General features: G+C 43.2%; 3 protein-coding genes across 3 annotated transcripts; all 3 read right to left on the reverse strand.

Annotated features, from left to right (window-relative positions):
* Positions 1 to 11,375: 11,375 nt before the first annotated feature.
* Positions 11,376 to 13,096, reverse strand: LOC112885516. Its single transcript, XM_025951118.1, has 4 exons — positions 12,387 to 13,096; positions 12,097 to 12,315; positions 11,880 to 12,014; positions 11,376 to 11,444 (listed from the first exon to the last, which is right to left on the reverse strand). Exons 1-4 carry the CDS (start codon positions 12,453 to 12,455, stop codon positions 11,376 to 11,378), a joined length of 492 nt encoding a protein of 163 aa, XP_025806903.1. The 5' UTR covers positions 12,456 to 13,096.
* A 1,345-nt stretch (positions 13,097 to 14,441) lies between these two features.
* Positions 14,442 to 16,848, reverse strand: LOC112886230 (bidirectional sugar transporter SWEET13-like). The gene is made up of 5 exons (XM_025952052.1): positions 16,574 to 16,848; positions 15,909 to 15,945; positions 15,417 to 15,789; positions 15,191 to 15,310; positions 14,442 to 15,047 (listed from the first exon to the last, which is right to left on the reverse strand). Exons 1-5 carry the CDS (start codon positions 16,623 to 16,625, stop codon positions 14,730 to 14,732), a joined length of 900 nt encoding a protein of 299 aa, XP_025807837.1. The 5' UTR covers positions 16,626 to 16,848; the 3' UTR covers positions 14,442 to 14,729.
* Positions 16,849 to 36,374: 19,526 nt separating this feature from the next.
* LOC112887482 (bidirectional sugar transporter SWEET13-like) lies at positions 36,375 to 38,604 on the reverse strand. The gene is made up of 5 exons (XM_025953658.1): positions 38,385 to 38,604; positions 37,642 to 37,678; positions 37,150 to 37,522; positions 36,927 to 37,046; positions 36,375 to 36,819 (listed from the first exon to the last, which is right to left on the reverse strand). The coding sequence occupies exons 1-5, from the start codon at positions 38,434 to 38,436 to the stop codon at positions 36,595 to 36,597; spliced, it is 807 nt and encodes a 268-aa protein (XP_025809443.1). The 5' UTR covers positions 38,437 to 38,604; the 3' UTR covers positions 36,375 to 36,594.
* Between the last annotated feature and the right edge of the window lie 26,084 nt (positions 38,605 to 64,688).

Raw genomic sequence — 64,688 nt, forward strand, 5'->3', positions numbered from 1 at the left:
CCTAAGCAATGGCATGAGAAGTTCGAGAGAACCTTGACTTCTGCGGGCTTTGTCATTAACGAGGATGATAGATGTGTGTACTATCACCATGGTGGGGGTCAAGGAGTTATGTTATGCTTGAATGTAGATGACATACTGATTTTTGGCACAAACATTGAGGTGATCAATGATGTCTTGTCTTTCTTGTCAAAGAGTTTTGATATGAAAGGTCTGGGAGAACCTGATGTGATCCTCAACATTAAGCTTATTAAGGACGAGAATAGGATTACTTTGTCACAATCCCATTATGTGGAGAAAGTCTTGAGCCGGTTCGGTTACATGGGTAGCCATCTCCAACACTATATGATCCCAGTGTGATACTCGCAAGAACAAGAAAATTGCTAAGGATCAATTGAGGTACTCTTAGATTCTTGGTTCACTCATGTACTTAGCTAGCACAACGAGGCCTGACATATCTTTTGCTGTGAGCAAATTGAGCAGGTTCACATCAAACCCGGGTTCTGATCATTGGCATGCACCTCAGGTTATATGTTACTTGATAGGCACTATGAGCTATGGGATGTGATTCGAACTGGATCTCTAATGCAGAAGAACTTTATGCCACAAGTGGGTAGGTGTTTACCCTTGGAGGTAGTGCGATATCATGGAGGTCTTGCAAACAGACCATTTTGAAGAGGTCAACCATGGAAGCAAAACTTACTGCTTAAGACTCAGCCACTGTTGAAGTAGAGTGGTTGCGTGAGCTCTTGATGGACTTGCCTGTGGTTGTGAAAGGATCTCAAGATGCGTAGAGGGGGGGGGGAGTTGAATAGGCTAATATGAAACTTTAAAACACTTTTCAAATAGTCAGTAACCCAAATATCCGAATACTCGGGATATATATCCGGATACTCCGGACTGGAGGTTCGGAGTTTCTGGATATTATATCCGGAATGTCTGGGTATGAAATTTCAGTGACAAACTACAGTACAGGTGCAGGAAATTTAGATCGAGTAAATTTGCAAGTACCAGGGGTTCCTTTTAAGTGTTTCTCACCAACTGGTTCAAGTTAGAAGCTTGTAAATAAGTAGATCAAGCTTTAACCCTAGAAAGTTAGTCTCTCAAGCAAATAGATGACAACTTAAGTAAAGAGCACCCGAAGAGATAGAGATTTATTTCCCGAAGTTCACTCCCAAAGGAGCTACGTCTCCGTTGAGGAAGCATTCAAGAGACGGTGCTCAAGAACTCCTATGCTCCTCACCCAAGGGCGAGACCAACGCTCAAGCCCAAGGTCACTTACTATGAGTTCCTCCAAGAGGAAAGATGATTACAAACTTCCCGTGATGCTCACAACTTCAGCTGAGCATTCACGAGCACGCGTAGCCCTCTACGAGCTCAAAGCTCCAAGTGTAACAAACTTGAATCCACTGGCTTGACGAGGACTAAGTGCTCAAGAGGATGGAATGGCAGCTCATTAGCACGGATTTCTTATCTTGCAACACTCTCACTTGAATCCCTCAAGGAAATCTCTCAAGAAATGAAGATAGGAAGTGGGAGAGCTCTTGAAAAGCTTATGAGGCTATTCAGCTTGAAAAATGGGCAAGAGAGTGCTGGCTGAAGGGGTATCAGGCGGGAAGGGGGGGAGGTATTTATACCCTCACTCACAAAAACTAGCCATTGGCGAAAGGGTACCCGGATACTCCAGGTATATGTCCAGATACTCCAGATATTGTCCCCAGATATTCCGGACAGAGATTCGGAGATCTGCCGTTGGTGAAAGGGTACCCGGATACTCTGGGTATATGTTTGGATACTCCGGACATTGTTCCCGGACATTCCGGGCATAGACTCGGAGACTCCGGTTTTGGCAGAGACACTCTCAAAATACCATTTTGAAGTGGTTTTTGTGGCTCATAAATATTTGTATGGGTTCTCTTGAGCACTAGTTCTAAGTCAAAACCTGCAGATTGAAGTCTCTCTTGATAGTACGGGGTTCCTATACTCAAAAATTAAACAAAAGTCTACTCTTCGAGTAAATTTGAACCACCGTCTTTTCATTTCCTTTTGAGGGGTCGTACTTCATCATATGTTTTGCTTGTTCAACTTTAGCACCTGCACACATCCTAGATAACAAGATTAAACGTATATGTGTTTTGTCATCTAAACACCAAAACCCACTTAGGGGTCTAGATATCTTTCAGGCTGAAAAACTGGTGACGGCTATCCTTATGAACTGTGACAATCAAACAGTGATAATCAAGGTGAATAGTGCTAAGGATAATGTGAAGTCATCAAGACACGTCAAGAGACGACTGAAGTCAGACAGGAAGTTGACAAACTCCGGAGTGATAAGTGTGACTTATATATCAACAGAGGAAAATCTGGCAGATCCCTTCACAAAAGGGCTTTCATAGAATGTGATTGAAAATGCATCGAGGGTGATGGGTATGAGACCCATATAGGTTGCCATAGTAGTGTTGGCATTTCTTATACCCAATAGAATATGTATTCCGCAAGAGCACAGAATCCACCGCTGTAGCACTTTATCTTGGAACACTTCAAACTAACGAGCTAGCCTCTCTAGACTAAGCCTTGCTTCTGGCTAGTTATCGTGAACCAAGAACTTACTTCGGCGGTTGGAAGAGGAAGGACTGCAGAAAGGGGTGAGAGGGGATTCTAACGGCAACCTGCAACTACTGCTTTGAAAACACCCGAACGTGGTGGACTACAAGGGACGGACAGGGCTGTCACCACCTACCGCCTACCACACTGTTTCGTGGGGTGGAACACACTTCCTAGCTAACACTAAGCCAGACACTACATCTACACTCGGTGTTAGGATTTCCCTTGAGGCCTTCAGGAGAAATCCCCCTCAACCTATGGACCTAACTTGAGCTCCCTAGTCTGGGTCAGAAACCCGAAGGTAAGATCGCGATCAAACAAGAAAGAGAACAAAGCCAAAGCTAGAGGACAGAACTTCCACACACAAGCTAAATAACTTGGAAAGATAAATAAATGCGGAAAGTAAAGCTGACTCAAAAAGATAAAGAAGATAAATTGTATTGATAAATATCAAATGGAAAGATACAAGAGCTTATACCAGACTTCCGACGACGACTCCAGAATCCCGAGACAAGCTCGACTCGACACTAACTCCCAGACTACTAAACCTAACTCTAGAAAGTGAAATGAGTAGAGAACTCCTTGGTGTGTCTTGGATGGAGGTGGACACTCCCATTTATAGCTTCTTCAGGTCGGTGCTTGGGGTAAGTGCTCAGCATGGACGCCATGACATCGGTTGGAGTAACTGCCAGCCAAAGATGGTTGCATGGCGTGACAGTTAGGGGCCGGCCGGCCTCATCCAGGCCGGCCGGCCTAGGATGGTGGTCGCGTGGCACCGTCCTTCTCCTGTATGGCTCTGATGTTCTCCTGGTGATGGTTGTGGTAGCGTTTATCCGAGGCTTGGCAGTAGGAGGCCGGTCGGCCTAGTCAAGGCCAGTCGGCCTGACTCTGGCGTGTCTCATCCCTCCATTGCACAGACATAATGATCAACGCTTGCATGTCGTCCTGGAGGTTGTTCTTAGGAGTTTGCACAAGTCTTGCATGCAAGTGGGCCCTTCAATCCATGTGTGAAGCTTTTCGGGTCATCTGATCAAACCGACTTTAAGTGCACGGCTCAGGATCAAGATAAGTGTGTTTCTTTGCCCCCTGGATTGATGACGTGGCGATTGGGTCCAGTGCCAGGCTCAATTTTGGTACACGTGTCCCTGCATTCACAACTCATTCAAAACTTATGGAACTTGTTAGAAATAAGTAAAATATGTATGGAACATAGTGCAAAGCTCTATTTATTCCCGAGAAGTTGACGGACAATTGATGAGATGTTTGAACGGTTGGCAAAGCATTCATTCTTCTCCTACCTTGATGGATACTCTGGCTATCATCAAATTCCTATCCATCCAGATGATCAGAGTAAGACTACCTTCACCTGTCCCTGCAGCATGTTCGCCTATAGGTAAATGTTGTTTGGTCTTTGCAATGCACCTGCTTCATTTCAAAGGTGTATGATGGCGATCTTCTCTGACCTGATCGAGAATATCATGGAAGTATTCATGTATGACTTGTCAGTCTATGGCAAAAGCTTTGAGGAGTGTCTTGAGAATTTGGACAAAGTTCTCAAGAGATGCCAAGAAACACACTTAGTCCTTAATTGGGAGAAGTGTTGCTTCATGGTCAGAGAAGGGATTGTCCTTGGACATAATGTGTCAGAAAAAGGGATAGAAGTGGATCGGACAAAAATCAAGGTGATCGAGCAGTTGCCACCCCCGACGAATGTCAAGGGAGTTCGGAGTTTTCTAGGGCACGCAGGCTTTTATCAGAGGATCATCACAGACTTCTCCCATATAGCTAGGCCTTTGACAAGTCTTCTTGCCAAAGAGACCCCATTCAACGTCCATGAGGATTGCCTCATAGCCTTCTACACCCTTAAGAAGGCACTGGTGTCTGCACCCATCATACAACCACAGGATTGGAATCTTCTATTCGAGATCATGTACGATGCAAGTGACTATGCCGTCGGGGTAGTGCTGGGTCAATGCAAAGACAAGCAGCATTATGCCATATCATATGCCAGTAAGACATTGACCGGACCCCAGTTGAACTATGCAACAACGGAGAAGGAACTTTTAGCAGTGGTATTCGTTATTGACAAGTTCAGATCCTACCTGGTTGGTGCCAAAGTGATAGTATACATGGATCAAGCTGCACTAAAGTACCTCCTAACCAAGAAGGATGCCAAGCCATGATTCATCCGTTGGATTCTGCTCTTACAAGAATTTGATTTGGAAATCAAAGATAAGAAAGGAGCAGATAACTGTGTGCCTGATCATCTCTCAAGGATGCAAGTCAAAGGATCGGATTTACCAATTGATGACTACTTGAGAGATGATACTCTTCTGAAGGTCACTACATCCGGTCCATGGTATGCCAACTTAGTGGGTGATTGGGTATATACCTCCAGGAGAAGACAAAAAGAAGTTGATTCATCTCAGTAGATACCACCTTTGGGATGACCCCTATCTATTCAAGGTCTGTGCTGATGGTTTACTCCGCCGCTGCATCCCGCTATGTGAGACCCTCAAAATTCTAGAGCGTTGTCACTCCTTGCCATATGGAGGGCACTACGGAGCATTCCTGACCTATGCTAAAGTTTGGTAGAGTGGATTCTTCTGGTCGAACATGTATGGAGATGCCAAAGAGTTTGTGTGGCAATGCCCAAGATGTCAGAAACACGGGAACATCAATTCCCGAGATGCTATGCCATTGAAGAGCAACCTTCAAGTAGAGATCTTCAATGTATGGGGAATTGACTTCATGGGTCCTTTCCCTATGTCAGAGTAGTGTCAATACATCTTTGTGGCAATGGACTACATGTCCAAATGGGTTGAAGCACTTCCCTGCGTTGCGGCCGACTCAAGGAACTTGAAGAAAATGTTTCAGAAAATCATATTTCCTCGCTTCGGAGTTCCTAGAGTCGTGATCAATGATGGAGGCTCACACTTCATTGGTAGAACATTCAGGAAGCATCTCAGTAAGTTGGGAGTAGATCACCGGGTTGCAACTCCGTGCCATCCCCAGATGAGTGGTCAAGCAAAAACGTCCAACAAACAAATCAAAAACATTCTGCAGAAGACAGTTAATGCCATGGGGAAGGGATAAGAGCAAGTTACCCGAGGCACTCTGGGCATATCGAACAGCATTCAAGACCCCGATAGGAATGACACCTTACCAACTGGTTTATGGCAAAACTTGCTATTTGCCAGTTGAACTTGAGTTCAAATCCCACTTGGCGATCAAGAGGTGGAATATGGATCTCCAATCAGCTGGAGTAAAGAGACAAATCAAGCTAGCTGAATTAGATGAATGGAGGGAGAAGGCCTACCACAGCTCCAAGCTCTGTATGGAGTGAAATAAGCAATGGCACGATAAACGAAAGATCAAGCACTTCAAAGTTGGAGATATGGTACTGCTCTTTAACTCTCGCATTCATTTGTTTGGTCATGGTAAGGTTAGATGTAAATGGGAAGGACCATACATAGTAATTAATGTCATCAATCACGGCGCTATAACCCTCCAGGATGATGATGGGAACGTTTTTAAGGCCAATGGCCAAAGATTGAAAATATTCCTCGAACCCGAAATACCAGAACTCAAAGAAATAGATGTCTACGAGTTATCCGAGCAAGAACCCTCCTCTATGGTCATCGTCGAACCTTAAATGTGCCATATCTTAGGCTAGATTTCTTCCTTTTTCTTCCTTTTCTTTCTTTTCCCTTTTTCTAGCCTGTTGTGCACCCAAAAATCAGAGATAGGAGTGAGGGTGAGATGCTTCAAGAAGACCGAAGGCCGCATCTGACAAGGTGGGGCCAGCTGGCCTACCCCAGGCCATCCGGCCTGGCCTCGAGTCCAAATTCAAATGTTTGAATTTGAATCGGTGTTATCCGGGATCCCCTTCTTATCTTCGAGAGAATGGGAAGAGGGAGCATCGTTTTAAATTGAAAGGCTCCCCCTTATTCTTCCTCCCAAACCCGTCAGCCTTTCTCACTTCAAAACTCTCTGAGATCACCACCATGGCCTCGCAATCCTCCCCCACGACACCGAAATTGGCACCCTTGTCCACTCCTTCCCCTTCGGCACCTTCCAAATCAAACCATAGCTGAGCGTCCTCCAATAGCGTCCGCATTGTCAAACCCTGGGTGATGGCTGAGGCCTTCACCTTACAGCCTGCACGCCAGAGACACCAGCCTTAGTCCAGCGGGCCTAGAGGACACCGGCCAGCCTTGCCTTCACGCCGTTCATTGCTATCTCGCGTGGGGTCCCCCTCTAGGAGTCCAGGAGTGGGGGCCAATGCGTGCCCCAGAGCGCGCATGCCGACATGCCCAACCACGGGGGTTTTGTCCCCCAGGAAGGCAATCAGCAAGCAACTCGTGCCTTCCTCTTCAGGAGGGCGCATGGAGCGAGTTGCCACCCTGTAGATGGTGGAGCCCAAGTCGCCGGAGTACACATCGGCCCGCCCAAGTCCGCCATGCCATGGCGTGCGTGGACAGGTGGCCATTGGGAAGGTGCTCTCACCTCCCCTACATCGTGGGGAGAGGGAGTTCATTGACTACACTCCGGGTTCGGTATGGCGCACCCACTCTCTGCCATCAATTCATGGTCCTCCAGATATTTGGGCATACACGGACAACAGTGAGGAGGAGGAGGAGGAGGGCGATGAGATGAAGGAGATGAGAGAACAGCTCGCCACACTCAAGTTGAGGCTGAACAATATGGATGAGCATGTGGCTGAGTCCGAGATCGAGCGTATGGATCTCGATGACAAGGTGGATACCTCTCGCAAGGCTGTTTGCTCCAAGATCAAGCGCCGAGCGAAGGCGACCGGGAATGAGGACCTCTATAGGATAGGCTAGAATAGTTCTAGGTTTAGGTGCTCCATTTAATTTTTCCCTTTCCAAATTTTGTTTCCAACTTTGTAATTCCATCGGCACCTCATTTTGAATTCAATAAAATAAAAAGAGTCTGCTTGTTTAATGCCATGTCTCTAGTGGTTGGTGCACATTTGTGTGCAAACCACACCCCTACTCTGATTTTTCATCAGGTGCGCAACAAACAGAGATGAGTAGCACATCACTGAACCCCTGGACAAAAATGGGCAAATTCCGACGCAAACCAGGGCTGGCAGGCCTGCCCTAGGCCGGCCGGCCTACACCTGCACCGAAATGCTCAAGTGTTGAGGGATACAAGACCCTGGAGCCGTGCCTGCACGAGTGGAACCTGAACTTGATGTTTAGGCCACAACTGCAAGCCGACCGGCACCACCTGTCGGCCCCTCGTGGCCATCCAACTGGACACAGAGGTTTGCGACCCCCGATCCTTTCCCTTTCTGGGTTTGATCCAATTTTGCACCAGAATTAGTGAAACTAAAATTTGAATAAACCACCTAGGAAGAGATGAAATCTTTGCATGTTTATCAAACAGTGTTTGAGTTTTATTTCATATGCAAAAGTACTCTATGCCTTTGGAACTTTATGATAGGGTCACCTAATCTTTTGTTTATTGACCTTCATGATATCATGACTTGTGAGGCATGATCTTTCCTAATTCAAAGTCTTGGAGAATTTTTTTTTTGTGAAAGTAGAAAGTGAGGCAACTATCATTCGTGCTCAATTTTACCAAATCCTATCCAGAGCCATACATACACACCCTTGATATGATTTGAACCCACAAGAGCTATAATTTACACCTTGAGCTTGATCAAACACCATTGCCTCTAAAGATTGGTCATGCATCCTGATACTTTGGTCATACACGAACATGTCCATCAAACAAAGTCCATGAATTGTGGTTCTCAAGCAGCTCTCGAACCCCCTAAGAGAAAAAGAAAGCAAGCAACTATCTTGCTCGAAAAAGAGAGAGAAAAGAAGGGGAAGATGGAAGAAGCTAGAATCAAATACCAATCAAGGACATTCATTCTCCACACTCACTGGCACTTGACCAAAGTCCTCGAGTGGCATAACCTCTCAGAGACAAGCTTTTTTATCTCACAACATAGGTGGTAAAAGATATGGATATCTCAATCCCTACCTTAAGCCCTACATACAACCTTTTAGAAGTAGGAGAGGCTTCATGAAAAGCCCCGGTGAGGTTCAAACTTTGTGAGCAACTGAGTGGTTTTGAGAGAATGAGAGTATGCCTCTAAATTTTGAAAATCCTACAAAATCTCCAAGTACTGAGAACAGGAAGAATCACGTTCCACGATGATTTGTTTTGAGGATCAATAGGCAAAGGAAAAGGTGTTAGCCACCAGGAATCCAAGGTATGAGGAAAAGCTTTGAAATATATTCTCAAGCACACTTTGTTTTTCATGACCCTAGACTTGCTTGATCCTCTAGATCGAATTCAACTCTTTTGCTCGGGGGTGTGTTGGCGGTCGATTTCCATAATTTTTACTGCCAATATTTCCCTGGATTTCATACTTTTACACCAAAATCATGCTTAAATTATTTATCATGATGAGTTCCACTAGTTTTGGTGATTATTTGATTTCAGGAGCTCAGTACATAAATTTCAGCCAAATTGGGAGAAGAACTAGGCCGACCGACCTCCCTTAGGCCGGCCGGCCCGGCACTAAGGTGAACACGTGCCAAACTTCACCTGCAGGGCCTCAAACACAAATCCAATCAACCTTGACCGGCACATCATCAAGTAAAATATCCTACGGTCGAAAGGCTTGAACCATGGATTGATGGGCCCACTTGCAGTGACTATTGGGGTCTTCAGGCTCAAAACCGCCTTCCTGAGGCATTTGCACACGTTGATCAACATATCGGTGCATCAGAGGGCTGAGAGGAGCCAGAGATAGGCCGACTGGCCTCATCCAGGCCAGCCCGCCTCTAGCTTCCACGCCTCAAAGCGATGCAACTGTTACTGACCTCCTCGAGTGATCAGAGGCATTCACAAGAAAGGCGGTGACACGTGGCAGCATCCCTAGGCCGGCCGGCCTAGGGGAGGCCGGCTGGCCTGGCCCTGCAACGCCATGTGTCCATCTTTGCGTACAAGCTACGCTAACCGTCATACCTGCTTACAAGACAAGCTAAGCAGCGAGTACTGACCTTGAGAAGCTATAAATAGCTGCCCAAATCTCCATTCACAACACACCATCCTTGGAGAGAAGTTGAGTTCTTAGCTTAGTCACTCTACCTTAGTGTAGAAAAGGGAGAGAGTGAAGTGAGAGCTTGGGAGAGAGCCAAGCTAGGAGAGGAGCCGGGTTCCCTCGGTCCTACTCCGACTCTGTAGCCACCTTGGAGGAATAAAGCTTATTCATGTAAGTTCCTCATTTATCTTCAGTGTCTCGCTAGTTCTTCTCTTATTTTCAGTAATTTGTTTATTTACTTTCGTTGATCTGTGGGGATCCCTTGTCTGTGTGGTTAGCAAGTTCTATCCATTTGTGTATCTTCTAGCCTTAACGTGAGGCGGAAGTCAGTGACTCGATAGTTTAGGCGTCGTGCTTAGACTTGGTTAGTTAGCTCGGGTTGTGTTCCACCGACGGAAAAGTGAGGTAGGCGGCAGGTGGTGATAGCTCTGTCCGTCCCTCGTAGTCCACCACATTCAGGTGTTTTCATAGCAGTAGTTGCAGGTTGCCTTTAGACTCCCCTCTCACCCCTTTCTGAAGTCCTTCCTCTTCCGGCCGCTGAAGCAGATCAAGCTAGTAGATAACAAGTTATATGGGTAACGAGTTGGCTAACTGAAGTTAAGCCCTCTACCCTCTTACCTCTTCTCCTCTGGTGGGTCCGGTTGAATAGTTCTAGGTATGGTCGTGCTTATCCATTCTTCACCAAAGGTTTGAAGTTCCAAGAAAAACTCACCTTCTACAGGCCAAATTAGCTTAACACTCCATTGTTCGATATTTATAGTACTGAGTGTGACTATCATTGGGAAGCGGAGGAGAGTGCATTCGTCCATGCTCTAGCTTATTTTGAAGAAGTTCTAGGCTGAACGATTGGAGACGTTAACTATGTTCCATATCTACAAAAGCGGGTCGGAGGAGTAGCATGAAATGTGTAATATGCATGGATGTACCCCTACTCTTTTCTTATGGATTTGAACTTGTACGAAAAGTATTGATCAATGTACAAACTTAAGACCTAAAGTATTGATGTACGAACTTGCACTATTGTAAGAATAGTGGTATGGATGTACCCATACTCTTTCCTTATTGAGGGGTTTAAGGGGTATGGGTTTTAAGGGGCGGGTTTGGTACCCGCCCAAACCTGTCCCTGCAAATAGTTATTTTCAGCTGCGAGAAGTAGGGATGGGTACCGTAGCCGCCCCTACAAATGGGTTTCTACCCACCATTTAAAAAGTATTTTCGCAGTAGTGAGTTAGTATCTGCATGTGTATGAGATGAGTCAAGTTATATAGCTACTGTCGTAGTCTATAGTTTGACGTGTTTATCGTTTTGAAATATCATGTTGATAGATTTCGATCGATTTTGATGTTCTTTCGACTGGATAGTTCTGTTTTTGATATTATTGAAATACCGACGCTGTTCTTATTTCCGACAATATTGTATCATTTTCACTTTCTAGTAAAAAGTATAAAATTGAAAGTGGTGGAACCTTCTACACCTATCGTTTCCAATTGTTTTCATCCCTACTAGAGATCATTGCTACGATACAAGTTCAATGAAAAACTCGTCGTGCAAAGTAGCTCAAATAATTTTTGACTCGACTCAGCCCTATATACTAATTTTTAGATAAGGAGCCCTATATACTAATAACTTTATAATAAGATAAACTAAAGAGCTGCTTTACCTTAGCTCGCGAGCCAAGGGATGCTCAAATCGCCTTGTCTGTCCTGAGATCGTGGGCCTGAAGGATCACTGTTGGAGGCCCAAAATCTGAAGTCTGGCGAATTTTTTTTGAAAAAGGGTTAAAAAAATTAAATTCGAAAAAGGGGTGCGATTTGGAAAATTTCGAAAAATGGGTACCTCCCGCCTTGTCTGTCCCAACGGGCGGGAGGTGCCCACTTTCTTATTTTTTGTTTGAATTTATGTTTTACAAACTATTTAAAATTCATACTTTTTCAAATACAAGATTTATTTGCCATACTCTTTTGTATACATAAAAAATTTTAGTTCAATTTTACAAAGAAGATTACGGTATCTAAAACTCGTATGAAGATGGTTAAGCGATAACGTTTTGCAACGTAAAATCCAAATATTACGATAGTACGATACATCAAGCCATTAAAAATAAAATAGTATGATACAAAAAATAGTTTAAATAAACAGAGTCCACCAAATTAGGAGTATCTACTCCGCCTGTCCCGGTCCTCAGTACACGTAACGCTCGCGTCAAGTTGTCATGAATCCGACGAAAACTCTCTTTGTACTGTGCCTCCGGTACACGTACTCCACGGTCAAACAACATGATCTGAGATGCAGCTTCGACCTCCGCGCAGTTGATCAGATCGATCTGCATGAGTAATGGTAACCAGAGTAATATTATTATCGATTTTTTTAAAAAGATTTAATAATTGAAGTTGCGAAAGACATACCGCGCCACGCTGCGTCTGATCACGGTACAAGGGAGGACAACCCTTTGTGAGCCAGTACGCCTCGTCACACGTGCACAGGGAGGACAACCCGTACGGTGCACGTGTCTGGACAGCTGCAGCGGTGTATGGGGTCCAGATGACATCCTGTGGCCGCAACCGATTAAATTTGGACACGAACTGCGGGTATGCTTTCCGGACCTGCCGATGTGCCCAGCTCATCTGCAAAATTACACAACTGCGTTGGTACTTTGCATATACAGAAATGTACATCAGTAATGGTAAGAGCTTACACGTCGATCAGTCCAAAGCAAACCCATCATGGGGCTGTCCTCGTACCACAGCCCATACATCTCGGGCATAAGGCTCCTCGCTGATTAGGGGGCGTGCTATGGCGAATCGCTCAGCATTCATTGCTTCATCGAACTCATGATCTTCGTCTCGCAGCTGTTCAACAATACGGGGTATGTTCTCCCCCTCATCAGCCACGTATTGAGGTGCTGCGGTGCCACCTACCTCAATATTTGGCTCCTCAACTTCTTCATCAACATCTTCATCCCCCGCAGCAGCCTCGATGTTTATCAAAGGCTTCTAGTACACACTGACAAGAAGTACTAGTGGCCATTGCCAATGACTTGCATTTTGCAGATAACTTAACCAGTCATCATTGCTTGCAAGTGTGGCATCAGTTCCTAGATCAAAGCATGAGTGGTACGATTTATGACGCACTGAATACTCACAGTGTGTGTCTCCTGATTAATCCTTAATCCGCTCATTAACCAGTTGCATAGGGATTCAAATGCCCTCTCGTGTGGTCTGAAAATTCCTCTGACCGCACAGTTGAATTCACTTAAATCTACCCCATTCGGCCCATAAATCACATTTTCTTCTCCGTAATATATACTAAAAGTACCCTTCTTGGAAGACATATCTATCAATTATTAATAAACTAGTTATACTACATATCAATACACAACGACCCTAAGTTTCAGCGATTCTCATATTATATTTTCCAGATTCTAAACTATTCAGAATATAAATTATACTAAAAATAATTGAAAATACTAAAAACTATTCAAAATATAACTACCCTAAGAAATATTTCTAAAAACAATTAAAAATACTAAAAACTATTCAAAATATAACTACCCTAAGAAATATTTCTAAAAACAATTGAAAATACTAAAAACTATTCAAAATATAACTACCCTAAGAAATATTTCTAAAAATAATTGAAAATACTAAAAACTATTCAAAATATAACTACCCTAAGAAATATTTCCTAGATTATAGTTATTTTCAAATAATTATACGACTAGAATGAGAATATATCTCCAAACCGACGTGTGAACAGGGCTTCACCGCTTCTTCTCCTCTCTTTCTCTCCTCCCTTTTTTTTTTCCTGATTTTTCTCAATAAAATGGGAATTTGGGGGCGGGATGCCCCTCCGCACTGTACGGCCCCGAACCTCCCGCACGTTGGGCGGGCGGGATGCCCCCGCGGCCGCGTCAGGGGCCTCTTCACGAATAAGAAAAGTTTCGTATTTGCGAAGAGACCTTCGGGAGGGGCCTAAAAAAAATTTGGCACCTCCCGCCCGTTGGATGGGCGGGAGGTGTCCGGGCCCACGCCTCTCGCCCGTTGGTCAGACGGGAGGTACCCAATTTTCAAAATTTTCCAAAACGGCACCATTTTTAAAATTTAATTTTTTTAACCTTTTTTTAAAAAAAATTCGAAGTTTGGCACGGTGTACATTTAGCCCTACAGAAGCGCCGTGGAGTCAGTAGCCCTCACCTCTGCAAGCCACACTCCCGTATATATACCTTGGGAGATATTTAAAGCGGCGCACTAAGGGTTTTGTAACATCACGAATTCATGTGAAAATTTTCATGATTAGATGAACTTTGTTGCTGAAGTGTTTTTTTTTAATAAAGGACTCTTCTTTTGTGTGTCACAGAGATTTGTACAACCCTATTAACCACTCCATTTAATAATATCAAGTAATATTATAACCAAACATCCCATTTTAAATAAAGAAAAAGCAAGTGAACCTACACACACGACACGGGCACCACATCACTTTGCATAAAGGGCCGCAATATATGCAACAATGACAACAATTTACATCTGAACACGCGTGGACATGATTTGACCACACATGAAACACCTGTCCATGGACGATGACGCATACATGCACGAGCCATGCAATTTTCTTTTCTCGTCGTGGTATGTATATGCACACGTCATCACGCAGATTCAGACACCGTTGACACCATCACAGATTAACAGCCTAATAACACATACAAGAGCCATTCTTATGGAACGAGATATATACTAGTAGCTAACAGCAGTGAGATATCGATTATACAGTTTATTAGGTCCGCGTCACAGTACAAAGGAATAATAGATCTGAAAATAAACACAACAATAATAGCAGGACGACAGACGAACACACAGACACGCCATATACATGTATATATATATAAATCTTCCCATCTCCATGGCTCTCATCTCTCTCTAGCTTCCATGAGCAGTTAATTACTGGTAATTAGTATACTTAAACCACTCGCCGTCGCTGCTTATGACCAGCCAGCTCCAAGTCGTGCGAATATTAAGTAATTAAAGCGTTGTACGATCGTCTAGGCCACCCCGACGGCGGGGCTGTGGCGGCTGACGAAGACGTCGACCACGTCGCGGTTCGGCGCCGCCGCCCTCGCCGCCTCGGTGGCGCAGCGCCTGGGAGCCCCCATCTCGAACACCGGGTGCACCTCGGAGCTCTTCTCCGGGAGGGCGGGGCTGAGCTTGGCGATGTTGACGAGGACGTGCTCGTCCGCGGCCGCCGTCACCAGCTTGCCGCCGGCGTCCTTGCCCTCGGCGACCACCGGCGTCTTGTTCATGTAGACCACGTAGAGGACCATCTGGACCACGCCGAAGGTGAACCCGATAACGTTCGGAAGCTGCAGAGGGATTATAAATAATTTCTTCGATCAGTATCATCAGCAAGCTGATGCATCTCGTAATCAATTCACAAAACAGAAATTCAACGACTAAAGAAAGACCAAACAGATTGTATGCAAGGATCGAGCAACTAGCTAGTTACCGCGACGTATTTGTCCTTGATGAGGAGGCCGTATAGGAACCAGACGACGGCGCTGAGGGTGAGCGAGAGCGAGAGGGAGAAGGGCATGTACTCCACGCTCCGCGTCTGAATCACGCGCTTCTGCACGAGCACAAAAGCATGCGCAATGGCCATTAGCACGAGCTCATCATCACCATGGCTAATTCCGAGGGTGTCAAAAGTATAGCTAGGGTACACGCGTACTCACGATGATGCTGAGCGGCGCGACGAAGACGCTGACGGAGAAGCCGACGCAGATCCAGCCCAGCGTGACAATGCGCTTGTCGCCCTTGAAGAGGAGCAGGGTAACGAGGAGGATGGCCCCGAAGAAGCCGACGTTGAGGCCAAGCATGATCTTTGCAGTGAACCACTTAGCTTTCTTGTCTGCGTAGACGAAGTACATGACTATGTAGATACTCTCAATAACGATGCCGGCTGCGTTGATGGTGATGAGGAGGAGCTCGTTGGACTTGATCAGCGCGTAGAAGATCCACAGCATCGCGCTGAACAGCGCCACCACGTAGGGAACCGACTGGAAACCCTCGGTCGACTTGCTCTTGTAGATGCGGTAGAATGTCGGGCTGATATATTATACAAATTGAAAGAATGCAAATACATTTAATTTAATTTAAAATATTCGTTTCAAATGAATAAGAATGTTCAGTGAACATAAGAAATGAGAATTTAGTGAGTCACTTACATTGGGGCCAGGAAGGTCATGAAGGAGATGATGTTGCCTGCAAAGAAAACAAAAAAAGGCGCCAAGATCAGCCGTTTGCAAAAGTTGGCAGAGAGCCCAAAGCTGGGATAAGTTGTGATAAGCTGAAACGTTACATCTCTGGTCTAATTTTGCCTTCTTTTGGGAGCAAAGATAGGCTGAGGCTTTATTGTTTTTTTGTTAGACGAGGTCTTTGTGTTATGGTGCACTATGACGTCACCAATCCTACAGTAGCATGTACTACTGCTGGACAAGTAGTACACGATGAGAAATGTGTAGGCTAGCAAATAAAAGCATCGATCAAGCAGCATGCCATAGGTGATTAAACATAGTGATAAATACATGCTTAATCTGGTGCAACTAATTATGTGATTATGACCAAAAGAAACGTCTCATTTTTGGAAAATGTTTGGAGGCTAGCACAAGCTCCATTACAACTGATCCAATGATCACCGAAGTGCAGATCCCACTAACAAGTGACTTCAATGTACAATCATGCACTAGCAACTACGAACGATAAGATGTTGCTGAAAACACAATTATAGCAATTTGTAAAGTGCAAATGAGTCGAACAGAATTGAGAAGATGAATATATGCGCTACTCGTGGGCTTGCGGATCTTGTTTTGCGAAAGGGTAATATATATACCTAGGAGGCCGAAGGCGAATGCCCAGGGGTGTTGCAGAGATAGGCCTGCCATTGTGATACAAGGGAGGAACTACAAATAATCTAGCTACAAGAGCTTCCCAACACAAGCTATACAACTGAATGAACAGTTGCTGGAATTGAGGCGATGAGCTTCTTGTTTGTTTGGCCTTTGAAACTACTTCTCTTCCTAACCCTGGCCCCTGCAAGAGGGAAGGGAGAGTTCTGAGGAGTAGTTCTCTGTGTTGGCTGAAACTCTTGCAATGATAGGCAGGCTGTGGAGGGCTTTATATAGGCACAAAGTGGCAGGCATGCCTTGGTGTTCAGTTGTGTCATCGTGTATGCGTGCAGGCTCCCCAAAACCATATGTAGCAAAACAATCTTGGAATTATGCAAAAGGTCTTTTTCGATCGCTTTATAGGACATGTTTCTGGCCATGCATAACTAGGATATATAAATCGTCACAAATTAATAGAGATAATTCTTCCGTTCCAAAATGCAGGAGCCTTTTTCATGCTTTATTCAATAATACATGGGTCAGTGCCAGAGTTGTACACTCCAAATTGTTTTGTACTGCCTGGGGGATCTCTCCAACCTGCTTTTGGACTCTCTTTGGAGTGGTGAGACCGTAAGAGCCGCCGCACACGAGCAAATCATATGAGATCTTCCCAACTACTGGACTCTGGAGACAGCTTTGCTTAATTTGATTATGACTTTACTCCTGAGTAATATCCTATTTTTAATAATTATGAATATTATTTGATCTGAGAAATATTATATAAAGATGAAAAAAGTGGTTCTAACTACCAGGTTAAAAGTTTCCACGAATTAAGAGTTTATGTATGATTTTACTCTGTGCATAACATGTTTTTTTTTTGTTTTGTTTCATTTGAATAAAAGCATTTTTGCACTAGACTTATAAGTGTGATTCAACTACAATAAATCTGCATGTGTCGGCATGTACAGATTTAGGAATGTCGTCTTCTCTTCTTTTAATTCTCCTTTCCTCACGTCTATACGGTTAGTGGAGATATGTAGCTTTCCACCAGCTTTTCTTTTTGTATATTGCTTGGTTTCCAATCAACTCAATGATTAGAACACTAAGAATGGCTTTTGTAGGCATTCTTAACATATTATGAATTCCGTGTGCTCCTAATTAATATCTGTTCGAAGCACTCTATGCTAATTACTTACAATGACATGTAAATGAAATTAGTGTGGATTGCAGCCACACATATTGAGATAGTGTGGCCAAAGTGGTAACTTAGTCCTAGCAGTGTTCAAAATAGTATGTTTTGCCAAGTTTTTTCACAGTAGCCTCTGATGAACATGAGACAATGTGTTTTATCCTAATCACGATTATTGGAGGCAAACCAAAGTGGTTGATTTAAAATGGGCCTTGAGGTTGCAAAGAACGGCTTCAATCAAATGGCTCTCTTAAAGCTGATCGCCATGGGATCTGGACCACTGAAATTTGATCTCCTTTGGCAGACACATACATCATGATAATGAATGTATTTTGCATACGTGTCCTTCACATATGACATAAATGGGGAGCAAAGGCTTGATTGATCCTACACGTAATCTCCCCGCACCCCGATCTTTAATTTGGCCAATAGTTCTTTTTATTTTGCATATGGTTTATTATTCATTTTGTGTGTTCTATGTCTTTGGGACGTGCTGAAAATATCCAAGACTTCATTTAGTACTAAAAATCATTGTAGTAACTAAGGAGTTATTTCATATCTTTTATAATTTTTTATCCTATTCTCCCTCGGGATAAAAATTTTTATACTCCACCACACACTATATAAGATAGATGATATTAGGTTCATCATGGAAAATAATTTTTTGTCCCTACGTACTTATTACTTTATGAGACTGATCGTTGAAAGGATGCTACAGTATTTTATATTGTCATAACAGTGAAACGATATGGCACTGAATATGGATGTGTCTCATGTACAAAAGCTTTGTTTCAAGACACTCAAATAAAAATATAGTTAGTGCACATATTTGTATCTTCCTAAGGAATTGTTGGTTTATTGTTGAATTGTTCTTAAAGAACGATCCATTATTTTTCTTAGGCATGTTCACCTGCACCTACTGTGAGCACTTGAAACCTTCGAAGAAACGACATTCTCTATCTCGCGTTTTGGGCAGCTTATTTGCCTCTTCGGATTAATTACACCATTATGGAGCTAGTCGGTACGATCTTCCTTTTATTTTTGCTGGGAAGTGGAGCCAGCCTTTTGTTCATTAGTCTATGCATGATAGCCACTGAAAGTTCAAATGTTTGCAAAAGAAAAGTGGGAAAGAGCAAAAGACCAATAAGATGAGTAAAGAAAATAAAGATTCTCAAGTTCACGTCACAGAGATAAAAAAAATTAAAGAGTGCCAATCCAAATTAATGCGCACAAGATCGTGGTCTGGAGAAACATAGTAGTAGTGAATGTGACAACTCATGGAGATTTTGTAAAAACATAGTAGTAGTGAATGTGACAACTCATGGAGATTTTGTAAGGAAAAGCTCTTTTTAGAAAATAACTCTGGAGATTCAGTTGTGATTAATATTACATATACACAGTATTGCTACCAGCCCTTAGGACAAAGAACATTAATTTCTATAGTGCTAGCTATCACAGTACCAAGCAAAACTCTTCCTGCTTGTTTCCCCGTAAAATGTTGGTTAAATATATAGTGTAGTGTGGAGTATATATCCAACAAATATTTCAGTGGATGTATATTGTGAGAAATAGTTAAGAAAGGCAAAAGTTAAGTACAACGTAGATCCTAGTATTAATTAAGATCACCATGCTATAGAGGACCAAGTTGCTGAAAAATAACAACAGATCGCTAAAGAACGGTAGTGAACTCTGTGACAAAAAGCTTCTTTTTTCTGTGACCGTGTGATGTACTATATGCATGCTCGTCGCTCAACCAGAATATTCGCCCCTGTCAGCATCAGAAGAATCTGCTCACGAAGCATCTGCTGCTTGAAACCCTCCAATGATGAATTAAGCAGGTTAGGCTTTTTTTGCTTTTGGAGTGAAGATTCTTTGAGCTATGATTACTCCTAATAATCAACCTAGCTAGTGAATCTATACATGCTTTATATCATCATTATATATACAATTGACAAAAAAAAGAAGAAAAGTTTTGTGGCCTTTGGCATGCATGGCTTGTTGGACTACTTACACGCTAAGGGCGAGCCATCTCAACCATACACAGACTTGGACGGTGTATGTTGGTCTACATATATAGCCTTTTTGACTGCATGCATTGATAAACAATTCCATGGTTGTAGTAAATATATTTGTCCATCTTTGGAAAAAAAAGGAATGACAGTTGGATGCACCATTTGCGGTTAGCGTGAACCGGTTTTGGGTCCACATCATCACATACAGGCTTCGTTACCTAGCGTTTATGTAAGAATTTTGACACATGGTTTCCATTGATAGAAATTGAATAGAGATAACCATTTCTATAGCAAAGACAAAGAATCTTATTAATTGTGTAAACGAAACTAAGAAATTTGATGGAAAGAGCCGAAATTTTGGCTAGCTTGGGGTAATAATATCCTCAAAGTTAAAAAGAAGTGCTACAATGGAAATTATTACTCACTAAACTCAGTTGTTACTAACAAAAATGGAAACCTTATGCATTGAAAAAACTCATCCGCGGTGAGAGGTAAAAGCCTGACATTTCCTCAGTACAAAATTAAAGTATCATACATTTCCTTGTGGTTATTCATATGTGCCATCATAAATAGCCTTTAGGAAATATCGCTACTATAGCACTGGGAAACCCTTGTTAAACCCAAGCCCTGGAAACACATGACCTGGATTAGGTTGATTGTTATGCTCAATTTACCAATATCTTAGTATCATTTACGTTGCAGAATGAAATACAAACGAGTACTATACTTACCAAAAACAAACTACAAAGGGACAATCTATTTTGTACTACAGGTACTAATATCTAGTTAATACTATTATGTTTAAGGCGGGCGGCAGTCCGAACTGTACATTCTTTACAATCTTACTAGAGTGTAACATCTCAGTTTTCATCACTATTGAAAGATATTTTCAAGACAACCCTCTAGTTCCTTCTCCACTAAGCAAGAGTGGGATATTTTCAAGGCAACCCTGTAGTTCCTTCTCCACTAAGCAAGAGTGGGATATTTTCAAGGCAACCCTCTAGTTTCTTCTCCACTAAGCAAGAGTGGGATATTTTCAAGACAACCCTCTAGTTCCTTCTTCACTAAGCAAGAGTGAGATCATGGCTCCCCTTGACCTATAAATAGAGCCCTCCTTTTGACGTGGCATCCACCCATGAGCAAGGTAGATGAGTTGTGGTAGGGCTAGGAGGGTGAGTGTTGGACTAGCTACTTAAAGTGTGTGTTCCTTCGTAACCTTGTCGCTCCAACAAGGTAAGTGTTTTTTTATATGTGTTAGACTCCCGGTTAAACTAGTAACGTAAAATAATACTAACGTTATAAGAAATATTACGTAACTAGTAAGCCGACTATTTTATACTCTTGCCTTGCGTTAGTACATTCATTCCCTTCAGTAACCAGCATACGCATGCTTGCACCTACGACAAAAATCACCTCGCCCCTTTCTATAGAAGCCTCTCGGGTCACCGTCCCACGCCATAATTCTCAGATAATCATGACAGCACCTACCTTCTTCGCCATAACTTCATCATTCCCTATAAGCCACAGAATACCCACACCATTGACCTTGAAATAACCCATCGTGCAAATATGGCGGCACCCACCTCGCCATAAATCGGGGTCGTCGCACACAGTGCCGGCCTAGATTTTTCCGCCGCGCGAACCGCCTCACCTCGTTCATAAAAGAAGACGACGCCCCTCCCAGCCGTCCTCACCCGCACTCGCTCCCGCTCGCGCACGCGCGACACGCCGGCCCCACGACGGGACCGCGCACTGCCGTCGGCACCGCGCCGTGCCACCCACTTTCGCGTCCCCACCTCGCCCACGCCGCTGCAGGATCCTCGCCGGCTTTGCCGCCTCGACGCTACCGCCTTCAGCGCTGCCACTGTTTGAGTTGACGGCGAGCTGCCGTAGCCCACGTCGTCGCCCGTCCCTGTGTGACGCCGCTGCTGCTCCCCTCACCTATAAAAGAAGCAAGGCCGTGACGAACCCCATCATCAGCCCAAGCACACCGAGCCACTTCACTCCGCTAGCTAAACCACTTCTCACGAGCCCAGCTCACTCACGAGATGAAGCTCCAACAGTTAACCCTCTTCCTCGAGCTGTTCCGCGCCAAGGTGAGATAGTAAGCAGCTCCCCGACCATTAACTCCGCAATACTAATAAAGGCCCAAAACACCCACCAGGCCGTGAGCACCTAATCCAAATCATTCTATTTGAATACCAACCAATATTGTAAACCCAATATCTCCTTCATATCAACTCCTTTTCACATAACTCTTTTTCCTAAACTCTCCTCAAATCATATACTATCTATTCCTCCTATTTTCATCTCCATTTCAGCTTATAGTTTGCTTGTGTTTGTTTGCCGGTTGTGCCGTTTCCGCCGTAGATCACGGAGTGATCGAGGAGGAGCCTGCCAAGGAGTACGAAGGCCAGTACGGCGGGCCTGAGCTAGAAGACCCGTACCGCGAGCAGGAAGCCGCCGCCGATGCCGCGTACGTAAGTGAAGGTAAGTTTCATCGACCCCTACGTGAGCGGTTGCATCCATGTGAGGACGTCTAGTTGTAGCCCTGGTTTAGGATCGATTACATATACCGGTGCTTGAGTGATTGAGTGTGCTCATACATGCATATGAGTAGTTATGCATATCCAGAGTTGAGACTAGGATATGAAGGGATTTGACTAAGGCTAGGGCAGCTGGGTATGCTGGAGCCGGCGCTACCGTGGTGGTAGACTGGCAGGTGAGTGCTACCGTGGAGGTAGGCTCGAGTTGACATGTTGAGGGATGGTTGCTGCCCTGGTGAACCATAAGGACCGAGTTGTTTTGACATCTCACCTAGCTAACTTTAGTACGACCACAGGTTCCGTTATGGGCCGGACTTAGCCTAATCCCACTAGTTAGCCTGACGGTCGCAGGGATGGTTCACGGGTATAGACCATTGGGGTTAGGACCCGAGGGTTTGTGCGGCCGAGCTGGGGCGTGACCACGGCTGGGTGTCGGCTATGTCGGTTGTCCGTTCGGGCAGTTGAGCTTGTGGGTACAGTGTATGACCTCTGCAGAGTGTAGAATCCATTCGAATGGTCCGTGTCCACGGAATGGACAGGCTACGGTGTGGTCCTGACAACTAGTGAGCTACCTACTGTGGACTATATCGGGAAGAGTTGCATACCATAAGTTGCATTACTAATGCATTGTGCTTAATGTGCGTCGTGCATGTCATTCCCCTCCCGTAGGGTGAGGTGGAACTTGCTGAGTACTTTTGTACTCACCCGTTTATGACTTATTGCAGAGGATCCTGATTTCGTGCCTGAGAAATGTGAGTAGTTCGTGCCCTATACCCAAGCCTGGAGTGGTGCCGTTGCAGTAAAAGCCACCATGTCAGATGAAGAGTTTGCCCTTGCGTTTATCACCGCTACCGTTGTATTCTTAGTTTATATTATTATTGTAATCGAACGTATTAAATAAAGCTATGTATGACTGTGGCACCACTTGTGTAATGTATTTTCACCAGAGACTGTTTTCTGGTGTTTAAATACATGTTTAGCTCCGGTTGTTTAGACCGGAGCGTTTCAGGTGGTATCAGAGCCATGCTTGGCTGTAGGACACGAACCGGTAGTAACGATGACCGTAGGAGCCCTATGATGATCAATGCTTGAAACCCTATTACTCCTTAAACTTTATTCTTATTATGCTAACCCTACCTTTGTAAGTTAGATGGCGGATGACTGGACCACCACCTACCACATCAACGAAGATGGATTTCCCAGGGTGCTTTATGCTGCCACGGTGCGACTAGGTATTCCAGAACGACCGGAGTATGTGGGTCGCGAGTTCAAGGAGTATGGCACCGAAAGCTGTGAGGTCACCATCCATATTGGCGCCAGTGATAAATACTTAGAGATGCAACCCCGGAGCATCACCGCCACTGGAGCCCGTATGCCTGACACCATTCAACTTGCAGCTCGCAAGGCACTGCGGTACCTGTGCTAGACATTCGAATGGCACTTGGGTTCCACTCCCATGAAGTACTTCCCACTGTTGGATCGTAGCCGTCCTGCTTGGGCAGCGAGGATCCACAACCTGGAAAGTCCCGCAGGGACAGAGAAGAACCCCACAGTTGTCGCCATGTCGGGCTATTTGCTTAGCCTCGACGATTTGTGCGACCAATTGCATCAGCGTGTGAGAAATTTAATCCAGCGTGCTGAGGGGGCGGAGTCCCGTTGGCATAAGGCTAATCTGGCCTTAGCTCAGGCAGAAGCCCGAGCGGCTGAAGCTGAAAGCTGCCTCGCCGTGGCCGAAGAAAACTTTAGGGAGCAGGCGGACCACCATAGCCAGCTTCTTAGAGCTGTCCACCTAGTAGACCGTGCCAAGCGTAAGGGACACCATTCCAGGACTACCGCTGAGTCGCCAATCTTGGAGGGGATCCCACTGTACCCTTTGTCCCAACCGCGTAGGAGGATTTGCGAATCAGTGCCGCCCACGCCTCCCGCGTCTCCCAGAGAACCCAGAAACAGTGATCCCGAAGACCGTGTTGTAGGGTCCAGTACTCGAGTCATCCCGGCCGACCCTTAAAAGTCGAGCCGTGTTATTATAATCCGTCATGTCATGTATCCTTGCTTGTTTGAATGAATGCTTGTGTGGTGCTTGAATGATTCGTTTGTGTTGTGTGCTATTATATATATATATATGCAAATCTACCCTAGTAATAAATTAGGAGAGCCACCTAATCTTACCTTATCCCTCCTTGACCGCAGATGTCCCGTCGTTCGAGCCGAGTCCAGGAACTCCATGCTCAGGAAGACAGTGATGAGGTCAACCCGAGGAACCAGGCCCCTCTGAATGTAGCCCCAGAAATGCCAGAAAATGGACACCTACCGCCGCTACCTCCCCGTGCCCCAGCACCCATTGATCTGGCAGCCATACTGCAGCAGCAGAACCAACTCCTTCAAGTTCTTGTGACCACTCTCATTGGCAATCTTGGCAATAATAGACCTGCAATGCATCATGGCAATGGTAGCAGAATTGCAGATTTCAACCGCTTGCAGCCACCTAAGTTTGGAGGATCTGATAAACCTATTGAGGCAGATGATTGGCTGCGAGAGATTGAAATGAAGCTCGGAGTGGTCCATCCAGATGACAGAGACAAGGTTTTGCTCGTAGTACAGCAGTTAAGGGGACCAGCCCTTGCTTGGTGGCAGAGTTACCGGGAAATAAATGAAAATGCTAACGAGATGGTATGGGCTGACTTTGTCAAGATCTTCAGAGAACATCACATTCCCAGCAGTGTCATGAAGCTCAAGAGGGATGAGTTCAGAAAGCTTCGTCAAGGTGGTATGAATGTGACGGAGTATCTTCATAAGTTCACGGAGTTGTCTCGTTATGCACCAGAGGATATCAATGATGATGAAAAGAAGCAAGAAGCTTTTCTTGGTGGGCTTAACCCTGAAATCAGGACCTTGGTTGAAGTCACCACCCACAGTGACTTTAATGACATGATCAACAGGGCTATCACCACTGAGAGAAATAGGAAGTCAGAACTCAGTGAGCGCAAACAGCGGTTTGAAAGCAAGAAACCCCAGCAGATGGAGAAGTTCCAGAAGACTCAGTATCCGGCTCACTCAGGCCAGAGGAGCCAGGGTGCAATCTCATTCAAAATGCACCCCGGTTCTTTCCAGAAGCCAGCCCAATCAGCTCCTGTTATGCAGACCCAGGATACCTCCCGCACCCAACCGACTGGCGGAAGTCAAGTGACCAATGTGAAGGCCTGTTTCCACTGCCGCGAAGTTGGACACTACAGGGCTAACTGTCCGTATCTCAATCAGCCCGCCCCTTCTATTTTCTCCAACTCTGTTCAATGACCAAAGCAGCCAGCGGGAGCCAACCGTACAACGCCAGCTAGGAGCCAGCAGCAGTCCTTCGGCAAGGCAAAGGTGAACCATGTGCATGCTGAAGAAGCAGAGGATGCACCAGGAGTGATTTTCGGTGAGTTTCTGGTCCAATCAGCTCTAGCCTCAGTGCTCTTTGATTCTGGAGCATCGCATTCCTTTATATCCTCCCACTTTGTGGAAAAGCATGATATACCTACTATAGCCCTTAAGAGGCCGTTAATGACACGTTCGCCTGGAGGTCATATACCTTGCCACTTAGGTGTCTTAGATGTCCCTATAAACCTAAGTGGGGTAGTATTTCTTGCCAACCTAGTAGTCCTTGCTTCCAAAGGGATAGATGTCATACTCGGTATGGACTGGCTCACCAAGCACCGAGGAAACATAGCCTACGCTGAGAGAGCGGTGACAGTCACCAACCACCAAGGGTTAACAGTCACATGCTTAATCCAGTCTAGCCTATCAGACTCCATAGTGAACCACATTCAAGCAGAATCCCTAGAAGATGTGCCGGTAGTTCAGGAATTCGCAGATGTGTTTCCAGATAAATTACCCGGTATGCCTCCAGAAAGAGATGTAGAGTTCACTATTGACTTAGTCCCTGGAACCAAGCCCATAACAAAGAATGCCTATCGGTTAGCAGCCCCAGAGCTTGCCGAGTTGAAGAAACAGCTTGAGGAGCTCCAACAAAAGGAATTTATTAGACCTGCTGCTTCTCCGTGGGGAGCCCCAGTGCTCTTTGTGAAGAAGAAAGATGGAAGCATGAGACTTTGTGTGGACTACCGTGACCTGAATGCAGTCACCATCAAGAACAAGTACCCTCTGCCTCGGATTGATGACCTGTTTGATCAGCTGAAGGGAGCTAAGTTCTTCTCCAAGATAGATCTGAGGTCAGGTTATCATCAGCTCAGAGTGCGACAGGAGGACATCTTTAAGACAGCCTTCAGAACCCGTTATGGCCAGTATGAGTTCACAGTGATGCCTTTTGGTCTAACTAACGCCCCTGCCTTTTTCATGACCCTCATGAATAAGGTGTTTATGGAGGAGTTAGATCGGTTTGTCGTGGTATTCATAGACGACATAATGGTCTACTCTAAGAGTGCTGAGGAGCATGGACAACATCTTAGAGTTGTGTTGGGAAAGCTCAGAAAACACCAGTTGTATGCCAAGTTTAGTAAGTGTGAATTCTGGATGCAGAGAGTCAGTTTCTTGGGTCACGTCTTAACAGCTGAAGGTGTTGAAGTGGACCCAAAAAAGGTCAAGGCAGTATCAGAATGAAAGCAACCAACCTCAGCCTCGGAGATTAGGAGTTTCTTGGGATTAGCCGGCTATTACCAGAGATTCATAGAAGGTTTCTCTAAGATAGCCCGGCCTATGACCGAGTTGCTCTGAAAGGACACAAGGTTTGTCTGGTCTGAAGCTTGCGAGGGAAGTTTTCAAGAGTTGAAGAGGCGACTAACCTCTGCCCCTGTGCTAGTCTTGCCAGATAATCAGAAGAGCTTTGTCGTTTATTGCGACGCGTCCCGACAAGGATTGGTTTGTGTGCTTATGCAAGAAGGAAGAGTTGTAGCTTATGCCTCAAGACAGTTGAGAACACATGAGCAGAACTACCCCACCCATGACTTGGAGTTAGCCGCGGTGGTGCATTCCCTCAAGATTTGGAGACATTATTTAATCGGGAACAAGTGTGAAATCTACACGGATCATAAGAGCTTGAAATATATTTTCACCCAGTCAGATCTCAACCTTAGACAGAGAAGATGGTTGGAGTTGATCAAAGACTATGATTTGGAAATTCATTACCACCCTGGAAAAGCTAATGTGGTGGCTGATGCGCTCAGTCGTAAAGCGTATTGCCATCACCTAGTTACGCAAGCCCCAGAGCTGAGTGAAGAAATGAGGAAGTTGAACCTAAGGGTTATACGCCGCTCCTGCAGCCACAATCTTAGTGTTCATCCCATCCTGGATGACCAGATCAAGAAAGCTCAGATGGAGGATGAAAGATTGGTATAGATTAAAGATCGCAACAGTGAAGGCAAAGCCCCAGATTTCAGAATAGATAAGGATGGAGTCTTGTGGTTCAAGAAAAGATTATGTGTGCCTAAGCAAGGCCATTTTCACAGGACCATCTTGGATGAAGCCCATAACTCCACTTATTCCATACACCCCGGCACTACGAAAATGTACCTGGACCTTAAGGAGAAGTATTGGTGGAATGGTATGAAGGGGGATATTGCTCGATTCATAGCTCATTGTGATGTGTGCAAAAGGGTTAAGGCAGAGCACCAGAAACCCAGTGGATTACTCCAACCGTTGCCCCTTTCTATAGAAGCCTCTCGGGTCACCGTACCACGCCATAATTCTCAGATAATCATGACAGCACCTACCTTCTTCGCCATAACTTCATCATTCCCTGTAAGCCACAGAATACCCACACCATTGACCTTGAAATAACCCATCGTGCAAATATGGCGGCACCCACCTCGCCATAAATCGGGGTCGCCGCACACAGTGCCGGCCTAGATTTTTCCGCCGCGCGAACCGCCTCACCTCGTTCATAAAAGAAGACGACGCCCCTCCCAGCCGTCCTCACCCGCACTCACTCCCGCTCGCGCACGCGCGACACGCCGGCCCCACGACGGGACCGCGCACTGCCGTCGGCACCGCGCCGTGCCACCCACTTCCGCGTCCCCACCTCGCCCACGCCGCTGCAGGATCCTCGCCGGCTTTGCCGCCTCGACGCTCGCTCCTTCAGCGCTGCCACTGTTTGAGTTGACGGCGAGCTGCCGCAGCCCACGCCATCGCCTGTCCCTGTGCGACGCTGCTGCTGCTCCCCTCGCCTATAAAAGGAGCAAGGCCGTGATGAACCCCATCATCAGCCCAAGCACACTGAGCCGCTTCACTCCGCTAGCTAAACCACTTCTCACGAGCCCAGCTCACTCACGAGACGAAGCTCCAACAGTTAACCCTCTTCCTCGAGCTAATCCGCGCCAAGGTGAGATAGTAGGCAGCTCCCCGACCATTAACTCCGCAATACTAATAAAGGCCCAAAACACCCACCAGGCTGTGAGCACCTAATCCAAATCATTCTATTTGAATACCAACCAATACTGTAAACCCAATATCTCCTTCATATCAACTCCTTTTCACATAACTCTTTTTCCTAAACTCTCCTCAAATCATATACTATCTATTCCTCCTATTTTCATCTCCATTTGAGCTTATAGTTTGCTTGTGTTTGTTTGCCAGTTGTGCCGTTTCCGCCATAGATCACGGAGTGATCGAGGAGGAGCCTGCCAAGGAGTACGAAGGCCAGTATGGCGGGCCTGAGCTAGAAGACCCGTACCGCGAGCAGGAAGCCGCCGCCGACGCCGCGTACGTAAGCGAAGGTAAGTTTCATCGACCCCTACGTGAGCGGTTGCATCCATGTGAGGACATCTAGTTGTAGCCCTGGTTTAGGATCGATTACATATACCGGTGCTTGAGTGATTGAGTGTGCTCATACATGCATATGAGTAGTTATGCATATCCAGAGTTGAGACTAGGATATGAAGGGATTTGACTAAGGCTAGGGCAGCTGGGTATGCTGGAGCCGGCGCTACCGTGGTGGTAGACTGGCAGGTGAGTGCTACCGTGGAGGTAGGCTCGAGTTGACATGTTGAGGGATGGTTGCTGCCCTGGTGAACCATAAGGACCGAGTTGTTTTGACATCTCACCTTGCTTACTTCAGTACGACCATAGGTTCCGTTATGGGCCGGACTTAGCCTAATCCCACTGGTTAGCCTGACGGTCGCAGGGATGGTTCACGGGTATAGACCATTGGGGTTAGGACCCGAGGGTTTGTGCGGCCGGGCTGGGGCGTGACCACGGCTAGGTGTCGGCTATGTGGGTTGTCCGTTCGGGCAGTCGAGTTTGTGGGTACAGTGTACGACCTCTGCAGAGTGTAGAATCCATTCGAATGGTCCGTGTCTACGGAATGGACAGGCTACGGTGGGGTCCTGACAACTAGTGAACTACCTACTGTGGGTTGTGTCGGGAAGAGTTGCATACCATAAGTTGCATTACTAATGCATTGTGCTTAATGTGCGTCGTGCATGTCATTCCCCTCCCGTAGGGTGAGGTGGAACTTGCTGAGTACTTTTGTACTCACCCGTTTATAACTTATTGCAGAGGATCCTGATTTCGTGCCTGAGGAATGTGAGTAGTTCGTGCCCTATACCCAAGCCTGAGTGGTGCCGTTGCAGTAGAAGCCACCATGTCAGATGAAGAGTTTGCCCTTGCGTTTATCACCGCTACCGTTGTATTCCTAGTTTATATTATTATTGTAATCGAACGTACTAAATAAAGCTATGTATGACTGTGGCACCACTTGTGTAATGTATTTTCACCGGAGATTGTTTTCTGATGTTTAAATACATGTTTAGCTCCGGTTGTTTAGACCGGGGCGTTTCATAGAGTCTCTCCGATTCAAAATATATATATATATATATATATATAAGTTGTATAGGCATCCAAATTGTCAACTATATGAAGCTTGCAATAACGGTAATTAAATGTAATAAAAATTAACATAGTATGATGTAAAGTTGTAATCAACACTGCCCCACAAAATAACCTGCAAGGGAAGGCTCATAAGTTAGCTTGTACTAATATAAAATTAAAGACATGTTCCTCACATAGTGCATGAATAATTGACCAGTGATATTTTTTTTTAAATTAGAGACAATGATGGTGCTCCTTGCTCTCAGCAATGGTGCACTAATATAAAGGCAAAGCTCCAAATTGTTTTTCTCTGGCCCAGTAATTCATCAGTAGTGGTGTGTGGACTGTGAAATTGTACTTCGATGTCAACTACTATGTAGTATGTACTTCCTTTTAAGAATAAGAACTATCTCAAATAGTTGCAAACGACAAGGCAAGTTAGATCCTAATTAAGGTTTTACATAAATAATTTTTAGAGCCTATCGATGGAAGCAAAATTCGGATATTTGTATTGCGCCAAATTGATGCGTGCATACACTGTGATGTGCAGGCGCACCTGAAAATTTCAATTCAATTGATGCGTGCATGAGCCACCAAAAGCCCAATCCACTCTATATTTGCCCCATATAGCTACAAAATTGGTGCCTCCATTCTCCTTTGGAGAAGTCCATTTTACCCTGCTGGAAGTTTCCCTGGAGTTGAAGTAACTCCCTAAACAATTTTTAGTTCATTTTACCCAACACTTTTGGACTTTGGTAAATTGCCAACTAATGTCATTCCCGAAAAACATATTAGCTACATTTACAGTAGATAACTAGCATATGTAGGACTACAAAATATTGGACGTTTCAAAATAGAAATTGTCGGAAAAGATTGTCACTCATTTAGTGAAACCGCGTCGTACTTACTCCTAAAATAAAAGTAAAATATATAAGGGAATTGTTCACATTTTTTTGCATAGAGGCCAATATGTGTGGTATGGTGCTCAAGTACTTTGTCTGATAAGACAGAGTTCTAGAAAACACATGAAAAAGGGGGTACGGATGCAACAATACGCTTACAGGGCTTTCCTTCATCAAAGAAAAAGGGAAAAGGTCTTCTCTCATCGGGTGATGTAGGGCTATTTGTTTTAGGGAAAGCTTGTGGCATTTCTCATCCGAACACTCGTCTATCCGTTTGTATGATTGCTTGTGCTTTTATGCAACTGTTGAATATACCAAATCTAGAGACGAGGTCTAGTCATATTGGAGGCACCATCTGGAATATTTGTAATATCAATAATTGGAAAAGAAGGTTTTCACTATAGCTACTGAAATGCCACACTAACATATATAGTAGACGCACCCTCTTCATCTTGTCCAAAACAACAATGCTCTATCTACTTGAAGGACTTGCAAAAATTGCTAAAAATGCTGACATTGGAATGTAACTATTCCTCCGCGTCCATGAATCAGGCGAGTATCACAGGGGAAATTCACACAGTGGAGCTAAGTGTTCAGCGCGTAGGCATTGCTTTGGTCATTTACGTAGCTGTAGCATTGCTCTAAGCGCGTATACGTTACTTTATTCTGATAAATGACAAAAACATTGCACGCGAAATCTCTACACATCGCAACCCTGAATATACAGGAAAGAAGGAGCGCGCAATCGGCATCAAGCGATGATATATGGACAAAATTACTCGATCGATCTGTGCATGAGTGATGTCGCAGCCAGCCACGCCTAATTTTGCCCCATGGAAATCGTTGCGTCTTCTGGAGGATCCACCTTTAGTTTGGTGGACATGTATGGCCCATGCAATGGACAGATCATCACCCAAGCTGAAATCATCTCAACCTTCTGTTGTCCCCCTTGGCGCGCACTGCTGCTGCACAACAATGGGGATAAGAATTGTCCTCGTCACAACTAAAGCTGCAGTTTTATTGGCTCTCCCTTTTGCTGTTGTATTTCCTATTAACTTTATCTCTTATCTGTAGTAGCTCCTATGATTAGTCCAGGTCAAAGAAGAGATGCCATTATTTGGGACAATGCGTACACGGATGACGTATCTGGATGCACAGGTGTAAGGTTCAGATTATTTTAACAGGCAAATGTTTCCTTTCCCTTTTTCTATTATCGAGTTCGCAAGAAAAGAAGGTGTCCTGATCAAAATAATTGGGGGGCTTTCTGAGATTGTGTAAACACCAACAGTTGAGCTCTTTTGCATGAATGACAGCGTCTCAATTATGTGGATATGCATGTATGCATGGCTGCTATGTAGCTAGTGATGCAGCCAACAGGCTTTGGATGCTGATGCTTGCTATCTTTTGCCACATGGACTTATCTACATGGATATGCATTACAATCACTTGGCACTCTGGCGGTCCTATCTGGGACTGGGAGGGGAGGATTAGATCCCAGGGTGCATGCATGTTGGAGGCCCTATCTGGGATGGAGATGGAGGTGCCCACTGTTGGATTTACCATGCAACAACAGGACATGTAAAGGCATGCCGGCTCATCCATTAGATGTGCATCAGTGGATTGCATGGTAGGACTGAGTGTCCTTGATTCATTATAAACTCAAATTTGGTTATAAGATGTCCTTGTGTTTGATAAAACATTTTGCCATATAAAAAACCAGAAGTGCAGTCAAGTGACGCATAGTTGGTTAGTAGGTTCCTTGTGGAATCTGCATGCCCACCCGGCCGGGTTATAGCATCTCCGTGTACCGTCTTTCGTAAAAAAAAAATTATATTAACAAATTATTAGTTCTTTCCCGTCAAAGAAAATAGTTCTTTTGCAGCAGAGTGTTCCTGCTCAAGCCATCCAAACTCGCACTAGCTGACGACATAGAAGAAACAATCCAATCTTCATCCGTAGATACAAGTGGCCTGGGCGCACCTGATGAGTGATTAGTTAGTGCTTAGTGAGACTTGGCTGGCCCAGAAACAAGATTACCTTTTCCTCAAAAGAAATAACCTCTCAGAGAGTGCAATATGTGGCCCACTTATTAAGGGAGCCAAAACAAAATTAGTGCGAGGTATCTTTACATCACTAATCGCTAGAAGTGTACAACAAAAGCTGCATGAGCGCATGAACAGACATTTTGGTTCAACATTTGTATTGAGATTCAGGGGGGCCAACTATCAACGCAGTAGACATGCGGCTTGCCACCAAGGAGCGAGGTTGAGCCGGCCAGAATAACGAGGGCATCCGTAAAAGCCTACTTTTTTTTAAACGTGTCTGAGCACGTATTTCATTAAGAGGTGTACAAGCCTAATCTTATTGCAAGACCTTGCAAACCCACTCTCTTACCCTAATTTAGCACCAAATCACTCACAAAAATTTTCTACTAAATGCTTTGGATGATCCATCACTTCTTGTACTTTGATCACTTGGTTGTCTTCTCAAATGCTCCGTAGCTTCCTATGGGCTCCAGAAGCATCATATGACCAAGTGGGTGTTGCTGGTACTTATAAGTTCAACCACTCAATTTTACGGTGAACATTGGAAGGTTTAGTGTACCACGCATTGCACTCACCGAACCGTGAACTGTGCACACCTCAGCAACTATAGCCATCGGAGCACCCATATTAGCAGTCGTTAACACTTGATGTTCCGTCGAGTTTAAAACCATAGCGGAGCACCCAGTGTATCTTTTGATAACTGAACATCTTCGTAGCCTCTGTTTATTTGTCTGGTGAATATATCTTAGTGCTGCTTCAAATTGGAGGTACTGCGGCTCAACCTCCGATCGTTTGCCATTATTGTAACATAGCTAGGTCTTCACTTGTATCTTCTTTACACAATATATCCTTCGGCGATACTCTCGGGCTCACAACTTGTATCACTTGAACTTTGGGTGTTTGCTTTCTTCACTTAGTGCACCAATATAATCCAGACACTCTGACGTGTAGTATCTGCCTGTCACCAGGCGTCCAGGCCCCTTAAGTGTTAAATAAAGTCCTAGGATTTGTCCAATTATTCAACCCTAACTTTATCCTATCTTTTGTGTCTCTTCATGTATTGTATCCGTGAGACCTAATATAAAAAATTTCTTGAGAAACATGTTAGTCCCAACAACTATATCCCCACTCAATTCCGGTCACAATATGTCCTATAACTAGGGCCATATACGTACAGCTTGGTAGCCAAGTTCCCTTCATGATTCATCATGTGCTTTACGCAAATCCCCGATTGTTCTAGGTCTTATTTGTAATTTTGTCAAATGACAAGGCTTTTTAGCCTAACTGAGAAAATCCCCAAGAACTATCAAGTGGCAGAGAGAGAGAGAGAGCGAGAGAGAGAGAGAGAGAGAGAGGACGGAGTGGAGATGGGAGAGGTCGAGGAGAGTAAGGGTTCTGTACATGGTACGCGGGGATGATACGGAGCGTATACCTGCCGGCCGGTTCTTGTTAAGCACCAGCAGGGATAGCTTTCCGTAGATATTTTCAAAAAAAACTTTATTAAAACATGATTCTATTATGTTCATTGGAGACAATTAATTCCCTGACGAGGAGTAATATATAGTGCAACTGACCCTTGGGGATACTAGCTAGACTAATCGTTTGGTGATGCAGCTTATAAGCTTGAACTTTCACCAAATTGTGCACACCTAAACTACATATAGCAGGCGCCTTTTGCATGGTAGGCGATACTAGACAAAATTTAATCATTTGGGAAGCAGTTCCTTTCAGCATGCGCAACCGCCTTTCCCCTCTTTCCTCTGGCTTCACGTCTACCGTTCAAGCAAAAAGGAAAGGATGGAAGATCACAAGAAGTGGTGGTGACTTGCGGCATTACATGTCTATGTCCATTCTGTTGTGCGGTTGCCACCATCAAGCATATACATTTCACACTAGATCTTGGAGTATTGGTCAAAAATGGGTGAGTTAATTAGTTATGGTCGTCCGATATTTGAAAGAGAAATAAAAGGCTTTAGCAAAGATAAGAGTGTGCAACCATATGCCATCCAAAGTGACTAAAAGGAGGGATCAACACGCGATGAAAACTAAAGGTGCTAGTAGATTGGATTTGGATTGGACCTGAAAGATGGTTGGATCTAAGCCATGTACTAGGAATAGGATATCTGGATGAGAAGCCTAGGAGAGTGACGAAATTAAAAACTTTGTGGTCGGGATTGATTATGGACGGATGAAACCAAACAGAAGAACTGTGCTCATGCAGTGGTTAATCCATCACATCAGGATGAGGAGCCAAGCAAAGTAGACTTATAGATGATAATACTAGTAAGCTTATTACAATGATCAAGTGATGCAATGCATGAGCAGAGGATTATACTATTGGTGAACGGACTTGTCCATAGCCATCATATAGGCTTTGGAACAAAAAAATTATCAAAGGATTGGCTCAGCTTTCAGGAGCTTGTCCTGGTTGTTTTTTCTTTCTTTTAAGAAACAAATTGTGATGCTTAGAACAAGAAACTATTCAAAGTTGTGATGCTTAGAACAAGACACCCATGATGTGCGAACATAATGCATGTCGCAAAGCATGTACTAATATCTTGCATGTTCTAATCTAGATCCGGCAAAGCTCAGGCTGTGGAGCATTATATATTGTGTTTGATTATTGTAGGAGTGCTATCATGGATCCAAATATTTTCTTTCACTACACACCCTGTTTTCTGTGACCCATTTAACGCTATTCGCACTGTTACTGTCAGATTCATGCCCCTCCATGCGTGTTTCCGTAGATTCGCTCCGGGTGAAACCTATCCTCTCAAATCCTCAGATCTGAGTCTGGTCTCGAGGCTGTCAGTCAATCAAAGCTTGAATAAGGAGAACACCTTGGCCATCATTGCGAGGAGGGATAAACTGAACTTGAAATCTTGAATCCTTCAATTCCAGCATTATTGACATCATTCTTTTAATACTTAGTAGAAACACACCTCTTTTGACTTTTCCCATAGATAGATGCTTGAGTGCTTGACTTCACTTGATTCAGTTCATTCAGAAATAGGGACAGAAAAACCATGCTGAGCTCGAGGCGAGCAAACCAAGAGTCCAGTGGCTGTTTGACTTGTTGGTCAACATCTGATCTGGCAATTCACTAATTATTATGTAATGAAAATTTGAAATTTTTTATGCTCATTCATAAATTTACTAATTACGATGTAATTATAATTTTGTGGTGGATACTCTCCACCTGGGTTCGAGTCCAAATTTCAATGTGTGCAAGGACGTATATGCACACATGGCTATGTAAGTGCGTCATTACTCCAAAAGAAAATCAGCAAAGGTACACTGCAACCTTCCTAGAGATAGAATTCTTATGGATTATTATTCTTTGAGGGGAATGAAATTCCTGGTTACATGAAAGTATGTAGCTATAGCTGCAATTTTTGCACCATAGTAAACTGAAGGATAAAAGGGTGTATGGCGTGCATATTGGCGCGTGAGGTAATAGGCCCCAGTTAACAGCTCGTGTACTTGGAGTTGACTCGACGCATGCTTGTTGGGACATGCATGCCCGCGTCTAGACCATGTTGACGGCTGGGCTGTGGTGGCTCATCGCCTCGGCCTTGCAGCTCCTGGGCACCGCCATCTCTGTGGCAGGGTGCACGTTGACGACGTGCTCCTCTGCTCCCGCCGGCAGCTTCCCAGCCACCTTACCCTCGGGGACCAAAGGCGTCTTATTCATGTAGAACATGTAGAGCCCCATCTGGACAACGCCGAAGGTGAACCCAAGGACGTTTGGAAGCTGCAGATAGATCATAATTTTTATCATCGATCAGTATCTGTAAGATTCACCATCAACTCACAAAATTGAAGGAAGTCCAAGCAAGTATGTGGGCAGCAGTTAGTTACCGCGACGTATTTGTCCTTGATGAGGAGGCCGTAGAGGAACCAGACGACGGCACTGAGGGTGAGCGAGAGCGAGAGGGAGAAGGGCATGTACTCCACGCTCCTCGTCTGAATCACGCGCTTCTGCACGAGTACAAAAGCATGCGCAATGGTCATTAGCACGAGCTAGCTAGGTCACCATGGCACAACAGGGTGTCAAAAGTATAGCTAGGGTACACGAACTCACGATGATGCTGAGCGGCGCGACGAAGACGCTGACGGAGAAGCCGACGCAGATCCAGCCCAGCGTGACAATGCGCTTGTCGCCCTTGAAGAGGAGCAGGGTAACGAGGATGATGGCCCCGAAGAAGCCGACGTTGAGGCCAAGCATGATCTTTGCAGTGAACCACTTAGCTTTCTTGTCTGCGTAGACGAAGTACATGACTATGTAGATACTCTCAATAACGATGCCGGCTGCGTTGATGGTGATGAGGAGGAGCTCGTTGGACTTGATCAGCGCGTAGAAGATCCACAGCATCGCGCTGAACAGCGCCACCACGTAGGGAACCGACTGGAAACCCTCGGTCGACTTGCTCTTGTAGATGCGGTAGAATGTCGGGCTGATATATTATACAAATTGAAAGAATGCAAATACATTTAATTTAATTTAAAATATCTGTTTCAAATGAATAGGAATGTTCAGTGAACATAAGAAATGAGAATTTAGTGAGTCACTTACATTGGGGCCAGGAAGGTCATGAAGGAGATGATGTTGCCTGCAAAGCAAAAAAAAGGGCGCCAAGATCAGCCGGTTGCAAAAGTTGGCAAAGAGCACAAAGCGGGATAAGATGTGATGAGGTGACACGTTACATCTTGGGTCTAAGTTGCCTTCTTTTTGTGAGCAAAGATTGGCGAGGCTTTATTTTTGTTTTTTTTGCTAGACGAGCTCGTGTTATGGTGCACTATGACATCAACGCTGCTACCCAGTAGCATCAGTGACATCACCGAGAAGGCCTACAAGTAGTCTAGCTCACTTAGTGTGGCAGGACAGATGCTTCGAAACGACCTATGGCTAGCTCGACATAGTCTATGATAAGAAATGTGTAAGCTAACAAAAGCATCGATCAAGCATGACAAAGGTGATAAAATTTAGTGATCTATGCTTAATGTGGTGCCACTAAGTGACTATAATCAGTTTATAACCACAAGTAATAACTTCTCATTTTTGGAAAAGGTTTGAAAGGTAGCGCAAGCTCGACTACGTACAATTGATTCAATGACCACCGAAGTGCAACTCCCACTACGTAACTTCGATGTACTATATCATGCGCTAACAACTAATACGAAATGATAAGATGTTTCAACACAGTTGTAGCAATTTGGAAAGTGCAAACGAGTAGGACAGAATTGAATGGATGAATACATGCTGTGCGATTGTTCGGCTTGCAGCTCATCTTGTTTTGTGAAAGGTAATATATTTACCTAGAAGGCCGAAGGCGAATGCCCAGGGATGCTGCAGAGAAAAGCCAGCCATCGTGATAAATGGAGCTTAAAATGAGAGGCTAGCAAGAGCTTCCAAAGTTCCAACACAAACTGTTTGGTAATTCTCTCTTCCTCTCCAGCCCTTGGCCCCTGCAGAAAGCAGGGAGAGCTCTGAGGAGGAGTTTTCTGTGTTGGCTGAAACTCTTGCAATGATAGGCAGGCTGTGGGGGGCTTTATATAGGCACGAGGTGGCACGCATGCCTTGGTGCACCTGTTATGTCATTGTGTACAAGTGCTCTCCAATTACATGTGCAACAGATCAACAAGTAGTGGAATTATGCAAAGATCTTGTTTACTAGCTTAATTCTGGAGGAAAGTTCCTGGCCATGAATAATTAGGGTTTATATATTGTTCAATATTAGTAGAGACAATCATGACCAATCCAAAATGCAGCAGCTTTGTGCACCTTTAATTTAGTCTATAATACATGGGTTAGTGCAAGGTTGTACGGTACATACGATTTGTTGTGAGGTGCCCATGGATCTCTCCGACCAGCTTCGCACTCGATCTCTAGGGAGTGACAAGAGACAACAGCAAAGTCACATGAGATCTTACCAACCGCAGGATTTTGGAGACAGCTTTACTTAATTTAGTTGTCATTTTACTCCTGCAAATTAATATGTAAAAATAATAATTCCTGTTTTTCTGGAGACATATATATGGTACAAGATGAAAAATCACTGAGACATATTCACTGAGTTAGTTTATAAATTTCATGAACAGAGAGTTTTTCTAAAACTTTATGGGATACTTCCTGCATTTCATTTTAAAGGTGCGCGCGCATGCGAGCCCAACCATATATAAATATATAATCTTCATTTAACAATTAACCTCACATGATATAATTTTGTTGTTATATAAAAATGATATCATTTTATTCACATTCAACATTAATTTCCTTATGGTTATATATGATCTTTTGCTACAAACATTATAGTATAAGATAAACCAATAGTGGAATTCTTGTTTTTGAGACCGTGCCAAGTCAAACCATGCCATCTTTTAATAGATGAAGTACTACATAGCACGTATCATGATTCATAACTGTGATCGTTATCTGTAGCTCAAAAAATCTGCAGCCAATCATGAAATTTCATCTACAGCTCACAAAACCCCATTTCTTTTCAGCTGTATTTAATTAAATTTTCAGGTGGTACTTATGAGTGTCTGTACTGGTAAACGTAATTTAACTACATTAGACCCATGTCGGCATGCATGCATAGTTAGTTTGGAAATGCCTGTTTCTTTCAATTATATTCTCCTTTCCTACCATAGATGCAGTTAGTGGATATAGATAGCTTTCCCCTGCGCCTGCTTTTCTTTGTGTACTGCTTGGTTTCTAATTAACTCAATGATGAGCATACTATGCTGCATAGCTGTCATAGGCACACTTAACAAATTAAGGATTCTGTGCTCCTAAATAACATCCGATACAAACAACAAATTGTAGATGAAATCATCAGCTCCCTCATGTTCTAAATATCGATGTCGTGAAATATGCCTACTTAATTTAAACATTTTTGTTTCACCATTTTTTGAAAAAATATTTTTAAAACTTTCCTCTGATCACATGAAAGTGGCGGCAAAACACTTGTTTATCAAATGAAACATGTTTACAGAAACCATTATACGTTGATTTTAGCCACACATATTGTGAAACAGATGGGTGAAGTTGTAGCATAAAGTCCCAGCAATGTTCAAAGTAATCCATTTCCCCAGTAGTTTCACGGTAGCCTCTGATGATGAACATCTGGATACCCGTGTGTTGGCTCCTAACATTATTATTGCAGGCAAACTAAAGTGGTTGATTACAAATGCGACTCGCTGTAGCAAAGAGTGGTTTCAAATAGCCCTCTTTAGGAAAGCTGGTAGCTAGATGTGGTCTGGACCACTGAAATTTCATCTCCTTTGCATGCATATACATCATGATAATAATGTAAGCAGTTTGTAGACATGTCCACGTATGCCACAGTTGGGCGAGCAAGGACTTGATTTACCATGCACCGCCTCTCTATGCACCTTCATTTCGTCATTAGTTCTTTTTATGTTGCACATGCCTTAATTATTCTTTTCTATCGTGTTCCATCTTGTCCAAATGTGGTCAATATCTAGGACTGTATTTTGTAAATTGAATAATTTATTATAATATATCACTACTAGTTAGCCATGTATTATATACAACACAATTTTTGATACTAAGCTACTTCAAATTTGATGTCATCCCTCCCGTCCTAAATTACAGGTTGTTTTGAATTTTCTAGGTACATAAGTTTTTCTATGCATCTAGATATATATTGACTTATACATAGTAAAAACTATGTATCTAAATTAAACAACTCAAAATGATTAATAATTTGAAACACCTTCAACAAGAGTCCATCAAGAATGTGATGAAGCACAGTTTGGACGGCCCCCAACTCAAACATTGTACATATAGCCCAAAATGAGTTATTATGTGTTCACAATTTATTTTGCTTATCGGTAGGGTCGATGGTTACACAATTAACATATCTACATAGCCTGTGCGAGAAAAAAGGAAAGGATTTTAGTCCGGAGGCTGCTCAGTGTTGGGCTATATGGCAATACGATAACGATATTGTTTTCGATAAATATTTAACAGAAAACTATTGGATGAGGTTGTAGCTAGAGAGTTCGTTGCAAAAAGAGGAATACAAGCCAAGCATTTGGAGGTGGAGGTCATCTTGGCCAAAAAAAATTGTGATGACTTAGTGAAAGGCTACGTGATGTATAACGATGACACTGACTGTTTATCAAGTGTCTTTTTATTTACCTTTTTCTCTATTTTATCTCCCGATTGGTTGCATGCTGTGATAATGAACAAAATGCAAAAAACCAAAGGAATCATTTCCGGATGTCTGACAAAACTATCGAATGACACATTAAAGGAAAACTACTACTCCCTGGGAAAACGTTACTTACTATGATCACTGAATCGTTGATCAATACATGCAGTCAAAAGGCTACATATGTATAGACTAACATATACACCGTCCAAGTGTGTGTATGGTTGATGAGGCCGATTCCATGCCGAAGGCCTTATATTTTTATTTCCTCCTTTTTGTTAAGTCGAATAATGAATACTATATTATGCCGATATAGGTTCACTAGTAGGTTAGCGAGGAGTCATCATGACTAAAAGAATCTTCTTTCAGAAGCAAAAGAAGATTAACCTTCTTAATTGATCATTCCAGGGTTTCCAGCAACAGGTGCTTCGTCAGAAGATTCTTGTGACACTGATGGGGAGCGAATATTCTGGTTTAGCTAGCGATGAACACGAATAGCTAATCTAATGGTCACAGGAAAAGGAACTTTCTGTCGGTAGAGTCCACACCTTTGTTCTTTTGCGAACTAACTGTAGTTAATTTACAGTAACTAGGTTTATTTTCCTGCACCGCAACAGGATCCCCAGATTTGTTTCCTGTAAAGAGCTTTTGCTTACAAGATCTCTGTGAATGGTCACCTTCACTGCTACCATGTTTCTCCAGACCACGATCTTTGCGCACTAAATAGGAAATAGGCACTCCTTATGTTCTTTTATCCTTGTGATGTGAACATTGCACTCTCTTTATCTTCTTTACTTATTAATTATTGGTCTTTTTCTCTTTCACTTTTCTTTCGCAAGCATTTTCGAGCTTTCAGTGTCTATCACGCGAAGACAATATATTGACCTAAAGGCTGGCCCCAGTCCTTAGTCCCTTGTAAAGAGGAAAAGAAGGCTGGCTCGGTAACCTTACTGATGGTGTTAGTTTAATCTGAAACAGAAAATAAGCTTCCCAGGATGGGAGGCAGAGAGAATGCAGCCAGCCTTTTGTGGTGCCCACAATCAGTTTTATGGGCAAATAAGCAGCCCATGATCAGTTTATAAAGGTACTATTAGCTAGGGACGAAAAGTTCGCTTAGTTTGAGGTAAAGTTGTACTCGGCACTGTCCCACAAAAAAGTTGTAGGGGAAGGCTCATAAGCTAGCTTCTAATAATGAAATAGAAAACGTCCTGCATATATAGTGCAAGAATGATTGAACGACGATATTTTTGTTAAATGAGAGATAATGAACATGTCTCATTGCTTTCCACAAAGGTGGGCTAAATGTAAGCTCCTAGTTGATATTTTCGTTGGTAGTAATCCATCAAGTTTATCTGTATTGACAGTGAAACTATACCTAAAACTGTGAGAACCTATATATGTTGTGTTACTAGCTAATTAAGAACAAGAGCTAAATCAAATGGTTGGGTACCAAAAAAGGCAAAAAATTGCCCGTCACCCAAATTTTTTCAGGGCCTATATCTATGAAAACTGACACATTGATATTGCATCAAAGCAGGTTATATAGTTAGATGATACATGTAAATTCATCACTGAAATTTCATCGTGATATGTGACTTGTATTGAGATGCGCAGTGCAACTAATACATCGAATTCAATTGATGCAGCACAAGAGTATACCCATGCACGTGCCAAAAAAGCACAAATTCAATAGTTCTCATCAGTTGCTATATCATTCTCAAGGACACCTCAGGGCATTCCCTTTAGAAACAGAAAGGGAAAAAATTAACGACTTCGGATCAGATGTAGGGCTATTGTTGTGTTAGGGAAAGCTTGCTGCATTTCTCATCCAAACACAAGTCTATCCATTTGTATGATTGCTTCCACTATTCATATATACAACTACTTTGAAGATAATGGAGTGTCTGAAAGTACCGAAATCTAAAGATGGGTTCATTCATATTGGAAGCACAGTCTATGCGCATATTCAGGGCAGGAATTTGACAGTATTAATTTGAAAAATCAGTAATAAGAAAATATGGGTTTACAAAGCTGTTGGGATGCCAAAAGTATCTTCTACACCCCAATGTTGTAACAGCAACCCCCTCCCCCTCCTTTTCTTCCCATTCTTTTTTAAAAGGCAAAAGTCGGCCCACGCAATTGCGTGTGGCTAAGCGTGTCTGTTACTTTTAACGTTCAACACGGTCCACGTGAAAATCCTGCATTGCAACTCCAAACAAACGGAACAACTATATCGTGAAATCAGCTTCATACAATCATGAACATAATTACTCCGTCGATGGATGGATCGTCTATGCATGGCTGATGTAACAGGTAGCCACGACGCCTAATTATATTTTGCCCCATATGGAAATCATTGGGACTTTTGGAGGAGCCTTGCACCTTTAGTTTGGTGGGCATCCAACTATGCCCATGGGGGTCCACAGATCATCCACCATGATGAAAACATCTTGGCCTTCTTTCGTTCCCCTAAGCGCGCACTGCTGCTGCCAGCACTATCTGTTTGCACATACAGCGATGGAGATAAGGATCGTCGTCACAATAAAAGCTGGATGTCAAGTTGCAGTTCTATTGGCCCTCCTTTCGCTGCTACAATTTTGGTGCTGGCAATCGTTAACTTGATCTCTTATCTTCAGCTCCTACGATTGGTCCGGGTCAAAGAAGAGAGGCCATTATTTTTGGGAAGTGTGTACACCAGTGATGTATTCTGGCTGCACAGGTGTAAGGCTCTGATTAGTGAGCAGGCATGCTTCTTTATTTCCTTTTCTATTTTTAATTTGGACAGAAAAGGTGTCCGGATTGAAATAATATTGCAGCTTTCTGAGATTGCGTCATCACCACAGTTGTTCCCTTTGAACGAGTGAAAGCCTCAATTATGCTTTCAAGCATGTGTGATGCAACCAATTAGGGTTTGGATGCTGATCTGATGTTATACCTTTGCCACGTCCTCAATTGCCACATGGACCTATCTCCCTGGATATACATTCAGATCACGTAGCACGCTGGAGGCCCTATCTGACAAGGGAGAGTGATTAAAGACTCTGCAGGGTGCATGCATATATATGTTCAGTTGCATGGAGGAGATTGCAGTGGTTGCTCTACGTTGCATTGTACATATAGGGATGGCAATCGAACCCGTAGGTATTGGTATGAAATCTCTCCCACGGGCATAGTCAGTTCGAGTACCTCGAATGACTCGGGTTATTGACGGATACCTAGCTTTACCAGCAGGTGCCTATTTGGGCACGGGAATATATAAGAGCCTAATAACACAGCCTTGTATTTTGATTTAGCTAGTGTCGGATCTACGGTTGGGGTTGGGGGGCTCCAGCCTCCAGGCCCCTACTGCCCAGGATCTCCCCAAGAACTCCATTAGAATAGGAGGTGGAGAAGACGAGAAGAAAGGAGGAAGAAGAAAAATGTAAAAAAAAAGATGAGGTACTGGAGGAAGAAGAATGTAGGCCCCTACAAGCAAACTCTTTGTCAGTCACTGGATTTGAATGCTTGCCGAGCAGCCTAAGTTGAACCCATCTAGAAGACTCAAACCCTAGATTTCAGTGTCATCTGCCGCATATGGCAAGCCTTATCCACCCCCTTCCTAGTCCCTGCTGGCCTCCTTCCCTCAAATTACCACCGTCACCGTGGGCGCCCCCACTAGCAGAGAAGTGAGCATTCATCCCCGGCGTTAGTACCGGCTACATTTTGAGCCGGTACTAACGCCCGCATTTAGTACCAGGCCGAAAGAACAGTGTTCCGGGAAGCCATTTAGTACCGGTTGGAACCTCCAGCCGGTACTAAAGTGCACCACCAATGCCGGGGGGCAACGGCTAGTGCCACTTTAGTACCATCTAGGGGCTCCAGACGGTACTAAATGGAGAGATCTAGTACCGGCTTGAGCCACCAGCGGGTACGAATCTGCCTTTATCTATATATGAGCACCTTTCTTCCTCTCCGAGCCTGAGCCAATTCATTTGGAGCTCGGGCTTCTTCTTCCCCATGGCATTTTAGAGAGGAGGTCCTGCCCATTTTTCTCAAGATTGGTGGGGATTTCACGCATCCAAGTGCTCAAAAGGTTAGAAACTTCATCCTCTCTTCTTTGATGATCTTTATGCTTCGTTTCATGCTTTATACTTAGATAAATTTGTGATTATTAGAAAGAGTGAGAATGAGAATGATTTTTTTATATTTACACATTCATTTGAGATATATGGCTAGAAGCGATTACTAGAATTTGAATGTGGTTAGTTTGCATATGGGAAATGTAGAGTGATTTTTTTCAATTAATTTCAAGTGACATATGTGTATATATCATTATGCTAATATTTTTATCAATTAATTTCAAGTGAGACGTGTATTTCCAAGGGCAGCCACTATTGTTATGTTTTGAAGCTAGTGAAATGTATAATTAGTGAGTGTGAAATATCTAATTTATTAAAGTGAAAAATATATATACTTGGTATTTATTTTGTATTTTGAAGGAGTTATTTTGACACTCTAATGATGTAAAAAAAATCTTTGTTTCGGAACATGTATATGTCGTTAACCTTTACCATACGGTGATGATACTATCCTTTGGGGCTAACATGATATTCGCGATACGGTGCCGGTATGAGGACATGATGATGGAGTACAGTCTAGGTCCCAATGAAGAAATCCTCACCTTTGAGCGAGGTGAGGATGCCTCCATTCGGACCAAGGCCGTACTCCTTCATCACATCGTTGTACCGCACCGTGTCGCTGATATCAATCTTGGCCTCGAATGTCACTGTCATCACCGCAGGATCAAGGTTAACGATAGATACATATTCCTAAACAAATATTTATTTTCTTCTCAATGATTTTTGCATATAGAGTCTGAATAAATGTTTTGAACCTTGAAAGCATCACATATGCAGTGGGATGATGAGTGTTCGCCTCAAACTGAAGAGTGTCAAAATAATTAGGGTTTAGAAATAGTGAATGTGAAATGTCAAGTTGAATGTGAACGCAAAGATGTAATTTGAATATAGCCAGTGAGTATGAGTATATTTTCATTGTAATTCTAAGAGTTTATTTTGTTATTTACATTTATTTGATAAGTGTAGTGAAATTAGTTTTACTTTTGAAAATACTGTAGTTTAGCGCTTCACCCAACATGATGAGTAATTAATTGATGAGTAATTAATGTTTAATCTATAGAAATAGCTTTGCAACAAGATGCATTGGAGCGCCGTGCTTTTGTTCAGGTGTCAGTACGCAATCATTTGAGGCACACTGGCTATTCCCTTGACTTCCGCCCTGAAGAGCGTCTTGGACTTGTTAGTGGTCGTATTCGTCGTTGGATTAAGAAAGCATTTGATTGTCTCACCCTATGTAATGCAAGGCACAAAGTTGAGCGTGGATTAGATGTCGAGTTGCATGGTACGGATGATGATCGCGAGTTGATGGCTCGACGTAGTGCAAGGCGCGAAGCGTTGGGGATAGCACAAATTGATCGTTCGGTGCTGAGCGCGAGGTGGTTCATGAGGCATCGGTCAATAGGTCTCATGAGTAGTTTGTATTAGCATGTGGCTTATTCGGAATTTTGGATCTTTTAATTAATCATGTTCTGTAATGATAACATAGACCTTTTAATTAGTCATGGTGTGTGATGGTTATTTGGATCTTTTAATACTGGACCTCTTAATTTATTTTTCATGTTGTGTGATGGAGATTTCAGACCTTTGAATTATTCATGTTATTTTAATAGTTAAAAAATATGCATCTTTGATTATAGTTCCTTATTAAAATTAGTGTGACCGGTGCACCATGGCGTGGATACTATGATTGCAGATGGACCGACAATGGATGTATGGCGACCGGTGCACCATGGCGTGGATTAATGGCCTAACGTCTTTTCTCGATGCGGCTGAGGCCCACATGTCATCGAAAGATTTCATGTGTTGTCCATGCCACATTTGTAGACAAGGAATTCTCTAGAAGAAGCACTCTACACGTCCAACTTCTTGAAAGGGGTTTCATGAATAACTATATACTTTTTGGACCAAGCATAGTGAACCTGGAGTTCTGATGGAAGACGATGAAGATGCTGATGGTGATAACAACATTCCATACTTGGCTCATTTGTATGAAGCGGGTGCCTTTGATGATGAACCAATGGACGAGGCTGAAGAAAAGGTTGTAGAAGAGCAACCACACGATGAATTAGGTCAGGTGTTGCTAGATGCACAGAAAGATAGTGAAACTGCGAAGGAGTCAAAGAAGTTTGAGGAGATGTTGGAGGATCACAAAAAGTTGTATCCAGATTGCATACTGGGTCACACAAAGTTGGGTATCACACTGGAATTGCAGCAATGGAAGGTAGCAAATGGTATTACCGATAAGGATTTGAGGAGCTACTGGGAATCGTAAACAACATGCTTCCCGAGGGTAACAAACTGCCCTCGACAACATACGAAGCAAAAAAGGTTGTTTCCCTTGTTGGATTGGATGTACAGAAGATTCACGCTTATCTTAATGACTGTATCCTCTATCGCCGCGACGAATATAAGAAACTGGATGTTTATCCTATTTGTGGCGCAAAGCAATATAAGATCAGGCAAAGTGATACTGGTGATGTCGATGGGAAGCCTACCAAGAAAAAAATACCAGCTAAGGTTATGTGGTATTTCCCTATAATACCACGCATGAAGAGCTTGTTCAGAAACAGGGCACAGGCTAAGTTGATGCAGTGGCACAAAGAAGAGTGTAAGCAGGATCAGATGCTGAGACACCTCGCAGATGGGTCGCAGTGGAGAAACATGGACAAAGAATTCCCAGATTTTGATAACGACACAAGGAACATAAGGTTCGGTTTAAGTACGGACGGAATGAATCCATTCGGCGAGTGAGGAAATAGTCACAGTACATGGCATGTGACTCTATGTATGTTCAACCTTCCTTCTTGGCTATGCATGAAGTGGAAGTACATCATGATGCCGGTGCTTATCCAAGGTCCAAAACAACCTGGCAACGATATTGACGTGTACCTAAGACCGTTGGTTGATGAACTTTTACTGTTGTGGAAGGAAGAAGGCGTATATGTGTGGGATGAGTACAAACAGGAGACTTTCAACTTCCGAGCATTGCTCTTCGTAACCATCAATGATTGGCCTGCACTTGGTACCCTGTCAGGACAGTTGAACAAGGGATACCAGGCTTGCACCCACTGTCTAGAAGAAACCGAAAGCTTTTATTTGAAATATTGTCGAAAGGTCGTGTATATGGGCCATCATTGATTTCTTCCCCTCAATCACCCCTTAAGAGGGAAAGGGAAACATTAACTAGAAACTTGTGCTAAGCCTATGTTCCGTGACAGAAAGTGTGTTTTCTCGATGATAAAGGATGTTCATGTAGTGTTTGGAAAGGGCCATGGCAGCCAACAAGTTCCGAATGATGAAAATGGACATGTACCAATGTGGAAGAAGAAGTCTATATTGTGGGAGCTACCTTATTGGGAAGAATCTTTGCGTGAACCTCCTCGGTTCCCTAGGTACGTATGGGAAGGCAAAAGATACAATCAAACAAGGCGTGACCTGAAAGAAATGAAACAACAAGAAGACCTACGTCCTGAAAAGAGAGACAATGGACAACACTACTTGCATCGTGCTAGCTACACTCTCAGCAAAGAGAAGAAGGAAAGCATGTTTGATTGCTTAAACAGTATGAAGATACCCTCCGGATACACCTTGAATATACAAGGAAGAATAAATAGGAAAGAGAAGAAGTTCACAAACCTAATGTCTCATGACTATCACATCCTGATGACACAATTGCTTCCGGTTGCACTTAGGGGTATTCTACCGGAGAATATAAGATTGGCGATCATGAAGCTATGTGCTTTCCTCAATAAAATTTTGCAGACGGCAACCGATCCAAATAAGATTATAAAGCTACAGAATAATGTGGTCCAATATCTTGTCAACTTTGAGATGGTGTTTCCACCTTCGTTCTTTAATATTATGACAAATCTCCTTGTTCACATTGTGAAAGAGATAAACATTCTGGACCCTGTATTCCTACACAATATGTTCCCTTTCGAGAGGTACATGGCAGTCCTAAAGAAGAACGTTCGCAATCATTCTCATCCAGAAGGATGTATCGCCAAGGGCTACGGAATAGAGGAGGTCATCGAGTTTTGTGTTGACTTTATTGATGATCTCAGGCCGATCGGGGTCCTCATGTCACACCATGAAAGGAGACCGAAGGGAAAGGGCACACTAGCGAAGAAATCTAATATGCATATCCCTGACAATGAAATCCACAAAGCAAACTTCACAGTTCTACAGAATTCATCCCTAGTGGTTCCATATATGGAGGAGCACATGAATATTGTACGGTCTAAAAACCCGGGGAAGTCTGATACCTGGATCACAGGTCATCACATAGATACCTTTGCTATTTGGCTCAGACAAAAATTCATGGCTGATGGCACGATTGATGAACAACTTTAATGGTTGGCTAGGGGACCATCAATCACAATCATGCAATACCAAGCGTACAAGATAAATGGGTATACATTTTACACCAGAGCCCAAGATGAAAAGAGCACAAACCAAAATAGTGGTGTACGTATAGATGCAATAGGCAATGATGCAAAAAAAAGTATAGCTACTATGGTGTCATAGAGGAGATATGGGAACTAGACTATGGACCTTTGAAGATTCCTTTGTTTCGCTGCCAGTGGGTGAATCGAGCTGGAGGAGGCGTGATGACAAACTGGTATGGGATGACAATAGTGGACTTCAAAAAGATTGGATATAAAGATGAACCATTCGTCCTAGCCAAGGATGTGACACAGGTGTTCTATGTGAAGGACATGTCAAGCAAACCTAAAAAGACATGTCAAGCAAATTCAAGAATGATTAGCAAAAGCACCACATAGTTCTTCTAGGAAAAAGAAAAATCATTAGAGTTGAGAATATTTTCGACAAGTTAGAAGATTTTGATCAGTTTGATGACCTTTCTCCATTCTCAGTCAATATTGACCCCAGCATCCTATTATCCAAAGAGGATGCTCCTTATTTACGCCGCGATCACAACCAAGGGACCTTCGTCAAATGGAAGATTATCAATGTTCCATTAAATGATGATGAGTAGTTTTATATAATCATTATGTTCTATTGGATGATTTATGTAACGTATGCTGTCGTATCTTTCGAATAACGATACTATTCAGAAAATATGGTCAAAACATTATATATTCATTTTTTTGCACCTATATTTAATTTATTGCACACAAAAAATATTTAAAACACTTATAAAAGGCAATTTGGAATCAATATATTCAATTAAGTGCATAGAACTATATGTCATGTGACCAAGTGATGTAAACTATACATTACTATGACTTTGCATGCTCAAAATGTTATATATTTGCATTTTTTGCACCTATATTTAATTTATTACACACAAAAAATATTTAAAACACATATAAAAGGCAATTTGGAATCAATTTGTTGAATTAAGTGCATAGAACTATATGTCATGTGATCAAGTGATGTAAACTATACAATACTATAATTTTGCAAGCTCAAAATATTATATATTTGCATTTTTTTCACCTATATTTAATTTATTACACACAAAAAATATTTAAAACACTTATAGAAGGCAATTTGGAATCAATGTGTTGAATTAAGTGCATAGAACTATATGTCATGTGACCAAGTGATGTAAACTATACAATAATATAATTTTGCATGCTCAAAATATTATATATTTGCATTTTTTTCATCTATATTTAATTTATTAAACATAAAAAAGTATTTAAAACACTTATAAAAGGAAATTTGGAATCAATATGTTGAATTAAGTGCATAAAACTATATATCATGTGACCAAGTGATGTAAACTATACAATACTATAATTTTGCATGTTCCAAATAATACGTATTTGTAATTTTTTTGTGCCTATATTTAATTTATTAAATACAAAATATTTAAAACACTTATAATACAAGATATAAAAGAAATTAGAATTTGCCTTTTTAGTACCGAAGCTGAGAAATCGCCCGGTACTAAACTGCCTGCACCAAAATTTCCCGCTACTGGAGTCAGTTTAGTACCAGGCTGAGATATTGCCCGGTACTAAACTACGAAGTTTACTATCGGACCTTGGTTGTGACCGGTACTAAACGGCGACTGCGCCAGTTTAGTACCGGGCACTACCACGGCCTGCCCTATATATAACGCATAGGACTTGGCATCGATCTCAATCGACGCCAAGTCCCAGCCCCTCTCGTCTCCGTCGCCGGCCGCCACTCCGCCTTGTCCCCGTCCCAGCCTGCCGCCGCCATGGCCCGACCTCCCCGCCGCGCGCCGCCCTGCCCTACGCCCGGCCTCCACGTCGCCGAGCTGCGGCCCCTCACCGCCACGCCGCACCGGCCCCGACCCTGCACTGCCGGCCTCAACCACACGCGTGCCACGCCGCCGCCGCCACGCCCTCAGCCGCCGGCCTCCTCGCACGCCCGCTGTTGCGCCCCGCACTTGCCCCCCCCCCCCCCGCCCCCCCGCATGCGCCGTCGCGTCCCTATGCCCCCTGAAGTAAGCCCAACGCTGACGTCAGCACTACAATATGCTAACATCAGCCTATTTTTTATTTTTTAGAAAAAAATTGTAATTGTGGTAGAAAATTGTAGAAAATGGTGGAAATTTGCAGAAAATGGTAGAAAATTATAGAATATTGTAGAATATTATAGAAAATGGTAGAAATTGTAGAATAGTGTAGAATATTTTAGAAAAATATTTATTGTAGAATAGTTTAGAATATTTAGAAGAAGGTGAAAAATTGTAGGGAATAGTAGAAAATTGTAGGAAATTATAGAAATTTTTAGAATATTATAAAAATGGTAGAAAATTGCATAATTGTGTAGAATATTGTAGAAGAAGGCAAAAAATTGTAGGGAACAGTAGAAAATTGTTGAATATAGTAGAATATTATAGACATAGCATATTTTATTCGCACAGGAATCAAAATGAGTCCTATTGATGACGATGAGGCGTTCCTTCACAATGTAATTCATGAAGGTACCAATCACTCACCGTCCCTCGAAGATGATGAACCCGAGGATAATGGCATCCAATATCTCAACGATATGGCGATGGCGATGATGAGCAGATGGAAAGTGCTCAGGAAGAGGTTCAAGCCGAGGTATATGAAATTCATGCATATATAAAGTGATATCTAAACTTACATGATATATATATATGAATTCTCTACGTATGAAATGTGTGTATTACTAGATATTTTTCTAGGCATCTGGATCGAGGAAGCCAAAATGGAAACAAGGCTCGAAGAAAAAGATGGCGGGGCGTACCAACATCAACTTATTAAAAGAGGACTGTGAACCAATGGCTCCCAAGGGTGTTGACAGGACATTTGTCAATCAATGTGGATATTTTGTCCGGGAAAACATCCCCATTAGCTACAAACTACAAAAGAAAAAATAAAGTCACTGATAATGATGCAGACATCATCCCCGACACGGAGAAGGAAATGTTATGAAGAGATGTGAGACTGCACTTCAATTTTCCAGAGGACAAAGAGGAAGTCTTGAAGGATTGGGTCATGAAGAAGATGGCTATTGCTTTGCAGACGTTCAAGAAAAACTTGAATAAAGACTACGTCAAAAAGGGCCTCACGCCAAACTTTGAGAATAACTACAAGAAGCAACATCCTTTTTGGGATGAATTCGTGCAGTACCAGTTGTCCGAGGAAAGTGAGGAGCGAGCAAGATGGAATAAAGACAATGCGAGCAAGAAGAAACACTTCCATCATCTTGGCCAAGGAGGTTATTCTTCGGCGATTCCGAAATGGCAGAAGATGGAAGAAGACCTAATGGCAAGAGGAATCATATCAGCGACTTTCAATTGGCCATTGCGAGCAAAGTATTTCTTCTATGCTCATGGAGGCACACTAAAAATGGAAGATGGATCGTTCGTGACTACCGATCAAATAAGAGAAGCAGCCGACAGGCTCAATACGGCCCTAAAGGCCATTGCCGAAGGCACTTTGAAGCCTGACAGAGAGAAAGACGAGCTGACATACGCTCTTGGGACACCATAACACACATGATGTGTCCGAGGCATGGGCATACTTCCATGGAAGCATGGCTTCAGTGCAGATATGGACACTTATTGAAGCTGATGCAGAAGGAAGGCTGAATAGGAAGAGAAGATGCGTGCCCTAGAAGAACGAGTAGCTTCGATTGAAGGTGCAATGACAGCTAGCCAATGACTACAAGAAGCTCCTTCAGCTCTTTATATGGAGAGCAGCCCCGGCTCTCAACACCGTAGCAGCGCCGCTTCCACGGGGCATCCGGCCAGCGGAAACCGAACTGAAATGGTTGCGGACAGCTAACAACGTTACCCCGTGGACGACATCACCATGATGACCCCCTGCGAGCTTTTTGAACAGCAGAGGACAAAGGTCAAATTAGTGGCTCATGGTATTGCCGAAGTACCTATCCAAGGCGGGAGAATTCATGGCATGCCGATTTCTGAAGGATATGCTAGAGTCATGGTTGATCGGGTTGAGAAAGGATGGGAAGACCTCGACCTCGAGATCCCTGGAGGCGATGGAGAAGAGGAACTACAACATGCGCTCCACACTTGGATCTGTTGGAACAAGCGCTACATAAAATTTCAGCAAGGATCCACAGATCCCGCAGCATCGACTTAGAGCCTAGGGCCAAGATCACCAACGCCAACACCCAGCATGGGTCCGCCATCACCACAAGCACAAAGGGACCCTAGCATGGGTCCACCATCACCACCCGCACAAAGGGACCCAGCATGGGTCCGCCATCACCACCCACACAAAGGGACCCCAGCATGGATCCGCAGTCACCACCCACTCCAAGGGACCCCAGCATGAGTCCACCGCCACCTCCTAAGGCGAAGAAGAACACAAAGGCTTGGGTCCCGCCACCGCCAACTCCTAAGGCAAAGAATAACCAAGCTAAGAAGAAAAAGAAGCCACCACCTCCGAAGTTAGCATATGAAATGACTCAAGAGGAATTGAATGAGCATTTGAGAAAGGAGGTTCGAGAACAATTCGCACCAAGGAAGCCTGAGCCGAAGCAACTGGTGAATCCAGTCGGGTAGAAGTTCTTTGTAACCATGTGCCAACCAAGGGAGAAAGAAACACTGTCGGACTACGACTGCTCAATCACAAAGTCTTATCAGAAGAAGAGTGATCGTCGGGGTAAAAATATTCCCCAGCTCAAAGAACAACCCCAACAATCGATACCTCCACTCAAGTGCTTTCAAAAGAGGATGAAGCTACGGCCGAGTTTGTGGCGGAAACAAAATTCATAAAAGCTCAACTCCAAGGGGATGTTCCAATCCCGATTCACCTAGGGGCAGGAAGAAAATGATTTGTAGTGGGGGAACCTCTTATGTGGTCTGAGTTGCTGAACATGCTACCAACGAGAATGCGTGAGTTGCATGAATGGTACATGAGGGCCACTGTAGATGGAGACGTAATGTTCACAGCTCAGATTAAAGGTAGCAATTTAAATCGGGGGCTAGCTGACGTATGGATCGAGTTTGAGAGTCTTTAGTTTCTATACCATTAAGACGCCCTGGACAAGTCCCTCGTCAGTATATTTCTTATGTAAGTGTTTCCTCTCATTTTTATATTATAGCTCAACTATTTATGTGCTTTCTCATCCCCTCTTTTTTTTATCGTGTAGGATGAAGGTGAAAGAATGCCGAAGAAAGGGGTACTATCACATCGGCTTCATGGACCCAGATATTATAAACAAGAATAGTGTAAACAAATGGCGAAATCGGACCGAGAACAATATCTTTAGGGTCTTGGATAGGTAGCATACTTGTACATTCGTTCTGTAGCCATACAACTTCAAGTGAGTACTTCGAATCTGTTTTCACCCCTTCAATTTGATAATAAGTATATCAAACATTTAATCTGTATATGTGTATCAACAGCTTTCACTGGATCTTACTCAGTATCGTGATTGATCGAGCCCGAGTTGTGGTGTTTGACGGAAAGAGGATGCTAATAACACAATATCAAGACTTCATAGACATCCTCCAGAAGGCATGTGCTCGCTTCATCATAAAGCACATAGGAGTCATAGACATGCCATGTGATCTTTATATCAAAGCAGACTTTCCACTACAATACAATTCACACACATAGTGTACGAGACAGGCGGAATGAAACAACTTATGCGGCTATTAGGTATGCGGGCGGATCCATGACTTTACTGGCCCAAAGAAAATAACGCAAAAAGATTTCGATGTACATATCAAATTAATAACAATTTCTTACATTTAAATACGTACATGTATGAATTTAAAATAATGATGATTGTATGTGACAGCTTTGAAAAATGAAAGAAGACCTCATCGAACAGAAAAAAGTCAGGGCAATTCAAGAATCACTATGTGGATTCCTGATGGATGAGGTGATAAATCCCGCCGGTGAATTTTATGCTGATCATAGGATAAGCGTGGGTCAATTGGATGAAAATAAGGAAGATGATGAACAGGAGTAATATTTAAAGTACTTGTAATGAAACAACAACTTATGTGGCTACTTGTAATATTTGATTCCAAGTGTAATATTTGAAGTGTATATAAACTATGTATATATATAATTAATATATATATATATGTAGTCTTTGCTATGCGAGATATGGATAAGAATATGAATGCTAGCTATACGTAGATGGATACAGATAGAATACGAATTAAAACTAAAAAGGAAAAGGAAAGAAAAAACAAGCAAACAATAAAAAATGAACTTAGTACCGGCTAATAACACTAGCCGGTAATAAACTGTGGCAGAACCAACCTGAATTACACCGGCTCAAGTGCGTTGATCCTTTCTCGGAAGGCCGTAAGGACTCAACTACACTTCAAACGTTGTAACCCCGTGGTCTGTCGGGTAAAGTCCCGATAAAACCACCTAACTTAGGATCAAAACAAGGTACCTCGCACGAAGGCGAGTCCAAGATACAATCACCGACAATTTTACATCACAGGCATAATATTACATTAGCTTTTAAACATATATGGTAGTAGGACCTAACTAGTATGAATTTATACAAACCTATTAAAAGTTAGAATATCTGCAGCGAAAAATAAAACACGATAGTACCAGATGTCGCGGAACGGATATTGAGCTAAGCCCAAGCTCAACATCACTCGGAGGGACCTGTGTTGGCCGGGGACGGATCCCACTCCACGGACCAACCATCGGGAAGAGCATAGGGCCAGGATACAGGCAGAGCAGAGTCTTCAGGGGGAGTACCTAAAACAAAGGTCACATTGCAAGGCTGAGTATTCTAATACTCAGCAAGGCTTACCCGTTTCATGGTATACTTAGCCATGTAGCTAGACTATGAAGGCTTGTAATGGTTCTTGGTATAGTTTCAGCTGAAAAGCAACAAAGAGTAGATCCTTAATTTCAACTTTTAGCTTTCAGGCATTCTAGGTAAGCAACTATAACTATTCAAGCATGGTAGAACCTTTTAAACAAACATCATCTTTGATAACCATAAGGTTGCTCTTGTCACTCTATGTGGCAAAGGGATCAAGCAGTCTCAATCTTCGCAAGAAACGGACGATTCTGAATCAAATTTCAAAACCTTGCAAGGGTAAACCTAACTCACACGCTTGGAACATCCAATGATCGTTCCGAAGCAACCGTTTGCCTTTCATTCCGACTCGTGCATCAGTGCCACCACAAGCGACTGTAGGACCATACGCACATCAAATGTGCAGGACATACGTCTGTAGCGTGACTACATGACCGTACTCCTGTCCGCTGTGCGGAACGTACTCCCGCACATCGGTGCGTGTGCGAAAAACCAAATTACGAGTGGTGGGGGTATGTCCACTCCTCGGGCCGATTGGTTACTAGGCTTACCGCTTACCATATTTCGCAGCATGTGGCTAGTACTTTCAAACGCTTAACCACCGCTACCACACACTGCGACCTTATCAAATTTTCATCAACACAGACGGGGTTATTGCTAAGGTCATGAATCATAATCACAACCCCGTCCGTCATCCTTATAGTGGTTGCAAGAATATAAACATTGCAACTCCTATAAAGTTCACGAGTGACAGGGAATCACTCGACTTCTACCGGTCCTACTAGCTTAGCAGCTAGTCGGACTCAGGTTTTAGTATTCAATATTTAGGTTCCTAGGAATATGCAATTAAGGTTTCAATACAATTCCTGAAAACTTAAATGCACAAGTAGATATACATGAATATATAAATTGCAGTGTAGTAAAAATAGCGGTTTATGTCCGGGGCTTGCCTTCGCTAGTAGGGCTGGGGTCAGAGATGTCAACACTAAAAGTTTCCAAACCGGGGTTCGGGGCTTCAGTTAAATCTCCGATGACGTTTCCGGAGTCTTCAGAAATATCCCCTTCTGGTTCCGGGATCAGCTGGTAATCTCCGTCAGCGAGAGTTGTCGAGTCTATATGATATGCAAACATCACAGTTGAGGAAATATATACACTTCCATTTCATTTCACGATAAAGTTTCAATCTAATAAACAACATTATATTTAGCCAACATATCATTTATTCTCATACTGGGCAACCATTTATCGAGTGTAAACATGATTACCTAATTGCATTAAATGACATGTTGAGTTACTCTAGGCAACTAAGCTAATTACAGTAAGTAGCATTTGGAAAGATCCTAATTTATCTAACCAATTCCCATAAGCATTATTAGTTTACTTTATTAATTAGACTAATGATCTTTTTAAGAAACAGGGTTATTATTATCAAAAACCTCTATTTTTGATCCAATATTCAAACCCTAAGTTAGGAGTGATTATTAATATTACAAAAATTAGTATAAATAGGTCTAATTGGAATAAGCTTATCAAAAAATTTTAGAACATTTCATGCAGCATAACAATCAGAATAATTAATTCAATCAAACGATATTTACATCATGAACTATTTTTCTAGTTTGATCTACTACAAACCTAAGGATAAAAATTTTATTAGAAAAAAATTGATCTGAATCTAAACTAATGTGATTTTATCAAGATTTTTATCCTTATAGCAATTATGCTATACAATAAATAAAAATAGCATTGTGATATTAAGATCTATTTATATCAGAAGTTCTACACAAGATCTTGTGCTGTAATTTTGTAAACATGTTAGACTATGCAAAAGTAACACTCTAATTTAATTTCATAAATTTTCATAAACCAGAACTATTATTCATGAATTATCTTTGAATCTAAGCCTAAATTCATAACTCAAGCTACTCTATGCTACTGATATTCAAAATTTTATCATGGATTACACAGGCTGAAAGAAAGTTAGAGTAAAATTTTCAGCTACAACCACTAACAGATTCACCCTTTAATAAATCCTAAAGCTTTCATCAATTTAAAACAAATACACTTAAACATCATAGCTAGAGAACAGTTCTGAGTCTACAAATTTTACATAAAGATATACATGAGACACACATCCTATGTTTCAAATTTCATCAACAGCATAGCTATGGATCAAGAGATCTAATTAACACACCCATCTCCTAGTATTTATTCTAATTCAAAATATTCACTTATTCAGCTCAAGGCTATAACACAAAAGTTGTAGAGTTTACTTCAAGGATTCAAACAAAACTGGTTTGATATTTTTCTGAATTTCTTACAAATTCTTAAAAATTTCTAAAGATCACTGATTTGAATTGAAGGGAGGGACTGGAATCTTGCAGCCAGACCCTCATAAAGATTTAAATCGTTGCAATCGAATCCTTGGCTCGCCGGGGAAGAAAAGCTGAAACTTGCCGGCCAAATTCCGGCAACGGTGGTCGCCGGCGATGAGGGGAACCAGCCAGGAAGGACCAGGGGGCTAGAGCGGACCTTGTTGGGGGTGATATGAAGGTCGGGGTCGACCGGAGGGGGTGGAACGACGGCGACCCGAGGCGGCGGCGATGGAGCTTGACTACGGCGGCGGCGTTCCGACGTGGGTGCTCACCGGCGGTGGATCGAAGGTGGGGGAATAGCTTCAGGGGGTCAAGACGGTTCTCCCAAGCTACTTGGCGGGAGCTAGGACGGCCGGAAGGACACGTCCCCACGGCGACCCGTGACGGCGGCATGGGGGAAGCTCGTCGGCGCGGTGAATGCGGTGCTCAAGGGCGGCGATGGAGGGGCTGGCGAGCTTCACGGGATCACGGCGAAGCTGCTAGAGGTGAAGGTGTGGCTCGAGAAGGGGCAGGGCGAGCTGATGACGGCGGACAGGGGCTGCAGCAGAGGTCCGGCGAAAGCAGTCGAACAGAGGAAAGAAGAAGGCAACAGCGGGCGCGTGAGGGGTAAAACAAGTCGAGGAGCATCCTGGAGCATGCTTCAAGACCAGGAGAGGGCACGGTGAGCAGTAGCGGCTGCTGGCGGCCGACGGCGTGCGTGGCGGCTCGGTCGGGTGGCAGAGCGGCGTGGACGCTTGGGGAAGGCCAGCAGGAAGGGGCTAGGGTGGTGGGCAAGCTCGGGGTCGACGCGTGGGGGCTGCCAGAGGCAGGATGTGGCGCTGGCAGAGCTGCAGCGGCGGTGAGCGGCGGCGGCCTGCTGCGCGGTAGAGGGGGAGCAAAGGAAGAAGAAGGGGGGGCGCCAGGGGCTGAGGTGTAAACTTCAAAAATTCTAGGGACCTTGATGTAAAACCAGATTTTCTTACTGTTTAATATCTCAAATGAGAAAATGGTCAAAACAAGAATTGTAGAACTTTTCAAAACCTACAACTTTTATTTAGGGTTCAAATTCAAAAACTTAAAGGATAGAGCTTTATTTTAAAACGTTGGACTTAATTCAAACTTTATAAAGTTTCTATCCTTATTAGGATAAATTTTATATATTTTCAGACTTAATTGCAAGTTTTATGTAATGTAATGATGACTAACACTCTTACACTTTGACCCCTAGTAAAATTGGAAGTTATATTTGTAATTCAAATATTTTTGCATAAAAGGACTCATATTTTTGAAAAATTACACATAAGTCCTTATTTCCACACATTCACACAATTTCACTCAATTCAATACATACATTACACATACTTTCCTAATATGTTACAATTTTGACACCTAGGGTGTCACATAAACTGCCGCCCCAACTACCCTGCATGGCGAGCAGTTTAGTACCGGCTGGTGTTACCAGACGGTACTAAATGCGACATTTAGTACCAGGCATTCGGCCCGGTACTAAATGCATGCCACTTTAGTGGTGGTTCTACAGCTAACCGGACGGTATCGGGCATTCGCCTGGGCAGTACCGGACGGGGAACCGGTACTAAGCGGGGTTCCCGCCCAGTATTAATGCTCAGATCTGTAGCAGTGCCCATGACTTCTCGAGATGCTGCCAACGTGCCCTTGCCACCTGTGGTTCTACAGCTAATGCCATCCTTCATTTGGTGAAAATGCAATAGTGGTGGGTGCGCATTGTGGGTAGGAGTGCATGATTTACTACTGTCTATTGCGTTTGAAGATTACTTCGTAGTATATATGTGGTCTTAACGTGCACATATAGCAAAATGTCAAAATGGTAGCTTGGCGACTAGTTTTTAGCCATCCTTCATATAACTTACTCCCTTCAAACCACAAAAGGTTAGGTTGTGCAATCAAATAAGGTGATTAAAAGGTAAGCAAATGACTAACACGAACCTCATGAATGCCTGGTTTGGTCATTAATTGGTGGATTTCCCATCGGGCTGATTGGGTAGTGCAGCGTTTAAAACTTAGCATGTCATTTACTTCAGGCACCTATTAAAAGGGATGGTTAGCGCAAAAAATTTGGTCCAACATTTGAATAAAATTCAGGGAACTGGGACTCAACTGTTAACATACTACCTCCCTCAATAAAACTTGTCATTTCATACAAGCAGAACAACTAGTTTTGTGCCACTTATCCTTCGAAAATCACTTTGTTTTGTACTACTGTATGTGTGTCTTGAAAAAAATTCTTATAAAGGTTCCACTCTGTTGGCACGGCTTGATTTTCATTTGATCTTCTTATGAGGCTATCTTAATTTTAAGGTGATTGAACCAGTATCATCAACCACAAAGGAGGACATGGCCACAAAGAAGGTGATTGAGCAGTAGAGAGACCCGGAATGTGATGATCACTAAGGGGGGCAAAAGAAATGAGTAAGCACACATGGGTAAGCCGAAAATTTCTTCTTTTTCACTCATGCCAAGGCATGAACATTTCAGATTGATAAAGGAGTTGACTAGATCTTTAGCCGCTGTTAATTGAAACATTATTTTTATGGTATAGAGGAAACATTCTAACTTTGCGTATTCCTATTTTTCAAATTTATATTAGTATATTTTGTGCAAAACAGTCTTCATGACATCGATCACAACTAGTTTTATTCTAACTTGGTACCATTGTATCAATAATTGGCAAAAGCGAGCACCAGATCCTGTGCTTGAGTCCGGAAAAGCAAGTAATAGTAGAATTTTTTTGCGAAAGTAATAGTAGAATTGACCAGGGGATACATATATATATATATTTACTGATGCATCTCAGCTGTGCCCTTTTTTCACAAAATGAGAGTACTACCAGACAATATGTTAATCATTTCTTAAAAGTCATAAACCTTTCAGCAGCCTCTTTTCTCTGGCTCCGTATCTACCATTCAAACAAAAGGAAGAGGATAGATCACAAGAAGTAGTGTTCACTTGCTGCATTATATGTCTATGTCCATTTTGTTTTGTGGTTGCCACCATCGGGCATATACACTTCACACTTTGTCTGGCCGTATACATCCACGCTGTGTGGGTGTGAGACTACTGTGAGGTCAAGAACCTTTTTCTTTATCTGAAAAAAACTTCCCACTTGGCATACCAGCTCATGGACTTGTGGCTACGGTTTGGGTGAGATAGCCCGTTATAGTCATCCAAATTTCAGAGGAGATAAAGGCTGAAACAAAGCTAAGAGTATATATGCAACCATCTCTCATATATTTGTTAGATTATTAGGGTCACTAGGTGTTAGATCAGAGGGTGTTTTGCATTAACTTGAGATAAACAACAGTGGTTCTTGAGTTACATCGAGAGAGAGAGAGAGAGGGAGGAAGGGGAGAGAGACCGTCAGGCTTCGAGGTGTTGGAGTTCATGGCGGTGATGTCGAACCGGGGGTGGTGTGGTCGAGGTCGATGGCGGCGCAGGGGCAGCGCCCGAAGTCGAGGATGTAGTCGACGATGATGGCGGCGCTGTGCAGAGGTGGCGGCGCTTCCCGCCGCTTCCGCGCTCCTGTGGATCGGATCGGAACTAGGAATTTTGGTGTTGTGTTGGTGGCACACGGTGAACCTCGTACTGTGTGCTGCCGGCCCCACCTCTATTTATAATGCTACGCGACGGGAGCCCACCAATCATACTTGGGTTGGGTGTGATCGAGCGCGAGACCAAGTCCGGCTCAGTCGTTGGACCGATCCGGGTGGGGATCAACCTAACAATATGATACAACCCAAGTGATCGAAAGGCGGGATCAACTCTTGATGAAAGAATCTAAAGGTGTCTGGATGTGGTCTCTTGACAGGAGCTGATTGGATTAGATAGGATCAGATAGATCATAGATGATCGAACAGATCTAAGCTATATATGTGCTAGTATAGGATAGCTGGATGAGAAGCCTATGACAAAGGAAATTTGGTTTTAACTTCGTGATCGAGAGTGATTATGGAGAGATGAACACAGACGGACCGTGCCCCACGCTGCTGGTTGATTGATCGCACTGGGAGAAGCAGGAGCGTAGTAGAGTTAAGAGACTAGCGTAATAAGTGAGCAATGATCAATTGATGCTAGGTATGACGACGGGAGGTTGTTATTCGTGAAAGGACTTGTCCCTATAGCCATGAGAGGCTGGGAACCAACTAAACAAAGGATTGCCCCTCAGCTATACCTCATCCTGGTTGAGTTTGTCTCCATGACATGATGTCCAGTGTCCTCATGATGTAAAAATCAGCTAACTTGGTGCTTGTCCTAATCAAGATCCAACAAGCTCAAGCTGTGGAGCATTACAACAATTAATTGTATTTTATTAATGCAGGAGTGCTGCCAAATTGTACTAATCAAGTGTATGAGTTAGTATAGCATACACTAAAGTATACAAGGCTAGTTTGAACTTGATTGGCCTTTTGTCCCTATGCTTGACCATGTATTGTGCAACCTTTAAATCACAGGCTACATGCATGGATGCATACATTTTATTTATTACCTCCTTTTCTACTGATCCTTCTCTTTTTTTCTCCTTCTATAACTAAAATATCTAGCTAGATAAAAAAATGATAACTTATTATCCTATCATGCTGACTAAAACAAATGCAAGTGTTCTTTAGTAGCCCATGTTAGCTTCTGTTTCTGAGCCTTTTGGCTTGGAAGTTGGAACTTCTACCCAAAAAGGAGAAGCTAGCAGCGAACATTCCTCTATCCTGTACAAGAATGAGACACAAATGTGTTATGAAACAAAAAGGCACTACTATATACCGGTGGAAATCGATGCATCTGTGCAAGTGATGCAGTAACTTTCTTGGAAGCATATATGCTGTGGCCTTCTCAATGTAAAGTTGCATATGCTTAGACCCTTGCGTGGACAAAATCCGAGGTTATTACTAGATTAATGTTTGTATTAGTGGTTTCGGAAAAAAAAACTGTGCAAGTGAAGGGAAAAGGTCGTTCCATATATATATATATATGATCTGTGGTCATGCATGCATGTGGACGTATTCCTAGCCTATGAGAGGACGGAATCTGGAACCCATGGAGAACTTCGATCACACATTGTGTCTTCTCTTCTGCTTGACCAGCGGAGGCCGTTCATCCGCCGCAGCTGAACATTGTTGTGTGTCTGCCTTTTGGTTCTGTTTCTGAGGAAAACGATGTCCGTCAATCAAACATCATTACTCAGGAAACCTCCTCAGCCATCCTTGTGAGGCTGAAACCAAACCTGAAACCTCACAGCAGTTGGTTGATTGAACGCACTGGGAGGTGCGGTAGAGCAAAGTGGAGTTAGGGAATTTCGACAAATGTTAATGTAAGGCACCAGTCATCAAGCGATTCTACATCTTGATTGTACGAGGAGAAGTTGGTGTTGGCGAAAGGACTCGCCTGCTGCCATCAGAGACTGGAAACCAACGAGACAAAAGATAGCCTCAGATATCAGGAGCTCATTTTGGTTACTATTTTTAGTTTTAAAAAAATAAATATTGTGATGCTCAGAAAAAGAAATTATATGTATTGTGTTTGGTTAATGCAGGAGTGCGGCCAAATTGTACTAAATCATGATATGCCAAAGTGCACAAGGCTAGTCGAACTTGATTGCCTGCTGCCTCGATGCTTCACCTCATTGCCTTGAAACCTAGCTTTAAATCACTGGCTAAAATGATCCATCCTTTTTCCTTCTTTTTTTTCTAA

Source organism: Panicum hallii, chromosome 3 (assembly GCF_002211085.1).
Source record: "Panicum hallii strain FIL2 chromosome 3, PHallii_v3.1, whole genome shotgun sequence".
Lineage (NCBI taxonomy): Eukaryota > Viridiplantae > Streptophyta > Magnoliopsida > Poales > Poaceae > Panicum > Panicum hallii.

What these genes read in the sequence shown, in the direction of transcription:
- LOC112885516 (XM_025951118.1), bottom strand. Translation starts at nt 12,455, where the DNA reads ATGCCCGAGATGTATGGGCTGTGGTACGAGGACAGCCCCATGATGGGT. An exon ending in TGCTTTGGACTGATCGACGT is followed by an intron (nt 12,316 to 12,386) that starts GTAAGCTCTTAC and finishes GTAATTTTGCAG; the next exon opens with ATGAGCTGGGCACATCGGCA. An exon ending in ACTTGACGCGAGCGTTACGT is followed by an intron (nt 11,445 to 11,879) that starts GTACTGAGGACC and finishes AAAATTCGCCAG; the next exon opens with ACTTCAGATTTTGGGCCTCC.
- LOC112887482 (XM_025953658.1), bottom strand. Translation starts at nt 38,436, where the DNA reads ATGGCTGGCTTTTCTCTGCAGCATCCCTGGGCATTCGCCTTCGGCCTT. An exon ending in ATGACCTTCCTGGCCCCAAT is followed by an intron (nt 37,523 to 37,641) that starts GTAAGTGACTCA and finishes ATAATATATCAG; the next exon opens with CCCGACATTCTACCGCATCT. An exon ending in TCGCGCCGCTCAGCATCATC is followed by an intron (nt 37,047 to 37,149) that starts GTGAGTTCGTGT and finishes GTACTCGTGCAG; the next exon opens with AAGCGCGTGATTCAGACGAG.
- LOC112886230 (XM_025952052.1), bottom strand. Translation starts at nt 16,625, where the DNA reads ATGGCAGGCCTATCTCTGCAACACCCCTGGGCATTCGCCTTCGGCCTC. An exon ending in ATGACCTTCCTGGCCCCAAT is followed by an intron (nt 15,790 to 15,908) that starts GTAAGTGACTCA and finishes ATAATATATCAG; the next exon opens with CCCGACATTCTACCGCATCT. An exon ending in TCGCGCCGCTCAGCATCATC is followed by an intron (nt 15,311 to 15,416) that starts GTGAGTACGCGT and finishes GTGCTCGTGCAG; the next exon opens with AAGCGCGTGATTCAGACGCG.